Here is a 72,089-nt window from a genome sequence, read left to right on the forward strand (position 1 = left end):
TTGTCGGCTATACCTGAAGGAAATATGGTGTGCACAATGGTCGAAGAAGCTCATAGGCTATATATCACAATCATCAAGAATGCGCATAATTCCTTAGTAACATAGATTCTCTCTCAACTGCATGCTCACGTGCTATTGACATAAGTATATCCGGTATGGTGGTGATTCAAGTAAGTCCAGGTGTCTTGCAGTTCTAATTCAGTCACCAACGTTTGTAGCTCGTAACAAGTGTTAAAACTGGGTGTCTGATCATCACGGCGCAACACACAGTTAAAATGTCCGGCAATCACGGCGGCAGCTCCAACGTTCTTCAACAGTTCAACTACCCCATTCCGATAAAAGTTACTTCTGTGTCGTCTTTCATTAGTCCCAGATGGTGCTTAGACGTTAATTAAAATAAGGTCATTAATTTAAACAGTGTCTAAAATCGCTTGAGCTCGACACGCAATACAATCGTGAAATAAAACCGCTGTTCGTCCTTCATTTCCGATGATGATGATGATGATGGTTTCATGTTATGTCCGCTACTCTAGATATTACAACGTCTAGTAGCATGGCAAATTCTATGTCAACGGCATTAAGATACTCTTTCAAACATTATAACTTTACCGCCGAACTTATCCGAGAGACATTAACTGTAGCCAACTTGTAAGTCCGCATAAAACTGTTTACTACTGCTCCGTATCTTTCGACCAAAGCGTGGTCGGAACAGGAAGACACCCGGAAGATGCTTTCACGGTTGTATTCATGTGATTAACTTCGTCAAAACGTCCTCATTTAGAATGGGAGCCATTACCCTCATTGCATCAGCCACCATCGTTTCCTCTGTCTGAGATTTCTGGATTTCTCTTGTGCGTGTTCGTTTCCTTTCTAATTCCTGTGTCTCTTCCTGACTTTATATTCTAGAAGACTTTTTTTTAATTGTCCTTACTTAATACAGGGTGAGCAGATGGGTCGCTGGATGTTGGGTGGTTTGGGTTTTGAGTCCTCGTCAACTAGCATGTCACTATCTACTGATGACACTTAAATATCATCGGGTTTTCATCTTAGTGGTACCTCTGGATGTGTGACAGGAATATTGATTGCTTTTTCACGTGTCTTGCTACTGCCTAAGATCTGGGATATAGTCTGTCCTAGAGAGGCATGATTGGAACAGTTTGGCAGAGTAATCGATGAACTCTGTTCAGTTGCCAGTACGCTACGTGCAACTGAATTCTGATTTCCTTCACTTTCTCGCTGATGTGGTATGTCAGGGCCCTGCCCATTCCCGGTCTCGTGTAATGAGGATGACAAGGTCTCCACATACGACAGTTTCTGATGATGCCGCACATCGCCCGCGGAGATAAGTGCCTGGTTTTACCTCCGTAAAAATATGACACGGGTGCAGAATGCCTTGAGATAAGCCGTGGATCCGCATACTACGCAGATCCTTGGTTGGCAACCATTAGCAACTAAGTCTCTGAAGCCTTGAGCCATAATATACGACAGAATATGCTTGTTAACCATTCTAACGTTTCGCACACTATTGTCAACACTGAAATGTTTATTGCCCGTCCATTCCTTACCAATAACAAGCAAAATCGTTACATAAGACGTTAACGCTTGTTTGATGAGATCGAGCTTCAGGTAAAATGAGAAGTTGAATATGCCCACAGATCGCAACCCTAAACCAGCGTAGCTGATTGCAATTTAACTAAATTCAGCACTGGAATGAAGAAAGTTCGCGAAAACGCATGTTTTTGTGATAATCCGAGTACATGTTTCAACGTATCGCACTTTAACAAACACTGCATTACCAAGGAAATCACGTTATAACCCGCGAACGTCATCATCTTGTAAACCTACCTCTCCGAAGCACCAGTCGACGATTTCATAAACTTTCGGCCTGTCATATCCGAACGCGAACGAAAATTTCAACGTAGACTTCCTAATCTGAGGTTCCACAGCTGGACGGCTGTGTTGTACTCAGAAGCCACAGCGACACACGGCCGACGACGTGCCTCACTCGCGGCAGTGGCTATGGCAGCACTGACCATGGCTGGTTTTAGTACTACTTGCAAATTAATCAAACAGCCCCATATATTCACTCCACTTGTGGCAGATTTATTGTTGTGAAATGAACCTTGTGCCTGTAGCCCACAATAAACATTACGTACGACTATAATATAGCTTAATGTACAGACAGGAGGCTTTTATGCCACATTTACATGGTTTGGATGGTATGAACTCACGAAATTGTCACTGTCCACGAAATAATGATAGTTTTTCATCAGTAGTGCCGTTTTCGACGAGGGAATAGGGTGTCTTCCACGTATTCAGAAACAAGGTGAACATTTCTCTCACTGCAGCTAATCTGTCTAGTGGGCACCTTTCTTTTAGAGGTGACATCGTCAAATGAATGCGTCTTATTAGGAATCTAAAACGTTTTCATGACACAGGCCATCCTCTGTCCAGACGTCGTGAGCGTTATGCCGTCCTCCACGAAACACACTAGCGAGGTTTGATAAGTCAAAAACTGGTTCCATTTAGATTATGTCTACGTACCATCACTGATGAAACGACTCGCACTTCTGTTTATTGCGGTGTTAATAAAAGAAAGTAGTCCGTGTATCTCACAGATGTACACGCGACTAGCAATAGTTAAAGTTTACATGCCCGTATCGCAGGATGAAGATGAAGAGATGGAGAATGTATATGAGGATGTTGAAAGGGTAATGCAGTACCTAAACAGAGACGTAAATCTAATAATCATTGGGAACAGGAATGTAAATGTAGCGGAACGAGTGGAAGAAACGGTTATAAGAGAATATAGATTGGGACAGGGAAAGAAAGTGGAGAAAGACTAACTGAGTTCTGAAATAAATCTCAGCTAGAAACAGCGAATATTCTGTTCAGGAATCACAATAGGAAGAGGTATACATGGAAAAGACTGGGTGATACAGGAAGTTTTCAGTTAAATTAAATCATACTTTGGCAGAGATTCCGAAATCACGTACTAGGTTGTATGGCATGCCTAGGAGCAGATACAGATTCTGATCAAAATGTAGCACTGATGACGAGTAACTGAAGTTTAAGAGATTAGTCAGGAAGAATGAAACCACAAAGAAGTACATACGGGAGTACTAAGGAATGACGGGATACGCTTTAAGATCTCTGAGGCTACAAACACAGCAATAAGCAATAGCTTAGTAGGCTGTGCAGTTGAGAGGAATGGACATTTGTGAAGAGGGCAATCACAGAAGTTGGAAAGAAAAACATAGGTACAAAGAGGAGACCATGGGTAACAGAAGAAATACTTCAACTGATCAATGAAGAAGGCAGTACAACAGTGTTCAGTTAAATTAAAGAATACCGAAATACAAGCGGACGAGGTATGCAATAATAGGAAGTGCAGGGAAGCTAAGGCACAATGGCTGCATGAAGAAATCGAAAAATAATTATTGTCGGAAGGACTGACTCAGCATACAGAAAAGTCAAAATAACCCTCGTAGAAATTTAAAGGAATGGATGGTAACATTAAAAGTGCAACAGAAATTCCATTGAAAAATTCAGAGATGAGAACGGTTTGATGGAAAGAGGAAATTCAAGGTTTATATTACGGGAAGATTGGTCTGATGTGATAGAAGAACAAACAGCAGTCGATTTAGGGGAAATAGAAAATCTAGTATTAGAATTAAATTTTAGAAGAGCTTTGGAGGACTTAAGATCAAATAAGGCAAAAGGGATACACAATATCCATTAGAATTTCTAAAATCCTCGAGGGAAGTGGCAACAAAACGACTGTTCAAGTTGGTGTGTCAAATGTATGTCTGGCGATATACCATCCCACTTTCGAAATAATATGATGCTCATAATTACGAAGACTGCACGAGCTGCCATGTGCCAGAATTATCGCACCATCGCCTTAATATCTCAAGCATCCAAACTTTTGCCAAGCATAATATGTAGAAGAATGGAAACGAAAATTGGAGATAGATGACGATGAGTTTGGCTTTAGGAAAGGTAAGGGCACACCAGACAAGCTATTCTCACGTAATGGTTGATAATGGAAACAAGACTGAGGAAAATGAAGACACGTTAATAGGGTTTGTCGACCTGGAAAAAGCGTTCGACAGTGTAAAATGGCGCAAGATGCTAGAAATTCTGAGTTTAATAACGGGAACCTATATAGAGAGATGGGTAACAATATGTACAAAAGCCGAGAGGGAATAATAAGAGTGAGTGACCAAGGACAAAGTCCTCGTATTAAAAAGGCTGTAATATAAGGTAAAAAGGGTGTAAGATAAGGATCCATTCTTGCTCCCTTATTATTCAATCTGTACATCGAAGAAGCAATAATGTAAATAAAAGAAAGGTTCAGAAGTGGGACTAAAGTTCAAGGCAAAAGAATATCAATGATTCGATTCACTGATGACATTGCTAACCTGACTGTAAGTGAAGAGGAACGAAACGATATGGTGAGTGGAATAAACAGTCTAATAAGTACAAAATATGGATTGAGAGTAAATTAAAGAAATACGAAAGTAATGAGAAGTAGCAGAAATGAAATCAGCGACAAACAAAATACCATTCCATTAAATTTCGGGCAAGCAGCCGCGCAAATAAAATTTCCTGTACTGATATTTCGCCTGCATATCGTCCGGCCATCCTCAGAGTGAGTCACATGACTGACGACAAGATGCCAAGCGCGGCCATACATGCTCCACCGAAAATGTACTGCGCATGCGGCTCACAGAAGCTGGTCGGCACCAGAGAAATACGCTCACACTTGCGCCGCCTGTGACGACGGCGTACAGACATTCGATTGTCTTATCGATGAATGATCGGCGGCGTTGACACATGACGACTGCCGGTGGGGTGGCCAAGCGGCTCTAGGCACATCAGTCTGAAACCGCGTGACTGCTACGGGCATGGATATGTGTGTGATACCCTTTAAGTAGTTCTAGGTGCTAGGGGACTGATGACCTCAGATGTTAAGTCCCATAATGCTCTAAGACATTTCAACCATTTTGAACCATGACGACTCTTCTGCAGTTTAATTACCCCAAGAGCTGGATTCCATGCTTTTTCCAAATTAAAGCCATTATCTCTCTTTATTAAATTATTAGCTAATCTAATCTCTGTAATTTCCTTGAAGATAGATTCCCAAAAGGAAGAGGTGGATGTTAAAATCTTGACATCACTGTAATTCATGGAATGCCCTGTATCAATACAATTTTCGGCCACAGCTGACTTGTCTGGCTGTACATACCGAAGATTAACAAGGATCCTACTAACAAGGTTACAGTAATGAGATGCTGCCTTGCTGACCGCTTCAACGCTAAGAAGTTTAAAAGTACGAGATGCAGTACCACCGAGATTTTATGGTCTTCCTAAAGTTCACAAGATAGGTAAGGATGAACGTCTAGAGGACTTGTCTATGAGACCTATAACGAGTGCTACTGGTTCACCAATGTATTTTCTGTCAAATATTTAGCTTCCCTATTAAAACCATTGGTCGGAAAATGTAGTCACCACATTCGTAATTCTAAGGACTTTATTCAGAGATCTAGCAATGTCATGCTAAATAGTCGGAATGTGATTGTTAGTTTTGACATAGTATCATTATACACCAACGTACCTTTCAAGGACTCTTTATCTCTTATCCGACAACATTTTCATAAGAACATTACGGCCTTATTTGAACATGTGTTCTTATCATTTTATTTTCAGTTTCATGGTGAATTTTATGAGCAGATTGATGGTGTTGCCATGGGAAGCTCCAACTTCCCTTTGGTAGCTAATTTATTCAGGGAAGACTTCCAGGACAAGGCACTAGACTCAGCAAGTCTTAAACCAACGGTCTTCTGGAGGTACGTGGAAGACATATTATTTGTGGTATGGTGGCATTGGATGGATGAATTACATCGATTTCTTGAGCATTTGAATTACATCCATGCTAGCATCAAATTTACTATGGAAACAGAAAGAGACGGCTGCCTCCCCTTTTTGGATGCTGTCATACGGCTTAAGATTAATGGCACATTAGGACATGCCGTATACCGGAAACCAACACACACAAATATATATCTTCATGACAGTAGCTGTTATCACCTTTCACAGACATAGGTGTCCTTAAGACCTTGCTTGGGGCATAGGGCGCACTGTACATCCCCTGGAGACAATTTGCAAGAAGTGCATTTTTAAATCGAAATTCGTAGAGCATTCAATGCAAAACCAAGAATTCAGGTATCTGATAGGGAAGAAGATAGTAATTTCTTCAGATCTAGCGCGTTTCTGCCCCATGTAGGTGCTCTTTCCTCGAAGATAGGCCGTATTGTTGAGAAACGCTGTGTTAAGGTGATCTTCCGGACCCTCACGAAGATTGCAGCTTTACTCGGCTCTGTGAAAGGCGATTTACAGCTTCGTAAAGCGGGTGTGTATCAGATTCCTTGCGGAAATTGTGAGAAGTCGTACATAGGTCAAACAACACCCACCGTTCATTAGAGGTGTATGGAGCATCGAAGATACACACGCTTATTACAGCCAGACAAGTCAGCTGTGGCCGCACATTGTATGATACAGGGCATTCCATGAATTACAGTGATGTGAAGATTTTAACATCCGCCTCTTCCTTTTGGGCATCTGGCCTCAAGGAAGCTACAGAGATTAGATTAGCTAATAATTTAATAAACAGAGATAATGGTTTTAATTTGAACAAAGCATGGAATGGCTCTTGCGGTAATTAAGCTGCAGAAATATCGTAGTGGTGTCACCGACGCCGATCATACATCGATAAGCGAATCAAACGTCTGTACGCCTTCGCCACGGGCGGCACACGTGTAAACGTATTTCTCTGTCGCCAACCAGCACCTGTGAGCCGCATGCGCAGTACTGCCACGGTGGAGCATGGAAGGCCGCGCTTGGCATCTTGTCGTCAGTCTTGTGCCTCACTCTGATGGAGGACGGACGATACGCGGACGAAATATCAGTGGAGGAAATTTTATTTGCGCGGCTGCATGCCCGAAATTTAATAGACCATTCATTACACCCCGAGAAGTTGAAAATGCACAACAAAATATCAGGATAGATGGTCACGAAGTAGACGAAGCTAAGCAAGTCTACTACCTATGTAGCAAATAACCATAGACGCAAGGAGCAAGTAGAACATCAAAAGCACACCAGCAATGGCAGAAAGCGTAGTCCTGCCCAAGAGAAGTATGCTAGTATCAAACATAGGCCTTAATTTGAGGAAGAAATTTTACAGTATGCAAGTTTGGAGCATAGCATTGCACGGTAGTGAGACATGAACTGTGGGAAAACCGGAACAAAACAGAATCGAAGTATTTTAGATGTGATTCTGCAGGTGAATGTTGAAATTTAGGTGGATTGATATAGTAACGTGCGAGGAGGTTCTGCGCAGGATCGGAGAGGAAAGGATTATGTGGAAATCGCTGACAAAAGAGAAAGGACAGTATGATAAGACATCAGTTAAGACGTGGGGAAATGACTCCTATGGTACTAGCTAGAGATGTAGAGTGCAAAAACTGTAGAGGAAGACAGAGATTGGAATACATTCAACAAATAATTCAGGGCGTAGGTTATAAGTGCTTCTCTGAGACGAAGAGATAGGCATAGGAGAGGAATTCGTGGCGGGCCGCATCAAACCAGTTAGAATACTGATGGCTAAAAAAAAAGACGAAAAGTTAATTATCTTAGCTGGAAGAATTGTTGTACATGCCCACAAGTGATATGACTTGAGTTGTGCAGATTCCAATACGGGGGAGGTACGACACAATAACTGCACTGCAAAAGCATCGTAGCATGTTCGTCGCTATAACATCTGACTTTGTTGATCAGTAGCGCCTGTAAGTAAGCCACGTATATCTTGCACTGTTACAAAGAGACAATACAAACGAAACTTACCTTACATAATTGAATACATCATTTTGTTACATAGATTAAGCTTTTGTAGTCGCCAAGCACTAAGTGAGCCATGTGTGCTAAGTACTGTCATGGAAATATAATACAGATAATTTTTTAGAATTTTTTGGCTCCTTAATGTTGCAAGACGCAAGGCGTGAATTGATATATATATATATATATATATATATATATATATATATATATATATATATATATATATATTGTTTTTCATGACAGCCGCCAGCACAACCACCTGTCTTTCCTCTTTGGCGGACACGTTGTTTAAAATTTAACTACATGCAAGAGATTTTAAAAATAGAGGTAAATGCCCTCATAAATTAAAAATGATCCCGGCTTTGCAAATTCAATAAGAATAATGGTCACGACTGTCTGACTGCAGACTTGGAAACAGAAAAGGTGTAGCTAAAGGACCTTCTACTTGCACATATAGTAAATTGGTTTTCAGGTATCACAACTAAATATAGAAAATCATTTAAGTTTCTAGAATCTGATTTTATACACTCATGAACGGGCTGCAGGGCACAAAGGAATAATCGGAAACATGACCTAAACAGTTCACTCACTTTGGAATGTACTTCTGAATATAGCATAAGAATAAATATATAGACCCGTCTTTGAGTAGAGGACCGTCATCCAAGGGAGCTAAGGATATGTTAAGAGCATTCTAATGCCCAGTCAGTTTTTATAATCAACATAGGTGTTTCACGACACAACATAAGAACCAAAGAAACCATCAATCCGTTTTTAAATTCGTATGAGTAATCTCCACAGCTAGGCTAAGAATATAGAAAATGGTTGCATAAAAATTGCGTCCTGGAAAGAAGCTTGTCTTACGTTTTCTGGAGGCGCAAGGAAACCTGTGTAAAATCTTTCTTCTTGAACAGAAATTACTTTAGGGGTAACGCTCACCAACCTAATAATGGGTAAAAAATTTGAAGTAGTTGATAAAAAACCTCATCTCACAAGTGCATCCTCATCGCGAAGAAAGCTCTAATACAGGGCCAAAATATAAGATACGGATCAGTCAAAAATGAAATAGAATCGTCAATTGCGTGAAAGCTCCACGTGTGAAGCACCTCGTCAGCTCTATGTCAAACATACTCTAGATGTCCTACCAACCGTGTAGAACGAATACACAAAGACGTCTCTGGAAGTATTGATAATTTTCACTCAGGGAACGATATATATTAATAGCGCGCTATTAATCAACAGAAAGACCACTGTACAAACTTTAAGGATCAACATATACCTGAGTAAATACGTATATTTACAAATCTGGTGTACAATTAATGACATCCTCATTCTGCAGCGGAGTGTGCACTGATATGAAAAAATGAAATGAACATAATGGCATCGTTGGCCAGGAGGTCCCTGTTCGGGGAAGTTCGGCCGCCCAGTGCAAGTTTTATTTCATTCGAAGCCACATTGGACGACTAGCGCGCCGGCGATGAGGATGAAATGATGATGACGACAACACAACACCAAGTCCCCGAGCGGAGAAATACTCCAACCCGGCCGTGAATCGAACCCGGGCCCACTTGCATGGGAGGCGAGCACTTTACCACCCAGCTAAGCAGGCCGATTGATCATATGAAACTTTCTGGCTGATTTAAACTGTGTACCGGACCGAGACTCGAACTCGGGACTTTTACTTTTCGCAGGCAAGTGGTCTAACACTACGCTATCCAAATACGACTACCGATCCCTCCTCACAGATTTGATTCTGCCAGCATCTCGTCTCCTACCTTCCAAACTTCACAGAAGCTTTTCTGAGAACCTTGCAGAACTAGCACTCCTGGAAGAAAGGATTTTTGTTTGGAAGGTAGGACACGAGGTACTGGCAGAATTGAAGATTTGGGGACGTGTCCTGAGTCGTGCTTGGGTAGCTCAGTTGCAGAGTCTTGGTCCGGTACACTGTTTTAACAACAGACTCTGTGTAGACAACATCAAGTGAGCACCCCATCTAAAAAAAAAAAGCGGGCCTGAACAGGCAACATTCAAGCGAGACACATGATGTGATGCCAAGCTACGCTCTTCAGTGGAGACTGTACTAGTAAGTCTTTATTCCCAGTGAAACTCGAAGTAGCTTACTGAATACCAACATGAGTTCATATCCTCGCTATATGACTTGACTTCAAAATTAGTCAGACCACACCTGTACATGACTTGCATCTACTAGCAATCACCAACAAGTGGGCAAGTTTTGTAGGAGATAACTACCTGTGAATATCGTTATTTATGTTATACCTATTTTTGCATTCATATTAATCGAAGTGGCAGAAATTAATACAAAAGGAAGTGAAACATCTAGGTAACTGGTGGACGCGTTTCAAAGTGCTATTTTACTTTGGTACAGTGATCGAACTATTGTTGAGGCCAAATTAATCTTAACCTGATTAACCTATAAGTTGTATTCGTACTGCCAATATGTGAACCATGCATATTATCTACTTTTATTGAACAACAATACAGGCAATTTAGGTGTGGAAAAATTATCTGGATACTGAAAATGAGGGTACATTGTACCTTGCAGTAACTGGGGTACAACGAAGGAACTGCCCAACTGGGTCATGGGGTACAATATTGCTGCCTCTGCACTGCATAATGATTGGCAGTTTTGTTTTAATGACCAATAACATCGTAATATGCAGAGATTGGGAGATCTTAATAAGTGAGTGTAGGTTTAGAAGCTAAATGATCTATTTAACAGAGAGAGGGGCATGGCATAAATGGAGTTGAAAAATATTCTTGGTAGAAAGTTAGGTGCATGTGTGTGTGTGTGTGGGGGAGGGGGGGCTTAGGAAGTCACTGGGTTGCCTGTTTCCCAGAAAGAGGGATGGCTTAAGAAGCAGAGTGCGCCAAATCGACACTGCCACTTCTCCCGTCACCTCCCAACCTAATCATTCATGAAAATAGCCTAGGTGCCCGACATCACGAGGACCGTACTACGTATGCTGAGGCGCTAAGAGCATGGTCATCGAAGGTGAAAAAGGTGGCATGAAAGTCCATTTAGAGAATGAGTTCGAAGTGATGACCATTGGTATCAATACAGTGCTGCAATCTTTTTATCATGGATTGAGTGATATTCCTTATCACTGCGGCACTTATCGAAGCGCATGCTCTGACATTCTCTCTTGTATATCGTTCAAATAGTAAATATTCGCCGAGTACGGAGTATCCATCTAACGTGCCATTGACATGTAGACACCATGTGACGATTTCGCAATTCAGCACTAATAGTAACGGTAAGACTAGTATCGTCGAATCAACCGAATTTGAATAATGTATTCCTTCGAAGAACAGGTCGATATGCTTCTCATTTACGAAGAATGCCAACGAAATTCAGTAAGAGCGAGACACTTATATTCTGAAAGATATCGCCAACGTACTCACTCTACATGTCATATATATATATATATATATATATATATATATATATATATATATATATATATATATATATATATGCGACGCTTAGAGTCAGTACGTTGAGGATATCTTTCAGAATATAAGTGTCTCGCTCTTACTGAATTTCGTTGGCATTCTTCGTAAATGAGAAGCATATCGACCTGTTCTTCGAATGAATACATTATTCACATTCGCTTGATTCGACGATACTATTCTTATCGTTACTATTAGTGTTTGTTGAGAACAAATGGGTATTTAGCTCATCGGAAACATATTTGGCAAATGAAAGTTACTAACAAGGAAAAGGAAATTGGTACCGTGGCCACTGTGGTTCGAGATCCTTGTGTTAGTTCACGTCAAATCCCAAGGGAATCTGTCATGAGCCAGAGTAGTGTTGATCGTGTACTACATCGCCATAAATATCATCTGGTACGGATTGTATGCGTTGCATTGCATTCTGCCGATGGGGTCAACATCACATTCAGAGGGATGACACATTTATTAATTTGATTCTATCTACTGACGAGACGACATTCACGAACCATGGAAAAGTTAATCTGAATAATATGCGTAATTGGGCAACTGAAAATCAATGTTGTCTGTGGCAAGTTGCACACCTAAAACTCTGGTCGGTAAATGTATGGTCAGGGATTTTGGAGAATAGAATAAAAGACCACTACTTTATCGAAGGAGATCTCAATGGTTGGAAGTACACCAAGTTCCTGCGAGAAACATTAGGTCTGTTATTTGAAAAAGTACCTTTAGAAACAAGGAACAGAATGTGCTATCAACACGATGGGTGTCAGGCACAATTTTCTCTGATGGCTAGAATTAAGTTTCAGAGACAATTCCCAAATCGTTGAATTGGACACGGAGAAGATATGTCGTGGCCGGCTCGTTCGACAGACGCCTCTCGATTTTTTCTGGTGGGGCTTCGAAAAAAACATTGTTTATAAAGACGTTCAAGCTGCACCTGAAGATATGGGTGAGCGAATTAGCAGAGAATGTGCTTCGATAAGTGCGGAGGTGATAAGGAATAACACTTAATCCATGATAGGAAGATTGCAGCCCTGCAATGATACCAATACTCATCACTTCGAACACCTTCTGTAAATGGAAACTAGTGCCACCTTTGTGACCTTCGTTGACCTTCAAAGACCTTACTATGATACTTTCGGAATTATTCGCGTGGCATGAGTTACTGATTGACCCTATATATTGCTTAAATATTCTAAAGTATGTGCACAACAGGTAAAATATGATTACAATATTTTTCTGTCTCGTTTTATGTGGAGTGCCATAACTTCCTCTTCTGTATCAGTCTCCTCTTCTTAGAGAAGCACTTCCACCCAATTAACCAAGTAGTTTTCAGGACGTATTACACTTTCTGTCTTGCTCTGTAGATATCATCCTCCGCAGGAACTTTGTGCTATGGAAGCTAAATCTCATACCCCAACGCATGTTTTATAACCGGGTCCTTTCCTCTGATCAGTGTTTTCCATATACTCCAAAAATCGCTAGTTCTGTAGAGAATCCAATATTTTTTTGTACCTTAGCAATCCATCAAGTCTTCTACAGCGTAGACCTCAATTGCTTCCATCCTCTTCCGATCCGGTTTTTCAACAATCAGTAATTCACTTCCATACAATACTGTGCTCCTAGCATACGGTTTCAGAAACTTCCGTCTTAAGCTGGTGTTTCATAGAAATTGACTTCATTTCTTAAGGAATGGACTGTTTGTCTGTAGTTGTCCTCTTTTTATGTCTACCATGCTTCGTCTGCTATGTGTTATTTTATTTCCCAAGTAACACAATTCCTTCAGTTCGCTGATCACTTTTCTGCTAGTCCTCATTACTTTCAGCCATATACTCTGTAGTCATTAGACAGTTCACTTTATTCAACATAACTTGTAAATGTTCTTTCGACGTGGAGAGCAATGTCGTCTTCGAATCTTATCACTGATATCATTTCACTCCAAATATTAATTGCACTCCTTTACCTACTTTTGTTTCTGTCGTCGCTTATACTGTGTACAAATCGAACAGTATTGCCATAAATGCGTTCATATCTTACACTCTCTTCAATGGGAGCACTTGGTTCTAGGTCTTCCATTCTCATTTTGGCTCTCTTCGGTTATATACATACTGCATATGTTGTTGTTCTTGTGGTCTTTACTCCGAAGAATGCTCTCCATGCTACTCCATCCTGTCCTAAGCTTTTCGTCTCCGAATAACTACTGTAACCAACATTCTTCTCAATGTGCTTACTGTATTCATCCCTTCGTCCCCCTCTACTATTTATGCCCAATCCAACCCCCACCCCTCCCCTCCAGTACTACACTGGTGATCCCTTGATGTCTCAGGCAGTGTCCTATCAATGGATGCCCTCTTCTAGTCAGGTTGTGCCACAAATTTCTTTTCTAATCAGTTCTACTCGGTACCTCCTCATTAGTCACGAGATCTGCGCATCTAATCTTCAGCATTCTTCTGTTGCACCACATTTCAAAAAATTCTGTTCTCTTCTGGTCTAAACTGTTTATCGTACATATTTCACTTCCACACATTGTTACAGTCGATACAAATCCATTCAGAAAAGACTCCCTCACACTTAAATTTATATTCGATGCTAACTAGGTTCTCTTCTTCACAGACGTTTTCTTTACCATTGCCCGCCTACATTTCATACCTCTCTACTTTGTCCATCATCAGTTATTTTGCTTCCCAAAGAGCAAAACACATTTACTACTTTAAGCTTCGTTTCATAAAGTAATTCCTTCAGCATAACATGGTTTAAATCGACTACATTTTACTATCTTTGTTTTGTTTAATTCGATGTTCATCTCATATCCAACAGGAGGGCATACTGTAGTTGAATACAGTTAATTTTCTGACAAATTTATGTTTACCTGGAGACACTATTTCTAGGTCTTAATTCAGTTATCAAAAACAATGTAAGAATTGACTCTCTGGCCCCTTTACCCTTCTCACAATAAAGTTATCGCCAGGTATCAGATCCTCAGTAATGTAGCACGACCAAAACACGTTTTTAGCGCACATATGAAAATGTGTTTTAAGGCAGTGACGGACGTATTTAGACGTGGGATGTATCAGATAGCTGGCGGAACCCTCAGGACGTGGCACTGTGATGTGTGAGTGTAACTTGAAGGTCTCTCCATGCTACTGGCACAGCACGCATTCTAACGCGGAATGGCGTTTTGAAGCGGCCTACGGCAGGATTGGCTCGGAGGCAAACTGTTTCACAGGCGGGACGGCCTACGCGGCATTTGTCGGCGCTGTCGGCCGACCGGGGCAGTTATTAAGCCCCTCTACCCCCACGCCCCCTGGTGCCGGCGGCGTCCCGTAATCCTCTTACGTCATCCATTATTCAGACGACTGGAACTGGACTGCGCCGGACCGGCCTGGCTGGGCTGGAGCGGCCTGGAGCGCGGCGCGTCGCCCGGTCTTCTCCCTGGGAGCGCCCGGCTGTGCCGACAACATCAGCCAACAACAACAGCACCGGCATTCATCAGCATAATGCCGCGTTCTGTTTACCCGCTGCAGGTGCGCGCCCACCCCACCCCGCCGTCCACTCTCGCTAGTTAGCTACCTCCACCTCCCTCCCCCCCCACCTCCCCCCTCCCCAACCAGACAACCCATGGCCCAACTGGAGCAGACGTCTTCATTTGGCTGGAGCTGAAACTTCCTGGCCAACTAACGTCTCTCCATTTGCCCAAAGTCCACTGAAGGCGGTCTGCGTTTCCTGGTACTGTTCACAAGTTCGTCGTTTCCGCACGTTCCTCAACATTAAAGTTAAGAACTGGATGTCTTGGGAGCGTCCGGCACTGTAGGCTCCCATAGGAATTAATAAATCTCCGCACTCGCCATCAGATCAGTTATTAAGTTACGATTAATTGGACAAAAGTCAATAAGTCGACATAAAATTTTCTGGGTTTGGTGCCGTGTCATATTGTAAAAACTATTGATACTATAGCAGCAGTAGTTTTACGCTATGACTCAGTACCAATCCCAGAAAACTTTTATGTCGACTGACTCTGACCGCGGATGCGCACGCAATTATAGAAGGTAATAACGTTCCGCAGTAAAACTTCGATGTAGTTCCATGACAATTAGTGTATTCCTTCGAACACTTCTTACAATAATTTTCGAATTAATCTCAAGGTAGGAATTATTCCAGAATGCCTGAATTATTCTGTAACACAATTTACTTGGCGATATGTTCGCAGGCTGCCTTAAGCCTCTGAGCCGCAACAATAAGAAAAACAATGGACAGGTGCGAGTATGACTCCCGCTATAAGCATTCTGTACAGCCTTTATTAAGTAAATAGACAGTTAAACCATTCTGCGAAACTAGAACCTCGACTTTTTACCAAGGATGTAGATTAAAACTGAAGAAACTACAAAAAGGTGCTAATTTAAGGAGATGGGACCTGGATAAACTGAAAGAACCAGAGGTTGTACACAGTTTCAGGGAGAGCATAAGGGAACAATTGACAGGAATGGGGAAAAGAAATACAGTAGAAGAAGAATGGGTAGCTCTGAGGGATGAAGTAGTGAAGGCAGCAGAAGATCAAGTAGATAAAAAGACGAGGGCTAATAGAAATCCTTGGGTAACAGAAGAGATATTGAATTTAATTGATGAAAGGAGAAAATATGAAAATGCAGTAAATGAAGCAGGCAAAAAGGAATACAAACGTCTCAAAAATGAGATCGACAGGAAGTGCAAAATGGCTAAGCAGGAATGGCTACAGGACAAATGTAAAGATGTAGAGGCTTATCTCACTAGGGGTAAGATAGATACTGCCTACAGGAAAATTAAAGAGACCTTTGGAGAAAAGAGAGTCACTTGTATGAATATCAAGAGCTCAGATGAAAACCCAGTTCTAAGCAAAGAAGGGAAAGCACAAAGGTGGAAGGAGTATATAGAGGGTTTATACAAGGGTGATGTACTTGAGGACAATATTATGGAAATGGAAGAGGATATAGATGAAGACGAAATGGGAGATAAGATACTGGGTGAAGAGTTTAACAGAGCAATGAAAACCTGAGTCGAAACAAGGCCTCAGGAGCATACAACATTCCATTAGAACTACTGACGGCCATGGGAGAGCCAGTCTTGACAAAATTCTACCATCTGGTGACAAAGATGTATGAGACAGACGAAATACCTTCAGACTTCAAGAAGAATATAATAATTCCAATCCCAAAGAAAGCAGGTGTTGAAAGATGTGGAAATTACCGAACTATCAGTTTAATAAGTCACAGCTGCAAAATACTAACGCGAATTATTTACAGACGAATGGAAAAACTGGTAGAAGTGGACCTTGGGGAAGATCAGTTTGGATTCCGCACATGAGGCAATACTAACCTTACGACTTATCTTAGAAGACAGATTAAGAAAAGCCAAACCTACATTTCTAGCATTTGTAGACTTACAGAAAGCTTTTGACAATGTTAACTGAAATTCTCTCTTTCAAATTCTGAAGGTGGCAGGGATGAAATACAGGGAGCGTAAGGCTATTTACAATTTGTACAGAAACCAGATAACAGTTATAAGAATCGAGGGGCATGAAAGGGAAGCAGTGGTTGGGAACGGAGTGAGACTGGGTTGTAGCCTCTCCCCGATGTTATTCAATCTGTATATTGAGCAAGCAGTAAAGGAAACAAAAGAAAAATTCGAAGTAGGTATTACAACCCATGAAGAAGAAATAAAAACTTTGAGGTTCGCCGATGACATTGTAATTCTGTCAGAGACAGCAAAGGACTTGGAAGAGCAGTTGAACGGAATGGGCAGTGTCTTGAAAGGAGGGTACAAGATGAACGTCAACAAAGGCAAAACGAGGATAACGGAATGTAGTAAAATTAAATCGGGTGATGCTGAGTGAATTAGATTAGGAAATGAGACACTTAAAGTAGTAAAGGAGTTTTGCTATTGGTGGAGCAAAATAACTGATGATGGTCGAAGTAGAGAAGATATAAAATGTAGACTGGCAATAGCAAGGAAAGCGTTTCTGAAGAAGAGAAATTTGTTAACAATGAGTATAGATTTAAGTTTCAGGAAGTCATTTCTGAAAGTATTTGTATGGAGTGTAGCCATGTACGGAAGTGAAACATGGATGAAAAATAGTTTGGACAAGAAGAGAATAGAAGCTTTCGAAATGTGGTGCTACAGAAGAATGCTGAAGATTAGATGGGTAGATCACATAACTAATGAGGAGGTATTGAATAGAATTGAGGAGAAGAGGAGTTTATGGCACAACTTGACTAGAAGAAGGGATCGGTTGGTAGGACATGTTTTGAGGCATCAAGGGATCACAAATTTAGCATTGTAGGGCAGCATGGAGGGTAAAAATTGTAGAGGGAGACCAAGAGATGAATACACTAAGCAGATTCGGATGGATGTAGGTTGCAGTAAGTACCGGGAGATGAAGAAGCTTGCACAGATTAGAGTGGCATGGAGAGCTGCATCAAACCAGTCTCAGGACTGAAGACCACAACAACAACAACATTCATATTGATACTGGCAATACATCGGTTCTGCATCTACATCTACATTGATACTCTTCAAATCACTGTCAGGTGCCTGGCAGGGGGTTCATCAGACCACCTTGACAGTTCTCAATTATTCCACTCTCGTATAGCGGCCGGGAAGAATGAACACATATATCCTTCCATACGAGTTCTGATTTCCCTTATTTTATCGTGGTGATCGTTCCTCCCTATGTTGGTCGGTGTTAGCAAAATATTTTCGCATTCCGAGCAGAAAGTTGGTGATTGGAATTTCGTGAGAAGATTCCGTAGCAACGAAAAACACCTTCCAGCCCAAATCCTGTATCATTTCGGTGACACTCTCTAACATGTTTCGCGATAGTACTAAACGTGCTGCCTTTATTTGAACTCCTTCAGTCCTATCCGGTAAGGATCCCACAACGCGCAACAGTATTCTGAAAGTGGACGGACAAGCATAGTGTAGGCAGTCTCCTTTGTAGGTCTGCTTCATTTCCTAAGTGTCCTGCCAAGATAACGCAGTGTTTGATTAGCCTTACCCACAGCATTTTCTATGTATTCCTTCAAATTTAAGTTTTTCTTACATTAAATACCCAGCTATTTAGTAGAATTTACGGCTGTTAGATCAGACTGATCTATTGTCTAACCGAAGTTTAACAAGTTCCTTGTAGCACTCATGTGGATAACCTCACACTTCTCGTTTTCCTAGGGATTCCAAGAGTTTCAAGAATGTATTAGTTTGAAGAATATGAATTTGACATAAAGTCATACAGCGCACAGGCAACCTTTATTACAATAACCAGTAGTTCTCCAGTGAGGCTGGCCGGATGGAAATGGTAAAACTCAAACGTCAGGCAAGGCTTGATTGTAATGCACACATGAGGCGTTTCGGAATTTATACATCTCAGATACACTGTACCAAGCTCTCTGTCACATTAGCAATAAAATCATTCCTTGCCTGATGTTTGACTTTTGCAATTGCGATCCAGTCAATCTGAATGCAGAACAACTGATTGTTTTAAGTGCAAGTTCGACATAGGATAATAAATGACAAAAGAACGCTACCGCACGACCACGAGTTGCGGACAAACATGCAGTGTAAATGGCCACATCTTTGGATTGCATTAAATTAGAAGCTTCACATTTTACACCACAAGGGACAACACACCACGGTATCTGACAAAAATTCAACTTGCTACGTTAATACGTTGATGAGAAAAAGTGTTTTAACAGTCGCAAAGATAGACCGAAAAACGAAAAGGATCCGTTTTTACCGATTGCGATACGGAACCCTAAATAAAAAATTTGAAAGTTTTTCACAAAATTAACTTTTACTATCATAGTAAGCAATGAATGCAAGAAGAAACTAAGCAAAACTGAACACTGAATTATTTTAAGGCGGTGGTTTCACTTTGGAATACAATTTGAAAATGTTTCAGAGAACTGTTGTTATGGTCTTCTGTCCAGAGACTGGTTCGATGCAGCTCGCCATGCTACTCTATCCTGTGAAAGCTTCTTCAATTACCAGTACCTACTGCAACCTACATCCTCTTGAATCTGCTTAGTGTATTCATCTCTTGGTCTCTCTATTCGATTTTTACCCTCCACGCTACCCTCCAATACTAAATTGGTGATCACTTGGTGCCTCATGACATGTCCTACAAACCTATCCCTTGTTCTAGACAAGTTGTGCTACAAATTTCTCTTCTCCCCACTTCTATTCAATACCTCTTCATTAGTTATGTAGTCTACCCATCTACGGCATTCTTCTGCAGCACCACATTTCGAAAGCTTCTATTCTCTTCTTGTCTAAACTATTTACCGTCCATGTTTCGCTTCTATACATAGCTACACTCCACACAAATACTTTAAGAAACGCCTTCCTGACATTTAAACTATACTCGATGTTAACAAATTTCTGTTATTCAGAAAAGCTTTCCTTGACATTGCCAGTCTACATTTTATATCCTCTCTTCTTCGACCATCATCATCAGTTATTTTGCTCCCCAAATAGCAAAATTCATTTACTACTCTAATTGTCTCATTTCCTCATCTAATTCCCCCAGCATCAACTGATTTAATTCGACTACATTCCATTACCCTCGTTTTGCTTTTGTTGATGGTCATCTTATATCCTCCTTTCAAGACACTTTTCATTCCTTTCAACTGTTCTTCCAGGTCTTTTGCTGTCTCTGACAGAATTACATTGTCATTCTGAAAACTAACCTTTATTTAATTAACCTTTACTATCACACTAAGAAACGAATACAAGAGCAAAATTGGCAGACGGAAAGCAGTCAGCAGTTTGAACGAGATGGTTTCACTCTAGAACCACTAGGACATACAGTTTTCAGCCTCCCATTATTTGAAGTGATATAGCTGAAAACGATTTTACATTCTACCTAGATACAATGCCATATCTCGAAACTTCCACAAAATCATATTGCTTAAAACAAATTATAACCCCGAATAACATGCAATGATGGTCTAAAATCTACCACATTTTGGATAAAAACTTTATATTGACCTAATGGTTTCATTTTAAAATCACTCGTAAAGACAGTAGTATAAACTCAGATTTGCGTTACAACAACTTTACGTGTACTTACTTCCACTGTCATTGATATCCTCAAAATAAAGCGAATTTCGTTGTCATGTCATTTAACAAAATGTAATCAAAGATCCTGCTTAATCAACGAAGAGAATTTTTTATGTATTTGTTTCTAGGCGATTTGATGAGACTGAGTGTTTTTTTTTTTTGTTTTATTATTTTTAGTGAGGAAGCAATCGTGAAACAGACTGAAGTTACCACACTTCGACTTTCATTTAGGCTGTCCACAAAACCACAAAGGAAATAAAAATCCAGTGGTTGCCTAACAAACACCATCTCTCCGTAAACTGAGTTTCACTGTTGACCAGGTAATGCTGAACGTGTACTAGAAGGAAGCATGTCGTTCAGCTATTTTTCGATATCTTCGTGAGCGATATACCACGCAAATATATATGGAAAGACATGGGAAGCTATAATTAACTTACTATGGTGGTAATGCAGCCCAATTTTCGAAACACACAAAGAATGGGTCTGCGGATCAAATTCCAATTTGCTGTGGGAGACGCGGGTTTCAAACAGCTGTCTTGAAAGTGCCTAGGAAACTAGTAGCATAGGACGGTGAATATTTCATTGTGCCGTTCCGTGATATTTCAACAGCCAAGCACTTTAAACTTCTATTTAAAATATGTCTGTTATGTGTGAAACTATGTAATTAGTTAAAAAAAGCACTTTCTTTTGTTAACTACATGCTACGCTTAAAGCAAATCACAGTAAGACCAGGAACCAAAGACCAGTGACAATATCTTTAGTTACATGACTGCAACTAAGATCTAACTATTTAGCAGAGGGTTCACAGAACATCTTCAGACCACTTCTCGACCATTCTCCTAATGTCCAGCACGTGGGGAAAATGAACACCATAATATTTTCGCTAGAGACCTAATTCCTTTTATTTTGTTAAGTTGCTCATTTCTCTCAATGTAGGTGCCATCCGGAGGAGAAAATTGGTATTTTAAATTTCATGAGAAGGTCTTGGCTCAAAGACAAACAACTTTTAATGATTTCCTTTCCAATTCCCATGTCATATCTTCTCAATGTCTCCAATATTTCGCAAATGGCCTGCCCTTCTTTACACGTTTTCGATACCCTCCGACAGTACTGTGGCATGGCTCCCTTAGACTGAAAAACACTCTAGAAGAGACCGGGCAAGAGTGAAGCAGGCAGTCTTTGATTCGTCTACGCCACTACGTTTCTGTATTGGCTCCAACTTAAGTTCTTCATAATTATAATCCATACGTATTTAGTTGAGTACCTACAATTTTGTATTATTTATCGTTTTTATCGGAATTTTACGGAAAGTTTTTGAGTACTTGTGTGGAGGACTAAAACCTCTTAATGTATAGGGTCTATTTCCACATTTAGCATTAATATAATTCCATTTGTAAATCATTATGCAGTTAGTTTTGTGTTAACTATGATTTCACAGGCATTAAACGGCTGCATAATCTAGAAACAATCTGACAGGAGCATTCTGATTATTTGTTCAAATGTTGATATAGATTAAGAACAGAGAAAGTTCTATTACAATTCATCGAGGAACCACAAATATCACTTTGGTATCATTAGGTGACTTACCATCTAATACTACTAACATGGCCTTTCAGAGAGTGAGTCAAGAATCCAGTAACAACTGAGACGGTACTCCATAAGCACATCATTGGAATGGAAGCAGTATGCAAGTAACGCTGTCACTTCCAGCGATAGAGAAATATAGATCCTGTCCACGCCAATCAGTACTTAATGGGAGTAAAGAGACGGATATGCTCCCAAGATCGGCATCCCTGTATCCGAGGTGGTATGTACGTCCAAAAATTCTGCTACATATCATTGTCATTGATATGGACCTAAGGAGGAGCTGGTTACTTCTGTGTTCTATACTGTTTGTTGTGTGACCTGTACAACACCAGTTGCTTTCAGTAAGGATGGTTTTAAAACATGATAAGTATATCATTATTATCTGTAATATTGTTTACGTAATATCTATAACATACTCCGCAAGACACATTATGGTGTGTAGCAGAGGGTACTTTTTGAAGCACTAACTGAGTCCTCCATCCCTGTTCTACTCGCGAATATCGCGTGGGAAGAATGATTTTGGTAAGCCTCTGTACTGGCTCTAATTTCTCGAATTTTCTCTTTGTGGTCATTACGCGAGACGTACATGGGAGGAAGTAACATGTCCGACTTTTCCGGGAAAGTGCTCCCTCTCCGTGATGGACAGTGACTCTCTTGTAACGTCTGTCAATGGACTTTGTTGAACAACTCCATAACACTCTTGATTCGCTAAACGATGCCGTGAAGAAACGTGCTGCTCTTCGTTGGGTTATTTCTATCGCTTCCATCAGTCCTACCTGGTGGGGATCCCAAATAAATGAACAACACTCAAAAATCGTTCGAACAACAGCCACTATGTCACTGAGTTACATTTTCTTAAGAGTCTTCCCATGAATACCAGTCTCGGATCGGATTTTCACACTGTTTGTTTTATGTGCTCATTCCACTTAAGGTCGCTCTGGATTACTTATTTTACGGTAGATACGTAGATACGTTTCCATCGGTTTTTCATCAATAGTGTTGCTGTAAAGCATTAAATCTGTTTTTTCTATGTGCATACAATAAGTTACATTTATTTATGTTCAGGGTCAGCTGCCAGAGCTGGAAGTCATTCTGCAAACCGTTCCTATCTTTTGACGTTGCGACTTTGTTACAGACAACCGCATCATCTTCGAACAGCCTTAAAGAGCATCGGAAACTACTAGAGCAGTTGTCTATATTGTAAATAGTAACGGTACTATCACATTTCCTTAGGGTACGCCGGAAAATTACCTATACCTCTGTTGATTTTGTTCCGTTAAGAGCGACGTGTTGAGTTCTGCGTGCAAGGAAGTCTTGAATCCAGACAAAAATCTGCTCCGATACTCGATAAGCTGGTATTTTTCACTAAACGGCATTGAGGGACGGTGTTAAAAGCCTACCTATAGCCAAGGAACACGGCATCAAACAGAGCGCCATTGTCTACGGCGCTATAGATCTGTAAAAAACCTTGCACGTCAGTGTGTTACACCTGTACATGCACATGAGCGCTTTATACTGAAACGGCAAACGGTCTCACAAACAGTTCCAAAAGAGATGTGAGACTGGCAGTGTTCCAAAAAGTTTAGGAGACTATCCTTGTAATTCTTTATAAGGTAACAATGAATTCTTCAAACATGCGTTTTCTTTAGCGCCAGTGAGCTTACAGAACAGGGCGGTGCTTCTCAGGATGTGTCTCTTCGACAAAGCGATTTTGTTTCTAAATGCGACCCACCAAATTAGAAAGAAGTCGTTTCTCACTTTCCAGTGTCTTAACATAAGTGGTGTGCAGTAAAATCCACTTAAAATACAAGGTCTGCAATCCATTCCACAAGTTCTAGTTTTCGTCCTTGTGCTTCTTTTTCCTTAATAAATTCTACAGTAGCTAGTTCGAAATCGATAAATCGTTCTGGTCATGCCCCTTGACTTCACAACCCACATTTCGGTAACACACATCACAAAAAGTTTTGCATCTCCTCCGTCACCGAGAGTTCAAGAACCTGTACAGAAAATTGAAAAGAGATCAACATAAACATCACTTCTGCCGTTTTTATTGCTTATGAAAACCACACATTGCATCTTGTACCACCATTCAGCGAAACTTTCAAAGGCTAATGAAAGTCTAGTGAGTGGTACGGTAATTCTGTCGGGGATGGCGCTCAATTTGGAACGCAAGAAAGCTTATACAGAAAACACCTGCAAAAACGAGACAAGGATAGTGAAATATAATCCAATTGAATGAGGTGGTACTGAAGGAAGTACACAAGAAAAGAAGACGCTGTATATAATAGATATACATCCCTATTTGGGCAGCAAAGCAACTGACTTTGACTGCAATATAGCAGATATAAAATGCATACCGGCAGTAATAATACAATAAAGAGAAATTTATAATCGCAAAATAGAAATTTATGTATTTAAAAGTAACATGATGACGTTATTTATCAGGAAAACAGCATTAGACTGAACCAAAACGTAAAATATTAACAGTTCAAGAAAAATGAGAATAGAAGAATGATAAAAATTTGAATAGTAGATGGTGTAACTAAAGAAGGTACTGAATCGAACATGGGGGAAAAATAAATTTGTGGTATAAATTTACTAAAATGAGAGACTGGTAAATAGGACCAACCTGAGGAATAGTTAGTTTGGTTGATAATTAAGTGGGCGTAGGGGGTGGTGCTGGAGGCAGACCAAGTAATAGAAAAGCTCAAGATGATCCAAGTTTTTTTCGTTCAGAAGTGATAAACAGGCTTGCAAGTAACAGAGCAGCTTGGAGAGCTAAATCAGAACAGTCTTGTAACAAACGACTACGGTAGAGATTATAGTTTTACATTTCGCAATGATTATTAAGTTTTCATGTTTCGAACCATAGGTGTGAATCTTCTTGTATTTCAGAACTATAGTGCAACGGAGAGTTAAGAGACGGACTGTCTTAAGTCCCCCCATCGTTTTTCTTATCTCTTTCGAATCTCTTCCGTGCTGTCTGGCTTGACCATATCGATCACTGATCTGTAAATCGACAATATCTGCTTCAAATGCTCATGTCTGCGATGAAATTATTAGTGAGAGAAAGTGATATAAGAAACTCAGAACCTGAGGGACTTATACTGCGTCAGATATGAAAGGGATATGTTTGAATCATCAGTGGCACTAGGTTAACTATAAACCTTATCTATTCGTCTTGTGAAAGCTACGAGAATAACTCATCCATTGTTTTTTTTACCTTGCATTGTTATCGATTATGATTAGAATAATTTGCGAATAAAATGTTCATGCTGTTTATTCCTTACCCTACATTCTTATTTATAATGAATACCTCTTCATTTAAGCCATTTCCTACTGCATTAGACTTTCCCCTTCGTTCGCCTGAGGAAAAATACGTTTCTTCTTTTCCATTTATACAGCATGCTATTTCTGAACTGAGTCATTTCATTCCTCTTTCCAGCTATAAATTACTTTATTCCCGCATTCGGATTACTGATATCCCTCACTCCTGTTCTCAGAATATTACAGTTTCGTTTGCTACTGAACTTTCTCTTGTGACCACTTGACCCTTGACAGCCCCCCCCCCCCCTGTCGATCGATATGAGGATTAATCCTAATTCTTTTACCAATGCGGTGGTCATCACGACATTACCAACAGCCCACAAGTTCTGCGAAAACATATCTCGTGTCTTTAAAGCAATGGTTTCCATTTCTTTCTTCATGGCATTTATTACAGACGAGTCTTCGCCTCAGGGTAAGTTTCCATTTCAAAGAACTTGAGCTTCTATCTGCTCCTCCGCCGAGTTTAACACGATCATCTTTGATTGAGGGTGATCCTTAAACGGACGGTCTTCAGCCGCAACTGCTTTCTAATTTAATTTCAGTCCTTAGCAGTTAATGGAAACGTACACGGTACCCAAGATCTTTTAATTATTACTCAATTACGTGATTTTCAGTATACTATTCCTAGAATATCCAGTGTGACCAGTGATTAGAGCTCGCTGACCATGTTGGAAAACACGTTCTCAACGCTCGCATAAACGACCTGTGAAAATAAGACTGCTTTCTGTTCACACGTTCCTGCGCAAGAAAATGTACGTAATCTGTGCAGTAGTAAGCGTTACAACGAAGACCAGTTGCCATGGGCACTTATAATGCTTCAGTTCTCACTTAACTTTGGTATCGAAATAATGAAATGGCCAATATACAGCGGAGCCACTGGTCAATCCACGGGTATGCTACCCGCACTACGCAGCGCTACGCTTAGTAGGAAAACCAAATTCAGAAGAAAGGAAATCACAGAAAACATTACACTACTCTCTCCAGATGCAATAAATTTGAACAGGTTTCTAGGCAACATCAATAATCCTCAGTTGCAAGAAGTATTACTGTCTTTTCCTGATTTTAGTGACCGGATATTCTTAAGTTTGTAAGACATTTTCATGAAATTAGGCCTTTAAACATTCACCTTCCTTAATCAATGCGAATACTGGAAGTAACATAATTGTTATGTACATAATGTATTACGACGACGAAAATCAGCTGTCAAAATAAATGGAATTTTTGAAATTGCAAGTGATGTATCTAGGGACAAATGTTCTATTGACATTTAATAGCCTTCCTGTCGTAAATCTTTTTCAGCACTGTATTTAATGGTGTATGTGTTACAATCTTAAACTACTACACGTTTCATTCAGTAAGTGAAATGAGATTAAGAAGTATTATCAAAAATCAGTTACAAGCTAAAAAAATTTTGCAGCAGAAGCTATTGCCAATTTCAAAAGCTTTCATTCTCAAGATAGGAAAGTTATGAAGTCATCAAAGAAACTCAGTTAATTTTCAAATATCACATGGTCCACTGCCAAGCAACTTCTTGTCTTTTAAAGTACAAGGTAGGGTGCGACCGAAAAAGTATGCATTAACTGCTCTGGCGATACACAAGTAGTTCTAAAAATACGTAGTATTTCACTGACCATAATGCTACGTACCTGAAGGATTAGCAGTATATTAGAAACCGTGTTGTCGTGTTAATTTTGTAGCAATTAAATATGTAGAATGTGAAACGCTTGCAGATGCTGCGTGAAACACAACCTTATGAGTAATAATAAGGGAAACTACAGAGAATGGCGGTCTCTAGTGCGCACTTCTTCATGTGATTCTAACATCAGTCGCTCCGCTGAAGTATCGATCATCAGACATCTCGTGTTACTAGGTGCATTATCTTCCTGGTGTGACACTCTCCCCTACTGTAATAATTTATGAATAGGTTAAATGAGTACCCAAACACATATCAGGTTTTCGGTGCTGAGTACTACAAGAGCAGGTGTACAGTACATCTGCTCTGCTGGCAACTTGTTACCTTTACGTTGCGGCAAACTGTGAGCATGTCCCACATTTCTGCTTTGTTAGGCAGATAAAACCAAGAAATCGCTTTATTTTAAAAATAACATTTTCTGACACGTTCGGGCGTAGCCTATATCAGAACATAGTATAGAATGAGCACTAATGTTGAGAATGTTGTTGTGTGACACAATACTATATGTATATTAAAGCATCTTATAAGAAGTTCTGCGATGGGGTAAGCCCGAAATGCATCAGCAAATATTATCTGAGCATTTTAGCTACATAATAAAGGAGTGCTAGAGAACGTGCTCAAACGTGCCACTTGTTTTTTATCGTTTGTGTGTACGGAGCTTTGTCTGATATAGTTAACAGCATGGTGTTACAAACCAGTAATTCTTAGTTTTCCGATTCATACATGTCTCCGAAATACTGTGCCAACTTGGAATGATTTTTATTTTTGTTTATGTTTTCTTTGTCTATTTTGGGAGTTCCTATACCAGTTATAACGGAAGAGAGCACTTAAGTGATGGATTGACTTGCATTAGAAAGTTTTAAGTCCACCGACAGCAGCATCCAGTAAAGAGGCACTCTCCAAGGACAACACACCCGGCCTCCGCAGAGATCTTGGACGGCTAATGTACACAGCAGACTGAAGTGGCGGTCAGACTGGACGTGTGGGGAGAAGCGAAGAGACTACCATAAAGAGAACCACGGAGAAGCGCAGGCAAAGGCAGGGCAGAGCAGATAAGTCGAGGACGGCCCTGGGTAACAGGACACTTTTATTAGGTAGGATGGAATAGGGAAAGGACGAATATGTGACGACCGAACAAAAGAGAATCGCACATAAAGCAAGGGAACACTTCAGGTACGTATTGCGAACGGAAATTGGAGATTTATTTGTCTGAGTATGGTTCAATATATCTACTTCGTTACTTGCAGCGTATTGCAATGCGGTATTTAGTAAAGTCACTCTTGCTGAATATACTTAATTAATGTTACATGTTTCATGACAGTAATGGTAAAAGACTTTTCCTATATAATAGCATAATTATCTGAGAAGACCATAGTGCAGACATTACAGATAGCAAATAAGAAAACTCTGTCAGGTTTCGGGATTGCAGTCGGATGACGTCGATATCTTTCCACGATGTTTCGGCCGACATCAGCTGTCAACTTTGGATGAATGTTTTGTGCTCATCTGACGATGCCAGAGTCTTCGTCAGTGGAGCTGTTTTGGCAAGTTGTCGACATCACACACTCACCTGTAGATGGCTGAATGGCTGTCAGCCGCTGATATCGTGGAAAGGTATCGACGTCATCTGGATGCAACCAAACCGTCACGAAATATTCGTTACACTGGGAAAGCTTCAGCAAGTAAAAAGTTTATGACGAGAACGTGAGTGTTATACCACTCACAACGGAAAAATTGGTCTTTTCTCATGACGTCTGTATTACTTACCTTACTTCTTTAGTAACTCGATATGCTACTCACGTTCACAACAGTGCTTTTGAAAATGTGTTTGAAGGGACGAATAATTCTAAGCAACTTAGAATATTCGGTTATATTTACAAAAAGTTTCCAGACTTTCATACACGATTCTATCACAAGGCAGTGGTATTTAATAGTCCACCGAGTAGTCAATTGATAATGAAGTAAAAAAAGAAAAAAAGGCAAATTGGCTATGAGTTTTGCAATAAAACTAAACTAAATAATATCAGAAACCATTAATAGCTTCATAAAACACTAAACAATTAACAGTCGATACGTTGAGATGATAGTTTCGAGCCACTTTATATTTACTGAAAGCAATAGTAACGTAATAAAACGCACGGTTCCACAGAAAGTTTCTAAAACTCATCGTGGATAAAGATAAATAGAAAATAACTTTTCGAGGGTACTTACGTTAACAGCATAACGCTAAATGATCAAAAATAAACGCAGTAAATAGTGTTGAAGCAGGAAGCTCACGGCTGTCCGTACTGACGCCATCATTGTGATCTGTTAAGCTTTAATTACAGTCAACTTCATACGTACCAGACAAAACTAAAGTCTTTAACAATATGTGATTTGGGGCTAAAAGATCTCGACATTATATATGTTTCTGTTAAAGGCTGTATACTCATACATCACTGAAAATGCGATTCGGCCACTATCAACGGAAATTTTTGCCGGCGAGAAGCAGATGCGTTAAGTCACTTCCCCAATGTGTGCGTACGCTTTTATAGGAATTCTAGTTCTCAAAAAAGCTGAATTACTTTTGAATTGGAGTTCTCCGAGTTTCTAAAGCCACTACATGCAACTACCGTCGCATGACGCTGTAAATTCTCGTACATCGGCTACAGCACTTTTGTCTCATGTACGCCAACGTTGGAGACTGTCTTAACAGAGCCATCTTTCACATGGCGTAAAAACAACAAAGAGAGAAACTGTCATGGAGAAAATATATAAAAAAAGGATTATTCAAAAGGATTACAAATGTATCAAATATTTAACACATGAAAAATGAAAAATATCTAAAGATACGCACGGACACGGGACAAATGTTAGACTGTAGAAGCATGCATGATTAGACGAAATGTAAATGCACCTACGGAAAAATTAGACACATTTAGAGAAATGAGAAATATCTTGAAACACAACATTGGTATGTCATCTCATTGGACACACTAATGTCAAAGTTGGTGTATTAAAGTCACGGTAGAGAGGATGGTGGTGGTGGTGGTTGTTGGGATGTTTAAGGGGGACTAAACAGCTAAGGTCATCAGTCCCCCACGGTAGAGAGGAGGAATAAGAAGTAAACATAAGTAGATGGCTGTGCAATTTTATTAAAATTGAGACATGGAAACCAGATTGTGACCCAAGCTAAGGATTACAAGATACTTGACATTTGACTAAGCATGATAATTCGAATCCACGGTAAAAGGTGCCGACGGCGAGGAGCGATTTGCCAAGAGGAGGACAAAGACATGCACAAAAAACGGAAGTCAGTGTGACAAGACTCTGGAAGTCTGATATTAGGCGCCCGTCAGCTATGACGTGGCAGAAACATCTAAGGCAATTCAGTAGATGAAGGGAGAAGTAGTCTATCAAGAACTTACGGACTGTCAGAGACAGGAGGTACGAGAAATTGTGCCATACATCTTTCTGGTAATGCCTCCTGTGGAGCCATTGAGTTAAATCACTACAATATAAGAAGCATTATTCCGCCGGTAGTCAACTATCTGACGCAACTACAGCCTGCAAAGGTTGGCAGTTTAGCAGCGGGAAATGGCAAGCCATTGTTCAGAGATAGGCCGGATGTGCAGCGCACGTAAGCCGCACCTCTATGTCACATTACATTTTTTTTTTCTCATGTATCGTTGACATTGTCTAATCAGTTACGTTCACGTACGCAGTGAACTTGGTTTGTTGATCGATGTTTACAACGTATATTTTGATTTGTGACCATCGATACAGACGTAGGCGATGTTAGATAAAGAGCAAAATTTACACTATGCAATACGTCACCATCCAAACTCATGTCGGTACATGAGATGATATCCTTTCTAGTTTTTTAATGCAACAGTTTTCTGATGATATCGTCGCTGATGAGTTCTTGGTCGGTTATTAATTGTCTACATGTTCTTAAGTATCATAGCGTTGTGTTCTTATTCCCCTTGTGACAAAGAGCAGAAAACAGACTTTGTTGGCTCAGGCTAAGCTTATCACATCACATGCACGTAACTATTTCGTTAGTGTCCGTAGTGCTGTGTTGGTTGGAAGTAGGTACAACCGCATGAGCTTCGTGAATTATGAGTAACACACTCGTAACTTTACAAATTTAATATGATGCTGCAAGTCGTAGTGTTGTTGTCTTAGAGAATCTAATTCTCAGATTTGATATGTTTGAGTACAGCTTACTGACAACTGCATCGCAGATAAGTGGTATTCAGTTTTACCAGTCGAGGAAGTGCTGATCGACTTTGAAGTCGTAGTTTCAACAGGTAAGTCTTGGTTGCAATTGGATTACTCACTCTGTTAGACATCTGATTCCTAGCAAAGACTGTTTGTTCCATGGTCAGTTATTGTTTAAGGCATTTGCTTTCTCTCTAAGTAAACTTTCTCGGCTTTGTTTCGATTATCTCTAAAAAGTCAAAAGAAAGTTAACTTCAAACATGAGAGGAAGTAGTGGAGATGTTCCACGCTGCATGAACATCGAGCATTGAAGGGAAGAAGGGAAGAGTATGCGGAACGGCTAAACAGCGGCAACAGGCAGGAGAAAAATTTAATAGGGAGTAAAATAGAAGTTAAGGAAGATGAGATGATAAACATGATACTGCATGTAGTAATTGACAGAACAGAAAGATCTAAGTGAAAACCAAACCACATGAGCAGGCGTCATTGCCTTAGAGTTCTTGGGAGAGAGAACCATGAGAAACCAATTCCCTTTAGTAGAATAAATCTGGCTAAACATTTGCTGCAGTACAGCAATGTAAGGCCAGTCTGATAGGTCTGTGAGCTCTGACAGCCAATGTTACAGATGCTACCTACAGGGTCATTTAACATCATGCTTCCAAGTATACTACACCAAAAGCAGAAACAAATGGTTTGCAAAACTAGTTCGAAATGCACTATATCACTTCTTTGGTTTACCTCAATTAGTATGGAAACAAAAATTTCACACACACCTTTCATGACATTGTCACGAAAACTTCTGAAGCCATATCATTACATCCATAGGTGTTTGATTGGGAGCGACAGTTCGTCGGAACTCAGTTCGAACTGACCGCATCACTGAAGACATTCTACTCTAGTCAATGAGGTTCCAGGCCAAAGACGTCTCTGGAGAAGCCCTGGACAGTGGTGGTATACTCACATGATCTTCACTCGCCATATGGCTCGACAGCTCGCCCCGCAGTTCCATTTCGTAGCATCACCCCTTTTGTTGTCATCTGCAACACCCTTGAGCACATCGGTATGTCGACAATATTCAACGTTCCATTTGGCTGCCTTCCATGGTAAGCCATCGTGGACTTTCATTTCGGCAAGATAATGTCCTCCCGCACAAGGAGAGAGTTTCTATTGCTTCCCCCTGTGCTTGTCCAACCCTCCCTTGGCCCGCAAGGGCACCGGATTTCTCCCCAGTTCAGAACGTTTGGAGCATTATGGGCAGTGCCCTCCAACCACTCGGATTTCTGACGTTCTAACGCACCAACTGGATAGAATTTGACACGATGTCCCCCAGGAACACATCCAACAACTCTGTCAATCAACGCCAATTCCATTCTTAAATTCCATACTGTACCTTCCACTCTAACTGTTTCCGATGAAGCGACCATTCATATCATTAAGAAAGCCTTCGGTTGAACACTGTGTATAAGGCACACTAGAGCACTTTACAGATTACTCTCATGCGGCGCTAGATACAGCCTTTCCGCAGTCCCGGGCGTCCAAGCGAGAGTACTTTCACCAGTTTTCCTGAACTACGATGTGTAGGAGTTGCGGAGCGGCACGTTTCTTTTTACCACCCTGCCATTGTCCAGCAATATTCATTTGTCTATCTAAAAGATGTAGTAGGAAATACTAGACCACTACTGTCTATTGCAGGTCGTAACACACATAGAATTGTCGGGTAAACGGGATGTGGCTATCTACTGAAATAAAAGTTTTAACTTGGCAATGTCAATTTTCAGCTGTATTTTTGCGATAAAGATCACAGTTAATGTTGCCAACTCCATACTAAGTGGCAACACAATATAAAGTTCACACGCACACCACAATCACACACGTAGCCAGCTTATGGTATTTACACCAGTTAACAAAGTTAATAGAGTTCACCGGATCGTTTAGTTATGAAAATGCTCGCTCAAATGTTATGCACTCTGCACTACACGTAATACCGGTTCGGTTTTAACTATCAGTCAAAAGCAATAATTTTGATATTCCGTCCGAAATTCCACACGACTTCCACTATAGCGTTCACTTAAATACACTTTGTACTACTTCGCGAACTATTAATTAGCATTTTTCCGAGATCTTACAGTACTTTCGTTGGAGCAGCTTTCAATCAGATGTTACTAGATCGAACCCTCGCCCCCACTCCCCTCGATCACACCAAACGCTTTGTTCCCAGCATAGATTTGCGCGAGCCTGCATTTTTCTGATTGGTTGATATCACAAAGAGAAAATCAGGTTGTAGTATTATCCTACGCTAACCCGCTCATTACTTCAGTGACCAATCATAGTAAAACATTTATTTCTATGGCAATCGCTAAATAAATAAATTTAGAAAAGTATCAAATATAAAATTACTACTTCTGAAATTACCTATCAATTTGTGCTCTACTCACTATTTGTTAGTACCATAAATTGATTGCACATTTAATTATAGTCAATTCCATGTATAGTTTAACTGGTACTTTGTGAATAAACAAAACCATTTTCATTGACTTCTGTTCTTCTTCACTCATACAACACACACACATACAGATATAAAAAATTGTAATTATGCAAATACATTAAGTATTAATCAAATATAATTATACAACATTGTTTTGAGTACGACTGCTAGCACTGTCCGTCAACTGCTGACCTCTTTCGCCTACTAGTACAACTACGTGCAGCTCTGTAACTCGGGTCCATGTCGGCTGGTGACATCTGTCCATGACTCATGCCTATAACGAAATCGTCCTAACAAGTGACAGGAGCGATGCGAAGGCACTACACCCCAGCGTGGATATCTGTAATATCGTAAGACTCTACTCTCTTGCGCCGCAGACCTTATTAAGCAACCTCCGGATTCGCAGAAGCAGCAATTCCATCTACACTGTTAATCAGTGCAGAACTCTGAATTCTCGCCCACTCGAAGGACGCTGCCTGTAAAGGCCTTGTTATACGGGGACGTCGCAGGTGCTACGACATGGAAGCAACAGTAAGGGGTAATGAGACTAGAAGCTGAAGTCGGGGGACAGCCAGGCGCCTCGTTGGCCTTTAATTAGGGGACAGGTGATGAAAGGTGGCGGAGGGAAAACAAGGGCGGAGGTGGAGTTAGGCCGGCCGCTTGCCCGGTGCGCTCCGGCGATCAGGTCAGCGGAGCGACCCTCCTCAGAGGCTCAGGTGTGGGGCCGCTGCTCCTGTCCATCTCCGTCTCTTTAATTAGAGCAAATTTTTTTTCTGGAACAGCGATTATATTCGGCCCTTATTAAAAAAAAGTAACGCTGGGGGAAGAAGCGAACAGCTCGTGTTAGAACAGGCGTTAATTTGGTAGCACTCGAATCAGCTTCCAAAATAATCTTGGACACTCTCCTACTTGACGTTTCTCTGAGATTCTTTTTTTATAGCAAATGCCAGGAATAGTGCAGCAACCAGTAATATATGACGAAGGAACAGTCTTCATTGCAGGGAAGCAATTACACTGAACACCCAAAGAAACTGGTACACCTGCCTAATATCGTTAGGGCCCCAGCGAGCACGCAGACGTGCCGCAACACAGCGTGACACGGACTAGACTCATGTCTGAAGGTGTTAATGTCTATAAAATTAACTAACGGCAGTAAACTTTAAAATATTATTTTATTTAATTCTGGAAGCAACCAGCCATCTTCAAGCCCCATACGCCTCTATCCAAATAAACGAACTTATATAGCTCCATAAATCACTGGATATCGTGAATTACAATCGTTATACAGTTGCTTCATAGGAATACTTCGTGACGTGCTGTAACGCCTTCTTATGAATCAATTGCATAACGATTGAAATACACGATTTCCAGTGATTTATGACGCTATAGCGCGAGTTAGTTTTTTTAAAAAAATTTATTTTCTTAAATATATATATATATATATATATATAGAAGCGAATAGGGCCTGAAGATGGCATAATGAAATGCCGAAACTAGTTGCTTTCAGAATAAAATATTATCTTAAAGTACACAGATGTTGATGAATTTTATCGACATTGGCAATTACTTACCAGCCGATGTCCCCTGACCATGATCGACGAAAAGATACTGAATGTCTCAATTAGTGCTGGAGGGAACTGACACCATGAATCCTGCAGGGCCGTCCAAGAGTAACAGTGGTTGGAGATTTCTTGTGAACAGCACGTTGAAAGATGTCCCAGATATGCAAAATAATGCTCATATTTGGGCGTTTGGTGGCTATCGGATGTGTTTAAACTCATATAATTGTTCCTGAAGCCACTGTGTAGCAATTCTGGACATGTGGAGTGTCGCATTGTCCTGCTGAAATGGCCCAAGTCCGAAGAAATGCATGAATGGATGCAGACGATCAGACAAGATGCTTAGGTACGAGTCACCTGTGAGAGCCTTCTCTGCAAGTATCAGAGGTCCCATATCACTCCAACTGCTCGTGTCCTACACCATTACAGAGCCGCTACCAGTTTGAACAGTCCCCTGCTGACATGCAGGGGCAATGGATTCACGATTCCATCCGCTCGATACAATTTGAGACGAGACTCGACTGACCAGGCAACATGTTTCCAGTCTTCAATAATCCAACGTCTCTGTTGACAGGCCCAGGCGAGGCAAAAAGGTCTGTGTCTGTAATCATCAAGAATAAACGAGAGGGCCTTCAGCTCCGAAAGCCCATATCGATAATGTTTCGTTGACTGTTTCGCTCTATGACACTTGTTATGGCCCGGCACTGATATCGGCAGCAAAATGCGAAACGGTTCCACTTCTGTCAAGCTGAAAGGTTCCCTTCAGTCGTCGTTGGTCCCGTTCTCGCAGGATCTTTTTCTGGCCACAGCGATGTCGGAGATTTGATGTTTTGCAGGATTTCTGATATTCACGGTACGCTCTTGAACGAACGAACGGGAAAATCCCCACATCATAGCTACCTCGGAGATGCTGTGTGCAATCGCTCGTGCTCCGGCTATAACACCACGCTGAAACTCCCTTACATCTTGATAACCTGCCATTGTAGCACCATTAAACGACCTAACAACTGCGCCACACTCTTGTTATCATATATAGGCGTTCACGACCACAGAGCTGTATTCTGCCAGTTTACATATCTCTGTATTTGAATAAATATGCCTATACCAGTTTCTCTGGCATTGCAGTGGATTATTTATCTAATAATGTCCCTTTTCTTCAAACTGGCTGTATATTATATTATGTTAGGTACATGGGATACCGAGCATTCAGAACGTCCCAGCAAATAAATGCCCTGGTCAAATATTGGGAAATGTTGATTGGTATCCTTGTTGAAGCATGTGAAGTAGTCCAGTGAGTGTAAAACAGGATCAGACCTACCAGATATTTTACGATGCAAAAATGTCGGAGGTGTAGGACACCGCTCTACGTTTCCGAATATTTGTCGAGGGCAGTTATTTGCTGGGAGTTTCTGTACGCTTGGTATCCCATGTACCTAACAACATCTAATATTGAGCTAATCTGAAGATGCATACATCAGGCGAAACGCGTCATTAGGAGAAAATAATAACTACCTCGCTGTAACGAAGACTGTTTCTTTGTTCACTTCTACAGTAAGTCATAGTATACCGAAGTACATTAAATGATGAGTGTTAAATGGCCAGTGGCAGACAAATTCTAAAAGTGTCACACAATCAGCCTATCAGCTCATACAAACTGCTGACAAAAGTAATATACAGAAGAGTGGTAAAGAAATTGACGGTGTATTAAATAACGATCAGTTTAGATTTAGGAAAGGTAGATGCACCAGAGTGGCGGTTTTATTGTTGCTCTTGCCTAAGAAGAATTAAGACAGCTTCATTGGATTTGTCGTCTGGATGACACAAGCCAAAAATGAAAAATTTACAAACGAGGGGTATAAGCTATAGGGAAAGGTGGACAGTATACAGGATGTGCAGAAACCAAGAGTGGGCAATAAGAGACGAAGACTAAAAATAACGTTTTCTGATAAAAAGAGAATATAACGAAGGGAGGCAATCTTTTTTCTCTACTGTTTACTCTCTAGCTCTAGGAAGCTAAGCCGGAAGAAAGGTTCATGACTGGATTGAGATTCAGTATGAAAATATATCAATAAGATATTTTCTCCCTCAGTGGAGGTGTAAGCGAATTACATGACCCACTGAATGGAAGGAACAATATAATAAGTTCAGAGTATGGCCTTCGAGTAAAGCAAAGAAATATGAAATTAATGAGGAGCAGCATAAATGAGATTAGACATAAACGTGTCAAAGTAGACGAAGTGAAGGAACGCCGCAGCCTAGGAATCAAAATAACACATGACTTCTCTGCTAGTTGAGCTGGCCCAGTCGTTCGTTGCATTCGTTACTCTTACAACATTTTCACTGCTATTCTCCATGAACCGTTTCTAAGGCTTGCACGGCCTCTGTCTCCCTAATATGCACCACCTAATTCGGAGTTTTTAGTCTTCCACATTACGACACTAAAGGGCGTTCAGAATGGCCAATACACTAACAAGGGTGTTCTGGTCTTTTCGGACGCGAGAGGTAGTGGAATAAGTGATACTGTTTTGTATATTATAAAACTCATCATTTAAAAAAATAAATTGCAGAAATTAGATGTAATAATTTCTTTTGCACGTTATTCCAAGTTGAAATATGTCTGTCGACATTGAATTGGCACTGAAACATCTCCAAAGAATGTAAATTCGTGACTGTGGAGCATCAGAAAATTCTTCCTACCCTATGCACAGCTAGCACCGAAGTGGGGCTTTAATGTTCGACGTCTACAACCACGAGAAACATATGCTGCTGAAAAAAAACATGTGTTTTAGCGTATTCCGAGACTACGCTTTTTAGAGATATGAAGGCCAACAAATGAAATATTAATACAAATTTAACGCCGCAAAGAATAACATTTGTTATCATGTGTCACAGAAATTGCTCAGTATTTACAGACTTGCTGATTTGTAAGCCATTCCAATCAGCATAGGTGATGTGTGACAGTGTTGTTATACGCTGTTTAATTTCCTCCTTGTTATACAGGGAGCATGTTAATAAAACCGACAAACTGCAAACCGATTCCTGACTGGAAACAGAGGAAAAAAGGTCCTATGAACACGTGTCTGGAAATGCATCGTCGCCAAACCAGATGGTGCTGACGAATGACAGATCCTCTGTCAACGTTCCGTGTGTTCCATGTGTTTTGCAGGCTGTTTGATTGACGTAGCGTACTGTAAGCAGCACACTGGTCTGGTATTCATGTCGGTAACAAGCCTAGGTGGTGTTTGTGTTTATCGAAGCAGATGTCGAGAGGTACCACGATTATACCATAACCAGTACACACACTGACACCAACCTCATCAGACAACATTTCAAGCCGTTTTTGCGACTGTTTGTGATCGTCAGTGCTTTCAGACAGATGAACGTGCAGGGATGAGGCGGAGTGTGCTTACCAGATCTAGTGGACCGGTTTCTACAGGATATTGAGACGAACCCTAGTACATGCAGAAGGCAAGTAGGCCCACCAATATGGTGTAAGCCAGAGTAAGATTATGTGTATCCCCTCATACTGTCCCTCTTAACTGTAATCGCATGGATGCTACTTTGGACGTCTGTTGTGATGTGCATTCGATGCAGCTATGTACTTGTTCCGGGGCGATCTGTTGTCGTTGTAAGCACTCAGTCCGTTTCTCGACACATATTCATAGAACTTTTTTCCTCTGTTTCCAGCCAGAAATCCGTCGGTGCAGTTTCTCTACCTTATTAATACCAAATTCAAATTAGGTATGTGAAACAGAAATCCTGGTGAGCCGTGGTGAAATTCGCTGTTATGAAGCCGCGCCGAAAGTGCGAAGTATGAAGCGGTCGCCCTCCGTTTCTGGCGGTCGCGCCGCTGTGGCAATCGCAGCTTTGGTGTCTCCCTCTGGTGGGAAAGGGGAAAGGTTGCCTGTTCACGTGCATTTAAGGGGCGCTATGAGTTCGCCAGAGTGCGTCTGTCAGCCTCAGCGAGTGTAGCAGGTGGGTCAGTCCGAGTGAGGCTAGGTCAGTCTCACGTCACCAGTTCCTGGTCTGGCTCTCATTGGCTTTTGTGCGGTAGTTAGCATCTGCCTGTCGTCCGGAGTTCTAGTATGTGCTAGGCCGCCAGTCTGCTAGAGTTGGCTCAGGCATTGGCTGTTGGATCGATTGGTTGGTCGGTCGCGCACTGGATCACTACTTCTCCGCCTGGAAAGTCGGCGCATGTGAGGTCGCCACGTAAGTCCAGTGGCCGCGCCGTATAGCGAGAGGTAGTGGCTTCGCGGCCGACACGAGAGCAACAGGGGACAGCTCACGACATCGGTCTGGCCAGGGCGATCTGCGACTCCGTGAGACGGGGGATCGGCGCGCCTTCCTGCGTTCGTTGAAGCGGCTGGCAGCGGACGGTTCGGGAGAGCGATTTGGGGGTGCTGCGCCAGGTCTTCGCCAGAAATCGCACTTATTAGAAGCTCAGTGATTAGTTTTGTTGTTTCAGTTACTTGTTAAATTCTACTTGAGTTGTTAGTCAGTCTCTCGTCCCCAGCTTGCTCGTTTGTCTCTCGTCCGCATTTGTTAGGGAGTTAGTGTCTGTCTGTCTGTCTGTCGGTCTGCCGTACGTTAATAGCTGCCTCTGTCATGATTGTCGGATTTGGTGTTAACGAATTTATAGAATTAAGGTAAGGGACGAATTCCTGATATATGTTTTTTATTTGCTTATCATCTTGTGAGGCGGTATATGTCAGTAATGTAGAGCCCGCTGTACACTTTATGTAAGTCTGAATTTCATGGGTTTTATTAAAATAATCATTTTAATAAGGTTTCCACCTTTCCACCGTAAGAGTCCTTTTAAAAAAAATTGCACTTTTGGTGGAAAATAAGTTCTTACTGTGAGTGTTTGTACCATTTCCATCCTTCTTATGGGGTGCATAGTTAATGTGTTGGTGTGAGGTGTTAAAATTTTTAGTTTAAAGTAATCTGGTGTGGTTCAGATTTGCACCAGTGTAGTTTTTCAGAGGTCGTTGTGAGTGGTCGTGTCTACGGCCGTGTTGAAAGGGAGCGGAAGCTTCCCAGCCTGAAGACTCCTACTGAAAATATATACACTCCTGGAAATGGAAAAAAGAACACATTGACACCGGTGTGTCAGACCCACCATACTTTCTCCGGACACTGCGAGAGGGCTGTACAAGCAATGATCACACGCACGGCACAGCGGACACACCAGGAACCGCGGTGTTGGCCGTCGAATGGCGCTAGCTGGGCAGCATTTGTGCGCCGCCGCCGTCAGTGTCAGCCAGTTTGCCGTGGCATACGGAGCTCCATCGCAGTCTTTAACACTGGTAGCATGCCGCGACAGCGTGGACGTGAACCGTATGTGCAGCGGACGGACTTTGAGCGAGGGCGTATAGTGGGCATGCGGGAGGCCGGGTGGACGTACCGCCGAATTGCTCAACACGTGGGGCATGAGGTCTCCACAGTACATCGATGTTGTCGCCAGTGGTCGGCGGAAGGTGCACGTGCCCGTCGACCTGGGACCGGACCGCAGCGACGCACGGATGCACGCCAAGACCATAGTATCCAACGCAGTGCCGTAGGGGACCGCACCGCCACTTCCCAGCAAATTAGGGACACTGTTGCTCCTGGGGTATCGGCGAGGACCATTCGCAACCGTCTCCATGAAGCTGGGCTACGGTCCCGCACATCGTTAGGCCGTCTTCCGCTCACGCCCCAACATCGTGCAGCCCGCCTTCAATGGTGTCGCGACAGGCGTGAATGGAGGGACGAATGGAGACGTGTCGTCTTCAGCGATGAGAGTCGCTTCTGCCTTGGTGCCAATGATGGTCGTATGCGTGTTTGGCGCCGTGCAGGAGAGCGCCACAATCAGGACTGCATACGACCGAGGCACACAGGGCCAACACCCGGCATCATGGTGTGGGGAGCGATCTCCTACACTGGCCGTACACCTCTGGCGATCGTCGAGGGGACACTGAATAGTGCACGGTACATCCAAACCGTCATCGAACCCATCGTTCTACCATTCCTAGACCGGCAAGGGAACTTGCTGTTCCAACAGGACAATGCACGTCCGCATGTATCCCGTGCCACCCAACGTGCTCTAGAAGGTGTAAGTCAACTACCCTGGCCAGCAAGATCTCCGGATCTGTCCCCCATTGAGCATGTTTGGGACTGGATGAAGCGTCGTCTCACGCGGTCTGCACGTCCAGCACGAACGCTGGTCCAACTGAGGCGCCAGGTGGAAATGGCATGGCAAGCCGTTCCACAGGACTACATCCAGCATCTCTACGATCGTCTCCATGGGAGAATAGCAGCCTGCATTGCTGCGAAAGGTGGTTGAAATTTACTTTGTTTCCATCACTTACTCCTTGGCAACTACTTACACGCTCACATAGTGTGTTAATGTTCTTGATGAATCGCTAGTAAATAAAGTAAATTCTGTAAGAAAAGATTTTGAAAGTAAATTTTCACAGTTCTCCTGGGGTAGTCAACATACAACCGTAACATTCACTGACGCAGTAGTAACGTAAAGTGACTGAATTAATGAGGAACATGGAATAAAAGTAGGAGCCCAGAACTGTACTGAGGCCATAGTCACACAATGCGTGACTATCGCGTCAGGTCCCTCATGCCCGAACCAGCCACAGTCTGCCCGCCGGACAACGTTGACACTACACTACAGACGAGCCAGACTCTTTCGGGCTGCTGCGCCCCTGTGCAAATGACCTGGGAGTGAAACGGTTTACAGGAAGCTTTGACAGTTTCACTGACGGCCGCATTAGCACTGCCGGACCCTGGTCACCGGCCTCGGCTCCAGAAGTAGGCCGGTGACACAAAAAAATTGGGTCTTCCACAACCTAAGTTCTGTGCCGCAGCACTGAAACGCCGAGGTCCATCCCGTCGTGATCGGCACAGCTCGGCCTTGCTGTGAAGCAGATCCCAGACCAGTCTTTACCGTACTGGTGACACTGCTGAGCTTACCGAGCCGTGAAGCAGCGTCCACCAACGCCGACGCCGACGCCGACGCCTGAGACCAGAGCCGCTAGAACCTGCTGCCATTTCCATGGTCCAGGCCGAGCCAAGGGATCCGGACAGACCAGCAACGGCTGCTGCGCGCCTGTCCTCTCCAGCCAGCAGTGAAGAGTTTATAATCCGGGTTGTGCTGCAAGAGTCGCCTGCCTAGCTGCGGCTGCCACCTTCATCATCGCTAACTGCCGTCTGCCATTTTTCCGCTGCAGACACAGCGCTCTACGTTCATCTATATTGCTACTACAGTGTTGTTGCAACAGACAGGCTACTTACATCGTCGAGGGCTCGAACTACTTCCATCACAGAAATGATAACCCAATCCTCCCACAATAGCAACCAGCAACCCGTAACATCAACGAGTGCGACTCATACATAGCAGAAGACTTAAATACACATACCGTTAAGAAACATAATCGAAATATTCTTTGATATATAGGTACGTATGTTACAATAATCGTTTTACATATTCCTCACGTTGCGCCTGAATTGGGGCGAAGTGCATTGTAATAAACTCAGAAGAAAATCTTCAAAAAGCGAGGGTTGCTAGTGAGGTATTTATTTCAATCCAACTCAATACGTTACTAGCCATCTTTGCTTTATGAAGTCTGACTTGGGTAGTGAGTTTAGAAACTTTAAGTGTAGTGGTGCTGTGGTTTAATGGTTAGTATTTCTGCCTCAGAAGCAGGAAGATCCGGGTTCGATTCGCAGCCATGACGTAAACTTCAGTTCATTTGTTTGGCTTCCATCATTATCGTAGATAAACATTATACTTATTTTTCTTGAGAAAAACTTAATTATAAGATCTATGAGATCACATATTACGTCCAATGCTGGCGTGATATTCCTGTGTTGGAGAGCCCTGGCCATATTGACAATGTAGGGGGAAAATAAACTGAATGTACTAACTGAAATTTGTGTTGGGGAGAGCATTGGAGTACATGCAGCAGTTGTGACGATACTGCTGTCGTGGTGCAATGGTTATCATTTATGCCCAGTAAGCAAGAAGACCTGCTTTTGAATCCCGGCCGTGGCACTAACTTTAATTCATTTCTTCAACTTCAGTCATTATTGTAGATTTTGAGTCTGAGTTCAACAATTGTTTTATACGAGATCGAGGTGAAAAGTAGTGACACTGAATCAATTATTGGAAAAGTGAGCAACATATTTCTCCCAACGGGAGACCGGTTTGTTGATACCGCCACTGTGGAATGTTTGGCTTTGTTGACGGAGCCACAACTTCACCTCTTCTTGCACCACTTCATCACAATCAAAGTAAAGTTGTCACCTGTGATGTTTTAAGTTTTGTAAACACATCACAGTCGGTTGGAGCCCAGTCGGTACTATGTGGAGGGTAATCGATGACATTCATACAAAGACATCGGATCGTTGCAGGTGTCGTGTGTGGTTGGGCATTGTGCTTTCGGTTTTCTGAAGATCTGGCAGCACCTTGCAGAGTCTATGATGGAGCCTGTAGGTGTGCATTGCAAACGCACGACACATTGGGTATCTTAGAAAACTGTGTGCATGCTTGACAACTGATGGCATAGTCTTTGTACAGTTTTTGCGACAGTGATCCTTTGTGATGGAACTCCATCGATGCTGGCCTGCTACGGGGGCGAAATTGTGAACCCAGCTTTCGTCACCTGCATCGATTTTCACTCTCAAAACGCAAAAGAAATCGTTGACAGATGTTCAGTCTCCTCTGTTGCCTGTTGGGAGTGAGTAATCGACGCTCTCAACCTAAACACAATTTTCTGTGGCGCATTTCAGCAATGACGGCCTGTGCACGCTCCCGTAACGTGCCACACATAGCTGAAGCTGTGTCTGTCGTATCTGACGAGTTTCACTAATCATTAACCTGATTTCAATGACTTTCCTCGGTTGCCGTATTCGGTCGTTCACTCCAAGCTCTGTCACCCAAGATGCGGTTAGCACCACTGTTTCCTTCATTACGAGCACGAACCACTTTACATTAGCATGTCTATACAGTCCTCACCTTACAGAGATTCCATTCTTCTATGAACTTCAATGGCAGGCAAGCTTTTTATTGTCAGATGCTCGATTACGGCACACTTTCTCAGCCGCCGACATAATACGTTACACATCGCCATGTTACACGCGGCAGTTCGGAGCCCTCTAGCGGCAGAGGCTTGCAACTTACGTCAGCGAAGCAGGGAAGTAGATCGACTTTCAGCACGCTCTCGCACGCGTCTGCTGACAAAGATTTGTAACCACTGTGCACCACGAGAGTGATTACCACCTGGCGTCACAGTAAGGAAAGTGAAGCAAATTAAGAGAGAGAAAATTGCTGTAACCTAAGGAATGAATAAATGTGTACTGCGTAGCATCCCTCTTGTCATTTTATGTCACACAAAAGAGAAACTTCTTAACCAATAGGCAATGAAAAGTGCAAATTTTCTGTAAATTCTTATTCTTCCGGTCACAAATAATTCCACCCAGTATTAATTGTGAGGTCTTAAAATACGGGGCTAGTATGTCAAACCGGCCAACTGGGAGAGGGAGAGGCACCCTAAGACATTTTAATTTCCACTGTCTTGAATATAGGAGGTTTGATGGCTTCCATTACAAAATATACACGTCTGAATTCCACAGAACAAAATAGAGCGACGTGAGTTAGAAGAGTGCAGTGTGAAGAGGAATGGCACCGCACTTTGAGACACGTAAGACCAAATTCCTCGAGAGAGGAAAGATTGCTCTACAAAATTAACATATGTTTGAAGAATCGATTCTTTTTAGAGTTTTGTCGCCCTATCTGAAAAGCTCGAAGTGGAAGGAGGGAGGGCGCTACAGTATTGTTTTTGTCCCGGTTCGGAAATATCGTAGATCCAGGGCTGTATGTGACTGGTGCTCTAAACACTCCCCCACGCTTTCTCAACCTGCCTGTGAAATAAGTTGACTTTAACCACGTCGAAAATCTGCAAGACTTGTTGAACAGCGGGAAAACCGTCGGCACTTGTATACATGTAGTTTGGAGGAAATGTTCGATCAGATGCTCAGCGGGTGATTCAACCTGGAGGCGACGTGCCTGCACAAGTCTTGACTTACTTTACAAACGAATGTAAGTGACCATCAAGTCCAGGGTGGAATTACAGATTAGTAAATGAGGATGTAATGGTTTCTCTATGGGTGACACATTTTTTTCTCCTGTGACCTTATGTAAACAATTGGTTGTAGTTTTGTTGACATTAAATTTTCTTGTCTATTGTTATTTGTTCTAATAATACTTTCGTATTATAGGGGAGAGTGAACACTGTTCAGACTTCGGCGTGTAGGCAGCCCTGTAATACAAGTTAAATAAGTATTCCATATTCCGTTTTGAAATAATCGAATTCACTTTGTAGGTGCTGCAGTCTTTTTATGAAGGTGTCAAAAAATGGTTCAAATGGCTCTGAGCACCAAGGGACATATCATCTGAGGTCATCAGGCCCCTACAACTTAGAACTACTTAAACCTAACTCACCTAAGGACGTTACACACATCCATGCCCGAGGCGGGATTGGAACCTGCGACTGAAGCGCCTAGAACCGCTCAGCCACACGGGCAGACTCTGAAAGTGTTACTCTTGAAACTTAAACTTTCTAAATGTGGAAACATCTTCCAGGACTCAATATTATTATGTAATTGCAAATAAATAATCGATTGAAATTTAAAAGCGTAGCAGTCGGCAAACCCTTTCCCGTACTTTACTTAACAGTCGAGGAAGAGTGTTTAACTTCCCGTCGACAACGAGGTCATTAGAGAAGGAGAAGAAACTGTGATCGTTGAAGAGATGGGGAAGTAAATCGGCATGCTCTTTCAAATGGAACCATCGCGGCATTTCCCTGAGATGATGTAGGGAACTGTAATGAGAAAGTGATATCAAACTAAGCAGAAATATTATCAGAAAACGATTACAGGTATACGGTGTTCTTAAATAGAAGCTATTGCGCATTAACACAAATTTCGGTTTTAGAGGCGAATAAAATAGTTGTGTCATTAGACATTAAAGAAACTCCGTTCATTTGCAAATATTACATGTTCCATGATCAATGACCTTCCGATTCAAGGTACATTCACGGTCCACGATCGATGAAGTGTAGTTAGCTGCCCTAGTGTTATAAACTGCAAATGTTCGCCCTCGGTAGCTGAGTGCCGTCGGCATGGTAGCTAAGCGTGTTCGGTCAGAGGGCTGCGTGATCTCTGTAATAAGGAAAAGACACCAACGATCAACTTGTACGGAGGTCTTGTGACGTCCGCCCAGACCTAACGGTACGAACTATAACGAACAAAACGAAAAAAAGTGATCAGCGTGACAGAATGTCAATCCTAAAGACCCGGGTTCGATTCCCAACTGGGTGGGAGATTTTCTCCCATAAGGAACTGGTTGTTGTGTTGTCCTAATCATCATCATTTCATCCCCATGGAAGCGCAAGTCGCCGCAGTGGCGTGAAATAGAAGGACTTGCACCTGGTGAAGAGTCTACCCGACAGGAAGCCCTAGTCACACAAGACATACATTTTACTGTAAACAGCTGTGAAAATATATGGCATTTTACTCAACATAAAATTCTGTACCTGAATATATAAGATGTATTCCAAATAGCTTTAATGTGTTGTACAGCAGTCAAATGAAAATAAAGTGAACCACATACAAGTGCTGCACAAAACTTAATGTCAACTCTCATATCAACAAAAACTGCAAAAAATGACGGAAACAGTCTCTAGTGTGCTTTCTTTCGTGTGATTCTAAAATAACCCATTGGACTTAAGCATTATTAAAAAAATTCTCCTCTACGGAAAACTTAAGGTTTAATTTCTTCTTAGTGCACGATTTTCCTTCTTCCCAGACTTTGCCCTTTGAGGGTGTCATTGTATTACTTCCTCATTCCACCTCCTTTCTTTCCAGAAGTCCAACCTTTTGGATTGTATGTTTAAGACGGCCTTTCTACTTCCCATATTCTTGTAATTTTGGTCAATTATCTCAGTGAACCGTGTGAGTTTGGATTTCTTGGGTTTCTTAGCTATAGGTTCTTCTTTCTCAGTCTGTTATTGTTTCAGTATACGTGTCCATGAAACAGTAGGCTTGTTTGGTCATTATATCAGTTAACATTTCCGTTTCCAAGCAGAGGTTTCTACTTCGTGTTATATTTTATTCAGAGCTTGTTGTGTACATAGTTCTGCGTAGTCAGCGCATACACAACTTTCCTACTAGAGAGCACCCCGCTAAGCACAACAGCGCAGGCGCAGCACTCATCTGTCTCTGCACTACGAGATGGCGCTGCCTTAGAGACAGACCAAATTCTGCTTCCGCCTATCCGCATATTAATATGTAACACAGCCAATGAGATTGCTGCTAACATAGAACCTTTTTTCCTTGCGGATCACACTCGCACAGTGATACCTGAATGCGAGAGGTATTATAACGTTTGTACAGACTTCCGATCAGTCAGTCTCCACCAGTCTGTACCAGTCTGCATTAGTCTGCACCAGTCTGTACCAGTCTGCATTAGTCTTTACCAGTCTACAGTCAAGTTTCAGTCTGCACCTAAGAAGATTGTCATATTCCTGTACATAGCCATTGACACTTTGTCAAGTATCAGAGATAAGTGAGAATTAGATTAACGTACCAAGCACAAAGGAACTTCAGATTGTCAATTGTAAATAGCATGTAGAATCAAGTTACATAATGTTTATGCTTCTTATTATTTTAATAGATGTGTGAAAATTTATCAAGTTCTGTTTAAAGTTTGTAACCGTCAATCTGCTACTCTAAGTGTACAAGTGGCATTTCTATCGTCTGACCTAACGGAAGAAGATAAAAACGCCCCGATAAGACCATGGGACATATTGCTCACAGTTGCCTACTTCGTTAGAGCAACAAGTCAAATAATCTGATGGTGTATGTACCGAAGGTCTTACACTACACACACCACAGAGCTCCTACTACTTTTACATCCTACTCTTATCCTCGTAAATCTTACAACTTTTTCCAGTTTTTCAACATTCTAAAATCGTATTAGTACAAGAGCTGCTGATGTAGACAATGTTTTGGGCCTTATCACTGTCTAATTGTGCCTTAGTTTCAGTAGTTTGAGTACCAGAATAAACGGATTTTGTTGGAAGTGTTTTTGCCTTATGAAATGCCCTTTCATACTATGCACTCAATTTTTGGTTGTTATATTTCTGTCGTATTGCTCCATATCCATTCTCCAAGGCATTTCAAATAATTTGCTTTACGTATTGCGCTGTTAAGAACTATAAGTTTTACGAGGAGCCCCAGTATTAGCTCTCATAACCTCTGTTGATCATAATGATATTTTCAGCGACATTTTGGGTGCCTGTTTCCAGGAGTTCTGCCATTCGTTCTTTGTCACTGTTCATTGGGTATCGTCATATCTTCCGTGAAGCTGTACAGTCTATATTTATTTTATTGGTATTCCATCCACATTCAACAGCCTTAGGAATGACGAATTTCCTCCATTATCTCACTAACTCCGCTAACGCTCACTTGGAAAGTAGAAGTGTGTATTGTAAATCTAGATTAGATTGGATTTTCAATGGCTGTAATGTGTTTTTATCCACTGACCCCTAATAAAAGCTGCTGGCCACCTGCCACCCAGCTGTACTTGAATAACGTGTCTATCGTTTTGGAATTGGAAAGTATATGCAGGATGTATCATAATTTACAGTGGGAAACTTGCACAGGTGAACAGGAAAGATAGCAGACGCAAAATATATATAATGACAGGTTTTTTTAAAAACTAGTTCCCATTGTTTTCAGTACGAAATATCGTGCTGAGTAGAGCAAATGTATTTGAAATCACATCTATTACATTACATTCTCATCTAATAGGGCTCAAATTTCGTCCATTATCTACTTTACCGGTAAATACGACACCGTATCAGCTTCTTACGTGTTACAATTCACTGCTGGCTCGTCCCTGCTAATATCTTTCACACACCACAGAATCATCTCATAATTCTCTAAAATACTGTACAATTCCTTTCTTCAGGTTTTTAACATATAAACGGAGCGCTGTATACTTCTCTTGCTTTATACTTCTCTTCGAAGACCACCCGAGACATAAACACCCAGGGGATTTAGGTCAAGCCATCCAAGAAATAGGATCTCTTCGACTGACATCAGCATCAATCATTCCGTTGAAGAATCACACATGTAGCACATTCTCCTAGCGTGGGCCATGGATGAAATTTGAGTCTAATTAGATTAAGACTGACTGAAAATCGTAACGTCAAAAATATTTTTATAGAAGTCACTTATTTCACCTACCGGCCGATTTTGAACCGGTATTTATTGGAATAGCTTCTCTTTTGCTATTGCATACTTTCACCCACGTAAGCTGTCTTTAGTGACGATGATCGTATTGGCCGAAGGAAGCTTCGTCTCTTACCATTCCGCTGATGAAACTGCTTTGATCTCTGTGAAAAACTTATTTGGTTTCTTTGTATGTCTTGTACTGTATTTTGTATTTTGGTGATTTTTTTTTTTGTAGTTGCATATTTGTAGCTCATCAAAAAAGCAATTTCAGGTTATTACTGGGCGTAGTTGTTGCGTAGTTCACATACGTTCTTCTAGTTCTCGTTCGCAGTTATTAGTTGGTTACTCGATTGACATCATATTGTTAACGCAGATGTATGAAGTGTCTCAGTGAAGTTTAAACTACCATTTCAATAAACTGAGCTATTTAAGAAACTTTCCAAAAGCATTTTTAATAAGTCTGAAACACTTTGGCAGAAGCCTGAATACATACTACTATAGCTGACTAAAACAAGCAAACCTAATACACTCATCTCGTTTTTTCTCATGAATCAATAATAAGTGTTCAACGCACTTTGCAAGTAATTAATACAGTTCACCAGTACCCAGTGACACCACAATTGAACTCTCCCACCAAATACCAGGATGCCATGCCACTCCAGTCTGATTCACTTAAACAAAACCTGTTTCAGTATTGCGTGAATGTAGCTAAATGGTCAGCTTGCACCTAGCTTTTCACACTCACGTACTTTCACTTACACTCACAAAATAGCTTACACACACACACACACACACACACACACTGTGTAAACACTGCTTCTTGTCAGAGATTACTGCTGCGCTTGCAATACCTCTATTGTGGTCTTAGTTATAGACATCATTAGTTCGCTTCATTGTGTCGCTTTCTATGTGGCTGTGTTTCCGGGAATTTGTTGACAAAACGCTACTGTTGTATGAAGTACCCCGAGCGCATGGACCTGTAAGTAGATACTCATTTCATATCTAGTTGTAAACGTGCATGTTTAATTACTCCAGACCAGCAGTTTGAAAAAAAAATGGTTTGTTACTTTTTCAGGTAGATGCCACCATTAGAAACACCCAAAACTTTTCAGGAGCTTTCAGATATGTCAGTGGGGTCAGATCATGAACTGTGCAGCAGTGTCAGTGGCGAATCGGACGAGGACGTGGAAATAATTCCCATAAAGTGAGCATGACAGTCATACTGAACAAGACGTCTCAACTGAAGGTGATAGTAGCGATTCGAGTGAAAACGAAAATTTGGAGTCTTTTTTGGCAGACCAAACTTTACAAATTCGAGAATAACTGAGTACCTCGGAAATAAGCATACAGTGAAAGTGTCTCTGCTCCTCTAAGTAGTGCCCTCAGTAACAAAATTTCTGCTTATGATGAAATATAATACAACAGCATTCTAAATAATGTTATCACTCATACAGATCTGTATATTCAAAAGAAAAGGGAATCATCACAGTACTCTGGCGACAGAGACGTAAAGAAGACATAACGAAATTTTACTCGGATGTTTAGATCGGATTGGAATAATGTAAGGATGTCATGTGAACGCCCTCGAGCTATGGCCTTCGACGGAAATGTAATAGTATTTCTAAAAGGATGTATAAGTTAGAAGAGATTTTGGTTTTTGTTTTTACAGGGACACTCGAGGTGAAAGAAGACAAACAAACTAATTGCCATTCGTTATTTACTGAAGCCTTTTGCTCTCAATTGCACAAGTGCATATAACCTATGGACCTATGTGACTACTCAAGAGAAATTAGAGGGTTTCCGAGGGCACTGCAGTTTATACAATACATTCCCAGTAATTGTGAAAAAAGAAAAAAACAAGACCTTTGCTATGTGCAGATCAAAAACATTTCTACTTCAAAATTGGAAGTACAATGCGAAAAACAATAGGGTGGCCCATATTAGACCTCAAACAAGCTAAGCGGCGCAGTGATGAGCATATTCTTGACACTGAAGGTGGAAGTAGAAACATCACATTTGATAAATGGTACACGGGTTACCCTTTGACGAAATCTCTCCTAAGGAAGCAGCTCATTTTCGTCAGCACACTGAAGAAGATTAATGGAATTTCCGGCGAAATTTATGGAAAGCAAAAGTCGACAGATTTGTTCTTCAAGTTTCCGATATAAGAAATGCATGAGTCTCACGTAGTGGTACCAAATAGAAATATATCTGTGATATTGCTATTCACGATGCATAAACTTCCAAAACTTCACGACAAAACAAACAAGCCTGATATAATGATGGGTTACGTATGACATAAGGGGGTGTTGACACTGTGGGTTAATTATGTAAATTGGATCAATAACTTACGCTTAAAGAGGCGATGAACAGTGCATTTAATTTCAAAGAATATTTTTAAAACTCATTTTATTTACTAGTGACTCATCAAGAACATTGACACATTTAATCACACTATGTAAGTGTGGAAGCAGTTGCCAAGGAGTAACTGATGAAATCAAAATCAATTTTGTTCCTAAAAACCATTTTTTAAGGAAACAGATTTAAAATTATAATCAGATAGCGCCCTCTAAATATAAAGTTACAATTTATTCAGAGGCAGAAAGAAACAAATTTTGAGTGTATGACCTTTTGAGTTGAGAACCTTGCCGCTCCCTTTTGACACGGCCGTAGTCACGACCGCTTACAACAACCTCTGAAAGACTACAATGGTGAAAATCTGCAACGCACGAGATTACCTTCAAGTAAAAGTTTTAAAAATTCACACAAGCACACAGACTATGTACCCGGTAGGAGGGATGGAAAAGGTACAAAACACTAAAATTAGAAGATTAACTGGCCGCCGAAGGTACAACTTGATTTTAACTTCTAAGAAAAGTCTTATGGTGGAAGGGTGGCAACTTTACATATTGAAATGACCATTTAAATAAGGCCCATCAAATGCAATCTTATATAAAATTATAATAACAAAAAAATTAAAAAATTATAAAAAATAATCAAATTAGGCCGTTACACTCCAAGCAATAAATTCTTTAACAAAAATGGCTCTCAGCTCTATGGGACTTAATTGCTGTGGTCATCAGTCCCCTAGAACTTAGAACTACTTAAACCTAACTAACCTAAGGACATCACAAACATCCATGCCCGAGGAAGGACTCGAACCTGCGACCGTAGCGGTCACGCGGGTCCGGACTGAAGCGCCTAGAACCGCTCCGCCGCATTGGCCGGCAAATTCGTTAACACACTGAATCCGACAAGCATGACGGAGGCAGCTATTAACGTAAGCCAGATTTATAGGGAAATTACCGAACAACCCGAATCGAAGATGGCTCTAACCCGCCCCTACTCCACAAAGGAAAAACGGACCGCACGATTCATAAATAACAACCTTCCCGCGGGTGGGCAAACGGAGAACAATGGTGGGACGACCCCAAAACAAAGCGGCTGGTGACCTCACCAAGAAAACAAGTAGAATATAACAAGTAAATGAAACAACATATCACCAATCACTTAACTTCTAATAAACGGTGATTTCTGGAGAAGACCTGGCACAGCACCCCCAAATCGCTCTCCCGAACCGTCCGCTGCCAGCCGCTTCAACGGACGCAGGAAGGCACGCCTATTTCCCGTCTCACAGCGTCGCACCTCGTACCGGCCAGACTGATGTCGTGGGTTGACTGACTCCTGTTGCTCTCGTGTCGGCTGCGAAGCCACTACCCCTCGCTATACGGCGCGGCCCACTGGACTCACGTGGCGACCTCGCATGCGACGACGCTCAAGGCGGACAAGTCATCTCGTGTCTCAGTGCGCTACCGACCAACCGATCGATTCAACAGCTAATGACCGTTGCCTGAGCAACTCCAGCAGACCGGCGGCCTAACGCGCAGACTCAGATGCAGGAACTAAGCCCCGACCGGGTGACCACTCGCTGAGTTCTCTTACTGGCGGAGTGGGAGACTCTCGTTTACCCGGCTTTCAACATTGATCCGAACGAAAGACATACTAACACTCCGGACGACAGACAGACACTAAGTGCCCCACAAATTCGGACGAGAGACAGATTAGGAAGCTGGGGACTAGAGACTGACCCCACACTGACTCCAGACTCACCCAGACTGACCAACTGGTGAGCTCATATTGCCCTTTAAATGCACGTGAACAGGCAACCTTTCACCTTTGCCACCACAGGGAGACACCAAAGCTACGATTTCCATAGCGGTGCCACCGCCAGAAAATGAGGGCGACTACTTCACACAACGCGCTGCGGCGCGCTCTTCAAAACACCAATTTTTTCCACTACTCAGGCGAGAGATAATGTGCGTCTATTCCTATTTCGTGAGTATAACGCAGATCAATACTACACGCACACACTTAGGTGACACTGCGCGCGGTAGCTGATGAGAGCGACAATAAAGTCGCTCCCATCAGCCATTGCATCGAGTGTCAACTTAGTATGCTCCATTATTAGATGGATTGTGTATTCCTCAAATCCAAAAAACTTATATGATGCTAGAAGTACTCCTTTCAAGAATTTATCAAAGGCATTGATGAAGCCCCAGCTAACCGAAAGATCCAAAGTAAAGTTTCTGAATGGTGTCATTTTGGCATTCTTGTGTAAATATCGGGAAACCCTGCAAAACATAGACTTACGTCCATCCACTTCTCAACGCTCAGTAAAAAAGAAACGTGGAGGGCATCTAAGTTGTGTCCTAGCAATAGATGTATCAACAACCATTATATATAGTATAGGGAAATAGTTTCTTTGTAAGAAATATGTGAGAATTTCTTGCACTTGCTACAAAGCAGAGGATATAGCAGATAGCTAGCTGGAAAGAGTACAATGAAGGCATCCTCAACGGTGGGATGCTCTATTGAATGACGTGGTAGGGGAGGAAGTTGGAGGCATAGCAGTTACAATACTACAGTTTAACAGAGCTTTGGAAGAACTGCTGTTAAATAAGATGGAAGGCGTAGACAGCATTCGTTCATAATTTCTAAATCCTTGATAGAAATGTAACTTTAACAACTATCGTGTAAGTTTGTAGAATCTATGAGCCTACGGAAGCACCGCCCGCATCTCGTGGTCGTGCGGTAGCGTTCTCGCTTCCCGCGCCCGGGTTCCCAGGTTCGATTCCCGGCGGGGCCAGGGATTTTCTCTGCCTCGTGATGGCTGGGTGCTGTGTGTTGTCCTTAGGTTAGTTAGGTTTAAGTAGTTCTAAGTTCCAAGGGACTGATGACCATCGATGTTAAGTCCCATAGTGCTCAGAGCCATTTTTTCTACAGAAGTACCATCATAATTTAATGAAAACATCTGCCACGCAAAATGAAAGATAACAAGGAAACGTATATGCGACATCGACCACACATTCAGTCTAATAGCTCATGCATTCTAGTGGCTGATAAGAATAGCATTCAGAAGAATGGGAAAGAAACCGGGGATTTGTAGGTACACAAACAATTTGTCATTAGCTTAGGTAAAGGAAACATAGAAGCAGTTATAACCTTACGGTTGATAATAGAAGTAAGACTTTAAAATCTCCTTGTCGTTCATGGGATTTTTCTATCAATGAAAAGCGGCCCACATTGTAAAATGCTGATGAAAATTAGGGGACTGATGAATGAGCCGGTTCTCCTCAGAATCGGTAAGGAAAGAAGCTTACGGAGGACACTGATTAGATGAAGGGAAAGGAGATGAATGGATGTGAATATTGTGCCAGCCAAAGTGAAACGTATATCATCGTACTTCAGGGAACTGCGGGAGAAGAAACTGTAGAGGAAGACAGAGAATGAAGTACATCCCACAAATAAAGGAAGGGGGCATGATGCAAGTGCTACTCTTAGATTGATGTGTCTCCGTTGGAGAGGAATTCTTGGTTGGACGAATCTAACCAATCACAAGACTTAGGAGAAAGATAATTATCTCCAAACGCTGCTGCATCATTGTCGAAAAAGTGGAAGGTTTGTTGTTTCTTCGCATTCGTGTTGCGTATTTTCCTCGACAGCTCAGCTTTCGATCACTGTAAACAGGTTAGTGCCAAAGTGTGGGGTTTTGAGATACGAATTATCTCGGTTGCCTTACTTTTTAATTATTAAGGGAAATACACTAAATTCTTATGTTTCAAACTTTTTTTTCAACATTCAATGCAGTATATACACAGCTTAAATTACATATGTCATGAAAGCGCAGAATGAAAGTCGTAGTGTAATTTTAGTGACAAAAGACGCCACAAATTTCTTGGTGAGATATATGGAAAGTCTTTATATAAACGATAACAATAACATAAACAAATAGGAATATTAAGGTTAACAGTTTATACTAGCACTCAACAGAAAGAAAAGTTTCCCGGAACCCAAAAGAAAGATTAGCAGTATCACATCAAGAATCACAAAGGATGTAGCTGTAGACGCAAGAAGCGCGAAAAGCATATATTAGATTTGTCAGTCAAAGACAGCCCTCAGCAAAGAGAGTAACCGGAGAAAGTGGGCTTCAGCGAGCGACAGTCTAGTCTCCACGCGGAGGACATAACGAAATCATCCAGACATCTGCTGCCAAAGAAAGAATGGAGAGCAACGACGTCACAGCTGAAAATGTGATTTACTTACGACAATATTGGAACGTAAAAGAAGCGAATCCTCTTTGGAGTTAGTTTCCGTCATTATATCTGAGACCTAAACGAAGTAACTGCTGCCTAACAATTCTATAATGTCCTCTACTTTTCCTATTTACTTTTCAAAGGCAAATTAGAAAAGCTAAATTGATATATCATGATTTTCGTGACACTTTCTCACTTCTGCGGATAAGTGGTAAGGCTTTCACATTTCAGAAGGTATGAAGGTTTGATTAATATTTATGAATTTTGCGATACTCGTGTACAGTATAGAATGGAGTGACTGTAACAGCTCTATTTTTTCTTGTATTCTTTCTTGAAAGCAGTTCTAAGATATAAATCACCAATATTAACTGGCCTTTGGGAATGGCAGAGGCGCACTGGCAGGAACATTGGCATCAATCATGAATTTCAAGACACAAAGACATTGCTTGTACTGCCGTTAACTACATTCAGTGAAAGGTACAGCTGTGAGTCTAAAACCATGTTACGGGAAGCACATCGGCTTAATGTCCAAATAAATTATCAGAGAATAATCGTCTGTCACTGGCTTCTGAAACGGTACCTTTCTCTTGTACTGAGATAGTCCAATGATACTTTCGCAATAAGCGACATTACATAGCATTGCGAGGAAGATTCTCGTAATTTAAACCTCGCAAGCACAAAGAGCTGCACAATATCTATGCCGTAAGATTACTCTTAAAAGACACCGAATTGTGCAAAACACTTTGTTAATCTGGTATATTAATTTTTTAAACCTTAGACTAACGTTCGTCTAAAATGATTATACCGGGGGCTGTTTTAAGCCAGTGAGAATGCTGTCTGACGCCATTGTTGGATGACGAACGACCAATCAATCTATAACAGTTCTTACTTATGAAATTACATAAAATAACAGGAATCATCGATAAATAAATCTCAGGTGGTTTCTGTCTCCTATTAGAGAAGAACCAGAAAAGTAATACGAATAGTGTGTGCTTGTTTTTTTATCGAACAATCCGCTTCCGACTCCTCTGATTCAGTTCGTGATCTATTCCGAAAACAACAACAAAATTTACTCGCGTGACATGGACATAAGGATGGCTAAGAAATTAATAATTATTAAAAGGATTACATGCAATTAACTACATTGTTATTGGCCAGCGGCCGAAAGGGCTATAAATTTACATCCAATCTCAAAAATATCAGAGCGGCGAAACATACGAATATAGATGTAAGTATTTTTATTTGTTAGCTGAGATGTCTTCCCCCCATGAACCATGGACCTTGTCGTTGGTGGGGAGGCTTGCGTGCCTCAGCGATACAGATTGCCGTACCGTAGGTGCAACCAGAACGGAGCGGTATCTGTTGAGAGGCCAGACAAACGTGTGGTTCCTGAAGAGGGGCAGCAGCCTTTTCAGTAGTTGCAAGGGCAACTGGATGATTGACTGATCTGGCCTTCTAACACTAACCAAAACGGCCTTGCTGTGCTGGTACTGCGAGCAGTTGAAAGCAAGTAGAAACTAAAGCCGTAATTTTTCCCGAGGGCATGCAGCTTTACTGTATGATTAAATCATGATGGCGTCCTCTTGGGTAAAATATTCCGGAGGTAAAATAGTCCCACATTCGGATCTCCGGTCGGGGACAACTCAAGAGGACGTCGTTATCAGGAGAAAGAAAACTGGCGTTCTACGGATCGGAACGTGGAATGTCAGACCCCTTAATCCGCCAGGTAGGTTAGAAAATTTAAAAAGGGAAATTGATAGGTTAAAGTTAGATATAGTGGGACGTAGTGAAGTTCGGTGGCAGGAGTAACAAGATTTTGGTCAAGCGAATACAAGGTTATAAATACAAAGTCAAATAGGGGTTATGCAAGAGTAGTTTTAATAATGAATTAAAAAAATAGGAATGCGGGTAAGCTACTACAAACAGCATAGTGAACGCATTATTGTGGCCAAGATAGACACGAAGCCCACGCCTACTACAGTAGTACAAGTTTATGTGCCAAGTAGCTCTGCACGTGACGAAGAAATTGAAGAAATGTATGATGAAATAAAAGAAATTATTTAGATAGTGAAGGAAGACGAAAATTTAATAGTCACGGGTGACTGCAATTCGGTAGTAGAAAAAGGGAGAGAAGGAAACGTAGTAGGTGAATATGGATTCGGGGTAAGAAATGAATGAGGAAGCCGCCTGGTAGAATTTTGCACAGTGCATAACTTAATCATAGCTAACACTTCGTTCAAGAATCATAAAATAGGTCGTTTACATGGAAGAACCCTGGAGATACTAAAAGGTATCAGATAGATTATACAACGGTAAGACAGAGATTTAGGAACCAGGTTTTAAACTGTAAGACATTTTCAGGGGCCGATGTGATCTCTGACTACAATCTATTGGTTATGAACTGTAGATTAAAACTGAAGAAACGGCAAAAAGATGGGAATTTAAGGAGATGGAACCTGTATACACTGACTAAACCAGTGGTCGTACAGAGTTTCAGGGAGAGCGTAGGGGAACAAATGGCAGGAATGGGGGAAAGAAATACAGTAGAAGAAGAATGGGTAGCTTTGAGGGATGAAGTAGTGAAGGCAGCAGAGGATCAAGTAAGTAAAAAGGCAAGGGCTAGTAGAAGTCCTTGGGTAACAGAAGAAATATTGAATTTAATTGATGAAAGGAGAGAATATAAAAATGCAGTAAAAGAAGCAGGCAAAAAGGAATGCAAATGTCTCAAAAATGAGATCGACAGGCAGTGCAAAGTGGCTAAGCAGGGATGCCTAGCGGTTAAATGTAAGGATGTAGAGGCTTATCTCACTAGGGGTAAGATAGATACTGCCTACAGGAAAACTAAGGAGACCTTCGGAGAAAAGAGAACCACTTGTATGAATATCAAGAGCTCAGATGGGAACCCAGTTCTAAGCAAAGAAGGGAAAGCAGAAAGGTGGAAGGAGTTAAATGCGGTTAAATGTAAGGATGTAGAGGCTTATCTCACTAGGGGTAAGATAGATACTGCCTACAGGAAAACTAAGGAGACCTTCGGAGAAAAGAGAACCACTTGTATGAATATCAAGAGCTCAGATGGGAACCCAGTTCTAAGCAAAGAAGGGAAAGCAGAAAGGTGGAAGGAGTATATAGAGGGTGTAGACAAGGGCAATGTACTTGACTACAATATTATGAAAATGGAAGAGGATGTAGATGAAGATGAAACGTGATATATGATACTGCGTGAAGTGTTCGACAGAGCACTGAAAGACCTGAGTCGAAATAAGACCCCAGGAGTAGACAACATTCCATCAGAACTAGTGACGGCCTTGGGAGAGCCAGTCCTGACAGAACTCTACCATCTAGTGAGCAAGATGTATGAGACTGGCGAAATACCCTCAGACTTCAAGAAGGATATAAGAATCCCAATCCCAAAGAAAGCAGGTCTTGAAACATGTGAAAATGACCTAACTATCAATTTAATAAGACACGGCTGCAAAATACTAACGCGAATTCTTTACAGACGAATCGAAAAAGTAGTAGAAGCCGACCTTGGGGAAGATCAGTTTGGATTCCGCAGAAATGTTGGAACACATGAGGCAATACTAACCTTGCGACTTATCATAGAAGACAGATTAAGAAAAGGCAAACCTACATTTCTAGCATTTGTAGACTTACAGAAAGCTTTTGACAATGTTAACTGAAATTCTCTCTTTCAAATTCTGAATGTGGCAGGGGTAAAATATAGGAGCGAAATGCTATTTTTAAAATTTGTATAGAAAGCAAATGTCAGTTATAAGTGTTGATGGGCATGGAATGGAAGCATTGGTTGGGAAGGGAGTGAGTCAGGATTGTAACCTCTCTATTCGATCTGTATATTGAGCAATCAGTGAAGGAAACAAAAGAAAAATTCGGTCTAGGTATTAAAATCCATGAAGAAGAAATAAAAAGTTTGAGGTTCGCCGATGACATTGTAACTCTGTCAGAGACAGTAAAAAGGGCTTAGAAGAGAAGGTGAACGGAATGGATGGTGTCTTGAAGGGAGGATATAAGATGAACATCAACAAAAACAAAACGAGGATCATAGAATGTAGTCAAATTAAGTCGGGTTATGCTGAGGGTATTAGATTAGGAAATGAGACACTTAAAGTAGCAAAGGAGTTTTGCTATTTGGGGACTAAAATAAATGATTATGGTTGAAGTAGAGAGGATATAAAATGTAGACTGGCAATGGGATGGAAAGCGTTTCTGAAGAAGAGAAAATTGTTAACATCGAGTATTCATTTAAGTGTTAGGAGGTCGTTTGTGAAAGTATTTGTATGGAGTGTAGCCATGTATAGAAGTGAAACATGGACGATAATTAGTTTAGCCAAGAAGAGAATAGAAGCTTTCGAAATGTGGTGCTGCAGAAGAATGCTGAAGATTAGATGGGTAGATCACATAACTAATGAGGAGGTGTTGAAAAGGATTGGGGAGAAGAAAAGTTTGTGGCACAACTTGACTAGAAGAAGGGATCGGTTGGTAGGCCATGTTCTGAGGCATCAAGGGACCACCAATTTAGTATTGGAGCGCAGCGTGGAGGGTAAAAATGGTAGAGGGAGAACAAGAGATGAATACACCAAGAAGGTTCAGAAGGATGTAGGTTGCAGTAGGTACTGGGAGATGAAGAATCTTGCACAGGATAGAGTAGCATGAGAGCTGCTTCAAACCAGTCTCAGGACTGAAGACCACAACAACAACAACAACAACAGCTGAGATGTAACGTGAATTTAGTCGGTGCCATTAGGAAACCTAGGCGAGTAGACAGCGAGGTAATTAAGTCGCTACCACGCAGACGGAAAGAATATTCGGTATGGAGAACGAACACAATACAGTTTCTCATCTGCAAGTTGTAAAGTACACAGACGCAATCGGTTCCTGGCTTTTGCTACTCTCACCCCAATTGCATGTAAAATGCCTGCTACGGAAAGTAGCGGAAACGTGACATTGCATACTTCTTCAGTTAGTATGTAGTGGGAAATCTAGACAAAATACACGCAATGTTGGATGGAATCTCAAACTGTGATTGGTAGAGGTCACCACCATCTGACGTCATAACCGAATAAGGTAGCAAGCTGCTCCTTATCTATGATGTCATCAACATCGAGCCTTGAACCTTCCTACATCCCCTTCAACCCACCATTTAATCCCCTCCCTTTCTTCAGCTAAGGTGTCGGAAAACCCCATTTATACAGTGGGGGATTAAAAGCATTGATGATATCTGTACTATCTCAGTTGTTTTTGTAACATTTGCCTCTCCCTTCTCCCTCCTCTCATTCTGGCCAATCACAACATACTATTAAAACGAGATAGCCAGTCACAAATTAGCATTTTAGCGCTATTGCAGTAAAAAATATGTCATATTGAATCCCTCTTCACCCAACACACTGAGATTTTTGTGCCATATACAAAAGTGTTAATTTAAAATTATAATAATAATAATAATAGATGAAGGATGTAAACTGTAGTTTAACAAACTACTCTGTAGAGTGTTCATAAGTGTCAAAACGCTGGGAATTAGTTTAGCATCATATTTAAAGGTGTTTTAACCAAAAATGTACATAGAAAATGGAAGTAATTGTACTATTTTGCTGTCCAAATACTTTGAATTTTTTGTGAAACTTCTCAAAGTATTTATCCAAATATTATGTACAGTCCTTATGCACTTGAAGAATTGGTATGGAGATTCAGATTAATAATTTTCGACATTTATGTAGTTCTGTGTCGACTATGAAGTGTTGCAAGGCTGGCAGGAACTTGAAGAGCGTGAAATAGTTGACTGATCGTTTAGCTTATTTCTATGATTCTTGTCTTCCTGCCATCGAATCAGCTTAATATGACTTGTAAGCCACACTGCACAACCCACAAAGACACTATTGCTGATCTAATTTACAGCTTAAAGAGCATTTTTAAATGATCATTACCAAAGTAAACAAATTGTTTAGACATCCAAATTTCACTAAAACCCATAACCAACTCAGAAAAATGTTATATGACGCTCATGTTAAGATGAGGAGCTTTCGTGCAGTATGAAATGGTTGTTGTGTTCTGTTGTCATACATTGAAAACATCGTAATGCTTTGATGGAATAACACACTTAAAATCAGTGTTACTCATCTGAATAGGTAAGAGACAAGGATTGCTTTGTATTCAAAGTCAGTGACCACACACTAGGGCTTTAAGTGAACCTTGCAGTATAATACGTTTCTATGTCGTTCAAAATTAATGCCTATAATATAACTGTCACCTCTCAAATTAAGTATCACTGCTGCTTCCATTTTTAAATTAACTGTATTATTTTAATATAAGAGTACAAAACACATGAAAGATGCTAATCAAACAGTTAACAGGTCCTTCTAAGATCAAATGACCGCACGTTACAGGAATGGTGGAGATCTAGCTCACAAATGTGGCAAAGCGATGAGTACTGGAAGATAATGTTTTAATATATTCATTTTTCATAGAGGTAAAGTTCCATAAACAAAATGAGCAGTGCTTATTCACCACAGAGCTCAAGTTTAACATGAGGTATTACTAATTATTAAGCCCACCAGAACACCTTCAATTATTAAAAAACTGTATTTAATATAATAACGCGAAAAAGGTTTTAAGAAACAAAACAGGCGATTTGAAATCTATATACATCAGCAAGTTGGCACAGGATCACTTACTGAGTTAGTCAGTTGTTTAGTCTACTTGGAAATCAACATTTTAAAGATTCAAACATGTATATGCTTTAAGCATTACAAAGTGTTTCAAAGTAGCAGAATAGGCAACTTCTACGCAGCCTACAATATAAGAATGTGAGCATTAACAAATCGACATATACAAGCTATAAAAAGATCCAAGGCAAATAAAGTGGTTGATACACTCGGATTAAGCAGTACCACACCCACACATTTTAGCTAGACCAACTCACAGAATGGATGCCCGATTCAGTACAGAATCTGGAATATACACATATAAAATACATTAAATTTATATAAAATATAAGTAGCAAATACTACCGTGACTGGAAAAATGAAAACCAGTAGCTGAGTTCCTTTGGCCCAGATGTACTTTCAGTTAACAGTTCACAATTTACACAGCAAAATAAATTACAATGCACACTCAGCCTTAGATTTTAACTGGCAATGAAAATTATTAAAGTTACAGAATCAATGGAAGAACGAGCAGTAGTAGTGCAGAAATATTTCTAAATTAATGTTAGCTGAGAATGAAAACCAAAACTAAATACACCTAGATCTGGAAGACATACACACATAAAGTACAAGTTAAGACAAATCTTTCTAGATCGAAGTTAATACACAATAATTTTTTTAATATGCTTAAGCACAGAATTACATGCACTGTTAATACATGTGAAGGCGAGTTTTTGTAGTACAGGTTCACACAGAACAAGTTTAAACTGATGCCATTTTAAAAGCAAGTCCTTCGAGGTCATGTATAATTTGAACAAAGTTCAACAGGTGCCCTCTTACAATCGAATAAATGTTTAACTTCGGCCAACTCTGACACTCATCCACATTAAATACCTCAACAAAACCAATGGCCTTCACCATAAGCCAAATCGGCTTATAGGGAGAACATCAAACGAAATTCAGTAGCGAATATATACGGGAGGTTTTCAGGATATTTCCTGTTATTTTTGTGTCAGGTATAGGACAATTCTACACCAATTGAAGTAGCAGGAATCAGGGCTAGTCGAATTCCAGAGTAAGGCCTACTACCACACAGGGAGTGCATAGTGGCGAACCTCGAGTAGTAAAAGGTGGCTACACTGAGTCACAGCGCCAGAGATTGCGCCAAAGAATATTATTCAGCCGCCTCCACTGGCAGTGGCCGTTGAGAAGTTGGTGAGTGGAGTAGTACTAGTTGTTCTGTTGGGCAAGACAACATATGTCATTCGATTGGGGATGTTGTAATGATCAAAGTGTATTTTTTTCGTCAATATTTATGTAGGTAAAGATTTTTTTATTTTGAATGTCCTATGTAACAATGCGTCTTGGTCACAGGTTCAGTCAACAAACCGCCTGGCTCGTGTTCTTGTGTTAGACTGTAATTCTGATTTCTATATGCACTTATAGTATTTCTAGTTTTTTAAATTACTTCAGTGTAAATCGTATTTAAAATATCTTCTCTTATTGAGGTAGAAGCGTGCCAGATGTGTACATTGAATCACAATTCCACACACACAACAGTTACATTTGTACTTTGTTGTTTCGTAGCTTTTATAGTTGCTGGGGGCTTAATTAATTAATTGTGTTAACGGAAATATCCGATCATTCTTTGTCCTTATTCTATGCAGTCAGATTGCGGAGCAATACTAATACTATTCAGGGGCAACCGGTTACGAGACTGCGTAACCGGACAAACAGCGACGAAAATTAAAAACATTTGCATTATATTTCATTAAGCCCCCATGAGGTAGCCATAGGCGTGGTCCTGAAAGTAAACTTCTGCCATGCAAATGCAGAGAATCGACTTTCACTTTGAGCAAGCTCTGGTCACGATCCAGATACACTACCTTTGGGACACTCAGCCTGCAGCAGACAAACTGCCATTGTCAGCTGTGTGCTCACTTACATCCCACGAGAGGCATCGTAGGGCCCTATTTACCAAGACACCAGAAAACCACAGCTAGTTAACAATACCCAAAGACATTCCACAAGCAAAAAAGTAAATAAGAGTGTGCACCTGGCACAGCTGTAGTTCGTATAACAAAACTCTATTGTTAATGAAAAGTACATAAGCATATATACACTGTTATTAACTTGTCTAAATTGGTCTATAAAACTTTTATTAGGATAAAATAATGTGCCAAATGCTGGAAGAATTCAGTTAACTCATGATGCCTGAAAATATGACTGTCAGTGCTCAAATTTTGTTGTCTTCTGCTGACAGGGGTGAAACATCACACACTGCAAACTACATGACAGTTTGATGAAACAGAGCAATGAGTCGTGGAACGTGAATGCCATTATGCCACTAATTTTGACAACTATCACACCAAATTCATATGATGACTGCCATTATTCCAAACTGTCAACGGTACAAATACGAAACTATGACCATCTAGTAATCTATATTTTATGTAAGTATTGTTAGTAAGTGGGATTTGTAATAATACTTGCCTGCGACCTTTATGTGTTTCGATAATAAGCTTTATTTTCCTCCCAGATACTTCGTTTTCCAAATGTAGGCCTCCATCCTCTTTCTTGTGCACCGTTGTCCTCTGCTGTGTTTCTTCTCTGTCTGTAACATCATTATCTTTGTCATATTTACATTCATAGTCATTGCATTATCAATTAACATTTGTGTATTACGGAACTATGTAGCTTACGTGATTAACACACTACTGATGTCATTAAAATAATTTTTAGTCTGATTTATTGCCCAAAAATGCTGCACTGTAGTATAATCATGAGATACAATATAATAAATAAAATAAACATCAGTCTTCAAATAGAGCTTCCTTGCATGTTACATGACATATACATACCATTGTCGCTATTATTTTGAGAGCACACTGAAATTTTTTAGGTATCACACATTAATTGCTCTTTTCCAGCAGTTGAAACGTTATTTTAGGTAATCATGAGTGTTTTAACATAGTTATACCTTGTAATAATATTGACCAGTTCATTGTGAGAGTGTTTATATATGCATGATAAATAGCACATCGTTTTTTGTGCTACCAGTAATAAACCCTCACTTGGACCTTGGAGTAAGTGTTAATCGCCTACTTAGCAAGTTACATGAGTTTTGTACTGCTATATAAAAACACTGGAGATCATTTAGACATGGAAATAGCATGTGGCACTTACTTTTAAAGTCAAAAGTCGAGTTACAGTCGTCAGGTCTTATAGGTATGGCAACCCTCATTTCTTACCCAACTGGAAGTCTGTTACTATTGTACTGAGGTATTTACACTAACAAGTGAAGACAGCAAACGCTATCTGCTGCAAGATAAAATTAATGTTCTAGCACTGAGCCATCATAATGTTTTCCTGACACTGAAAGCATTGCATGACTTAGTTATTGCTACAAAAATGACTATTACAACTGTTCACTGGGTTGTTCCATCGAAGTATCATGTTGTCTCCAATGTGGGACGATAGAAGGTAACAAGTGTTCTGTACTACAAGATAAAGTTAACATTGCTGCATGGCGCAAGTATACTGGTTGACTGGCTGACTTTAATATTGGTTTTAGAGTCCAATTGAGGGATGTAAATAACATCATTACTTTTATTTTCCTGATAGTGGCGTATCCAAAATATATTTAGTTTCCAATGACAGGCATAATCACAAGAATGATAATTTAATAACATTATGTCAGTGCATAGGGTGTAAAATGCCACCCTTAAATGTGGGAGAGGAAGAAGTGGTTTAATTTCCGCTGATGCTGAGTGAAAAAATAATATACAGCTTCCCCAGTTCTTTCTATAGTTAGACAGTGTTAATAGTGAATTCTCAAAAATACCGTTTCCGCAACTTCATGTTCCATATCGAATTTGTAGAAGTTAACTTAATTTCATATACCATTTCAATGAATTTTACATTACAACCATTTAAATTGCATTTTAGGAAATTATAAACAAATCACTATGAATAAACTATTACTAGTAGTAGTTTGGTTTGTTCTCAAGTAGAGCTATCATTTCAGATATTTATAATGAATAAACCTTGAAGCTGTTCAGAAAGAGGTGAAAAGCCAATTTTCAAGTATATGTGGTACAACATACACAGTTTATATCACGAAATTTCAGAATTGGATTATTAACAAACAGCTTTATCCCCTTAGTTCCTTATATAAATTGGGTAGCATAATAATATAAAATTAAATCAGAGATATAAACTAATTTGGATTAATTTTTTTAAAGGACAGTTTACTATTGGAACTAGCTATAGATATAACAGTAAAACGTCCTGAAACTAAAAATTTCGATATAAAATGGCCTCTTCAGAGGATGCTGGCATTAGGAAAAAATTTCAAATAAAAATGGGATAGTAGACCCATTTCACTAACTTTGTGGCCTTCAGTCCAGAGACTGGTATGATGCAGCTCTCCATGCTACTCTATCCAGTGCAAACTTTTCATCTCCCAGTACCTACTCCAACCTATATTATTCTGAATCTGCTTTCGTCTCTTGGTCTCCTTCTACAATTTTTCTCTGCACGCTGCCCTTCAATACTAAATTGGTGATGCCTTGATGCCTCAGAACATGTCCTACAAACCGATCCCTTCTTCTAGTCAAGTTGTGCCAGAAATTTCTCTTCTCTCTACTTCTGTTCAAAACCCCTTCATTAGTTATGTGATCTACCCACCTAATCTTCTGCACTCTTCTGTAGCACTACATTTCGAAAGTTTCTATTCTGTTCTTGCCCAAACTATTTATTGTCCATATTGGAAAAGTATTACAAGCTGGTACCCAGAAGTATACTATCAAATATAGGTTTAAATACAAAAAATACTGATATACAGGTGGTGTGAAGCATCAAAAGCATTAAATCACAAAATTATATGAGGTTAATATGCATAGTACCCAAAACATGTAAAATTGTAAAGGTGTAGCATCAATAGCGTGTAACACTTACAGTGGTATGAGTATCAATTACAACAAACATCCTGGATATTCAGTATTTTAGAGGCAACTGACACGTCGTGTATGAGAGCAAACAAGTAGACCAGTATTAACCTATCAATGCTCGAAATAGGAAATTGCAATGAGATTAAATGCTTGCTCAGCCTGAAATTTACATAAAATCTCTAGTGATACACTAATCCAAAAATATATGTATGTGGAAGATCAAAAGTCATATGTAATGTTTGAGTATTTAGATCAGAATTATCATCTCTGTGTTATATGAGCTGAGTCTCAGTGTATGTACAGTCATCTTCAGTCTGCATAACATGATACACAGCATCACAATGACATCATGAAGTTTCTTGCAAAATGATTTTTTTTCTTTTTTAGAAAAGAAAATAGTACATCATAGCAATAAACTTAACTATCAATTCCTAAATTTTCCATATAATACATAGACACCAGAAAATATATATATATATATATATATATATATATATATATATATATATATGTGTGTGTGTGTGTGTGTGTGTGTGTGTGTGTGTGTGTGTGAGTGTATGTATGCATGTTTATGATGGAATAAATGTGTGAGTTACATTAGGTAATCTTGGCCAAGTGTGGCATTCAGTTACTTAGTTAAACAAGAAAAGTCAACACAGTCGGAATTCACAAAATAAATAAAACTTCAAACCCTAGCACTTAGTCTAAATGGCTGATGAAAAATGAGAGAAATATGTACATTTCAAATGTAATGAGGTTCAACAGTTGCTTCCCAGACATCTCAAGGTTGAAGTTAACATAATACACAGATAATGAGTGGGATTTCAACAGTAGAAACATATGCATATGGAAAAGAGGTAAAGCAATTGATTGCTCATAACATTGATAACATAGTAGTAAAGATACAAACATAATTGGCTATATTATATAAGATATATCAGGTAATGCAATGTGAAGTTTAAACAAACTAACCCTAACATGGTACTGAAAATTGAAACGAAATTCAAAGAGTCTGCATGTTTACACCAGAAGAGAACCAAAATGCTAAAGATTAAACAATGTTAAGGTAGAACATCCAGTTACAGACCACTATCAGAATTATAATTGCTTCAATGAAATGTGTACAAAGCCAGACCAACAGGCATCACATGCACCGACCAAAAAAAAAAAAAATGATGGTGCATAGAGAATGGCTAGTTACTAGCTGAAATCTAGGTCTGCCAATAAAAATTCCAAAGGACGACTGATAGCTGAAATTTATTATTTACAAATCTAAATAACGGTCGCTGCGTGTAACAGCCTATGAATTGAGGGTAACCTGATGGAGAATATGTTGCATAAGATACAAACATGAAAGGCAAATTAACAAAACAAGATATCTGGAATCAAGCAGGATAAAAACCTATACATAAGTATATGGAATAATCAGTTCCAGATTGCATCAGTTCGTTTGAAGAATGCCACAACAAACATAAACTGGAAATACCATCTCCCTAAATCATATTTCTGCTATAGAGATTAGGATTGGAGAACAAATGCCCTAGGTTATTCAAACACACACAATGTGTTCAAAACCTCAAGAGCTTCCCTCATCGAAGCCAGAAATGAGGAGAAATTCAAACAAGGCAAGAGTACCATCAAACACAAGAAAATGAGAAAAAGTTAAGTATACATACGTGTCCAATATAATAGAGTTAAGCATCACATATAACTGAGCAAGTTCATACATCAGGGGTACATATTAATACAAAACGTCAGTAAAGAATGAAATGTAATGCAAGTAAGCAAATTATCGATTGTCACTCTGTGACAAAACATAAATCAGGTAAGTAAGTTAACTGTTGTCACATGACAACAATGCAGAAAGCTTCAGACCATATAGATCAAGCCAGAGAATAACTCTGAATTTTACTCAGTCAAATATTACATTGCTTTTCAATGTTGAATCAATGCCTAGCAATCTTTACTCATTCAGATCACTGACCAATAAGCATCCTTGGTAAAAAAAAAAACAGTATTTTCAATATTAAACATGATTAAAGCATGTTTGTTTACAATTTTACACTACTTACCTGTAGCACCATTAATCCTAACCCCTGTTATAGGAAGTTCGTTGTGCTCAGAACGGTGCTTAACTTTATCCCTGAACTTTTCAGAAATAATGGAAAGTGCAGAGCCCTGTCAAGAAAACAATAACCACACATATCCCCAACTATGATTCTGATGTACGGACAACCACATAAATACAGCCATTCATTAATATTACTTTCTCTAAGCAAATCATCCTCAGTATCTTCAAAATATAGATCTTTCTGCAAGTGGCTCTCATTATCATTAGATAGCTATATAGGGCAAAGTGTCACCTGCATGCTTGGTTCATGAGTAACCTCTAATACATGATTGGATTTACATGTTTGGCATAAATAGCTGTACTCATTACTGATACAAGTAAAATCTGAATATGAATGATCATTAAACTTACTATCTGAACTAAATTATGACTCATCCTTAACAACAACCCTGACATATTCAATAATTTGAACCCCTCTAACCCACCCAAAGTGTCTGGTTATCATCAGTCACTTCAAGATAAACCATACTGTTCAGCTCTTCTAAACTAAGAGTGTCAGCTTCAACTTCAACCTCAAATCATTAAGATGTCACACACTTCCACCACTATTGACTTAGGATAACCCTCCCTTCTTCATCACAATTAGCCACAAAGTCTCCTGCTCAGGGCACATTAAGAGGCCAATAGGAAAGTAATCACTATGGACATCTACATCTTCCACAGAACATTCGGAATTAAACAAATTTACTAAAACACCCTCTTCTAGTTCTCAAGGAAACAAAATACTTTTCTTACTACTATACATGTGTTTTTATAAAAATATCTCTGAACTTATTTTCAATATTAGTTTCTTTAACAGGATAGCCACATACGCTCTCATCACCACACTACATTTTATTTGACTTTGTTATTGCCTGGTCATGGAAATTATTTACCTTCTCCATCTGAGAGGCACCAAGTCAAGGTAATAACAGTTTTCCTGGTTCTAGTTAATTTGGTTTCTGTTCTGACTATTACCTTTGTCATTGCCATTATTATTATTACTACTGTTATCTTAATTACTGTGATTCCTTCTATTACTAGTGTGTCTATTTTGTTGGTTGTGTTGAGATAATCTCCCCATTACAGTTGTTGTCTCTGTTTGCAATGTGAATTATTAACCCTTTCCTCATCCTCAAAAACTTTGTCAAGTTTCTCAACATGTTTAAGGAAATTCTCTAAAGAATTATTAAAACTTAAAACAAGTCCCAAATGAACCTTCAATGGTAGACATCTTCTCAAGGTATCAATGACAAGAAGATCATCAACAGGTTTATCCTGGTGAGCAAGCATATGTAACTGTTTCTCTTTAAAATTCTCGCATCGAGAGATTACCTGATCTCTACCGACTACCATTCAAAAATATTGGTTTGATGCCTGCCTGTCTACTTTTGGACCAGAATTTATTCAAGACAATCTGTTATAATTCCTTAAATGTGGCGTGTGGCTTTATGTTTAGATTAGCCCATGACAACACTTCACCATCAAAGAAATGTTCGGAGTTAAATTATCTTTATATTGCCATCAGTAGTCCACTGGGTGAATTTTAAAATCTGCAGGGAAGTATTTAAAAGATAATGTGTTACAAAATGGTACAAAATTTACACCGATTTGCGGGTATGTCATTTTTGCTGAACATCACTTAATCGGATGTTAACATGTTGTAAATTTTCAGATGAAATTCCAACTTTACTATTAACTCGTAATATTGCTATGAATTTGATCATTATTTACTTTTACCTTATGTTCAATGAATTCGCTTTCCTGCTCTATATATTCGTCCATAATTTTGAATTCAAGAGTTCCTTCTACCTAATGCAGCGTGAATAACATCATCATTGTTCTCCAAACACAACTGTATATGATCAATATTATCGTTTACTGTCCGAATTTCAAGGGCAGTCGGCTGACGTAACTGACGTCGTTCTGAAACGTAATTTGCTACTTGTTCCTCCGTAGTCTGACTTTTTCTTTCTTTTGTCTAAACAGTGTCATTTATATTAACAATACTCATTTCTAGGTTATTGTTTTGACTTGTAAGTTCATTCTTTAAATCGTTATTCTGACTCTTTTAGGCATTATTCTGACTTGTAAGCTTGTTATCTAATAGCTGAGATAATATTTATAATAAACCAGAGCTGTTCATTTCGAGAAAATCCTGAGAAATGTGAAGCCTCA

The sequence above is a fragment of the Schistocerca gregaria genome, chromosome 7 (genome assembly GCF_023897955.1).
Source record: "Schistocerca gregaria isolate iqSchGreg1 chromosome 7, iqSchGreg1.2, whole genome shotgun sequence".
In the NCBI taxonomy this organism is placed as follows: domain Eukaryota; kingdom Metazoa; phylum Arthropoda; class Insecta; order Orthoptera; family Acrididae; genus Schistocerca; species Schistocerca gregaria.